Here is a 72,089-nt window from a genome sequence, read left to right on the forward strand (position 1 = left end):
TACATAATAATATGGGAAAATGTACGAGTACTCCGTCAACCTATGACCGAAATTTCAAAGATACACTTATACTAAGGTTCTATTACCCTCCTGAACTTATTATATAAATAATTTTGTACCCTTTTTGGCCTACATGACACTAGCTTGAAAAAAAAGAAGTAAACCAACGTTGGACCCACAAGATAGTGCCACGTAGGCAGAAAAGGGATAGAAAATTATTAATAAAATAAGTTCAGGGAGTAATAGAACCTTAGTATAATATAAATGTGTCTTTGAAATTTCGAGCATAGATTAAGATGGTACTTGTGCATTATTCCTAATAATATCAAAATAATATTATATTGCTTTGATATATGTCATGATTGATATTTGTATTGCTTAAAATTTGGAAGAAAACACCAAAAAATTAATTTTGTTCTTTTTATAAGCAAACAACACTGTGATTTTACAGAATACTGAAGATTTGGTCTGATTTCAAAATATGTAAATAGAAAAAAAAGAGAAGAAGGATAGTAGAAGGGCAAAAAAGGATAAGTAAAAATATGGGTCCATACTATTTACTATTAGGATACGAATATGCAAACAAAAGAATAGGTAACAACATTTACAAAAATTGGAATAATTACTTAAAAAAGTACGTAATTTTACATTTGGTACGACTTTACACATTTAAACATAAAAAGTTATTTCATGTACTCCTCAAAATTTTTATTCTCATTCAATAGTGCATAAAATTACCTTTTCTAATATTTTTTTAAAAAACTCTATCCCTCCTAATATATACGAGTTAGTTTGATTTAAAACAATATTTAATAAAAAAGGTACTTTTAAAATTTATAATCTAAAAAATCATTTTATTATAGATAAAATAAACATTTTAAAATTAAATTATTACTAAACATAAAAATGTATCATTTGTTTTACCAATCGAAAGAGAAAATAAATATGGGAGTGAGGATATAACTTTATAATAGAGCCTGCCCTCAGTAGTATTCAGTTACACATCATCATAGTTACTCTAGTAAAAAAAATGTCTATAATTTATTTTTGATCGAGACATGTTATTTTTTTAGTTTTGGGGAGATCTGGCTTCCAAATAATAAAAAATAAACATTGTGCTATTTAGGGTTCAAATTTAAAACTCCTTATTAAATTAACGCCTATTATTATTATTATGCCAAAGACATAATTTTTGTGAAGAATATTCAATTTTAAATATATATATCCTTCAAATATACAATTTGACATATTGACACAATATTATTTTACAACAAAGATTGTTCAGTTTGATAGACTGAGGTAGCTCTTGTTGCCAATCTGTGTTAAGAAAATAAGAAATTACTGGTTGTAATAAATCATTCAGAAACACGAAGTAACTGAGATTTTTAGAATCAGTATATAAGATGAACAGAAATTTATTTGTAAAAAATAATTTAATCTGTAAAACTTACCAGAATGTTGAATACTCTTTTATTTCTCTTTTTAAGAAGAAAATCAAGTCCACTGAATTCACAGTGTCCCCTTAAGGAAATTATTCCCCTCTAGTATCCGAGGTTTGATTTGAATATAACCTCCCAGGGTAAAATGATCTTAATCAGTAGAGTATAGATACCAAAAAACTCTACTGTCAGCGAATCAATCCACAGCAGGAAAGTACACGAAGGAATATATGTTTTTAAGAAGAAGGAAGATCAGAAAATTCGTTAGGAAATATTCTTAATACTGAATGGTATTTATAGGAAAGAAAAACATATTCTGAAAGGTTGCTACCCTTTCAGAATTGACACGACCATTAATGAAAGGTTGCAAACTTTCAAATGGTATTGACTGTTCCTGAAAGTTGCGACCTTTTAGAAAAGTCATGGTGGGAAATTTTGAATATAACGGAATTTAAAACGGGTCACTCGCGCGGATCCGAGTCGGGTCGGGTTAACTAAAAAGTTGAAAACATTTCGGTTAAATTCTGTTATCAACTGATTTATTGAAAATAATTTTTGGCCATTTAAATTAATTAATAAATAATTAAAAATAAATTTTGTCCAAAAAATTATCTCTCGATCGATCATTTGCCAAAGCCAAAGCCAAAGCCGAAGCGAGCGAGCGACGACGACGACGGCGCGAGGGGGGTCCCTCTTTCCAACCCTTTTAACAATTAATAGGAGTGTTTATTTATTTAAACTCTCCTATTTTCATTTGCATTACCGATGAGGGACTATTGCCTTTTTTCAATAAAGCATTAGAGGACTTTTCAAGTTCCCAACCTTTCAAGTTCTAAACTTTTCAAATTCCTCTCCTTCCCTGTATTTCCCATCAATTCTTGCTACATACCCAACAATCCCCCACATTGATGGGGAATAGTTATAACATAGGAATGCATGGACAATTGTGTACTTTACTCGGTCAATCGGTAGATGTGATATCTTTGAACCGTCGAACTTTGGTGTATACCTAGACAACCATATGTCACACAATTAACCCTTTACTGTTTATGATTCTTACGGTTGTGTTCGTTTCAGCCATGAACACCTCCTGGTTTCATGAGTGTATAGAGAATAGGCTTTTGACATAAAATTCTCTTTGAAGCGGCTTCCACTTCACACTCACATAGGTGATTTCTAACCGTGCCATCTCGTAGATACACTATTTGGTCAAATCTACCAAACTTAGCAAATCATTAAAAACTTTAAGCTTTATTACCTCATTAACAAGCCTTAAAGTTTTAACCTTTTCCTGAACATTGTCTTCATCATGAGAATGGATTGAGTTAATTGACAATGTCGAACCATCAGCCACAACTTTGTTTTTCTCCTTGAATCTAGCTCTTGGGATCTCCTGTCTGCTAGATAGAGTTACCGTCATGATGACTTTTCCTAAGCCGTAAACCCATTCCCTTAGATGATCTTTCAACTGCCTCTCTCACTAGGCCTTTCGTTAGTGGATCTGACACATTATCGCTTGACTTTACATAGTCAATTATGATAATTCCACTAGAGAGCAATTGTCTTATGGTGTTATGTCTACGTCGTATATGACGAGACTTACCGTTGTACATAACGCTCCCTGCCCTACCTATTGCTGCTTGACTATCGCAATGTATGCAAATTGGTCCAACAGATTTGGGCCAGAATGGAATATCCTCTAGGAAATTCCGGAGCCATTCCGCTTCTTCACCAGCCTTATCAAAAGCAATGAATTCAGATTCCTTTGTGGAGCGAGCAATACATGTCTGTTTGGAAGATTTCCAAGAGACAGCTCCTCCACCAAGTATGAATACATAACCACTCGTGGATTTTACATCATTTGACCCGGTGATCCAATTTGCATCACTATATCCTTCAATCACAGCAGGATATTTATTATAATGCAAAGCATAATGTTGTGTCCATTTTAGATAACCCAACACACGTTTCATAGCCATCTTGTGAGTTTGATTCGGATTACTAGTGTACCTACTCAGTTTACTAATAGCACATGCTATATCTGGCCGCGTGCAATTCATAATATACATCAAACTTCCCAACACTCTGGCATATTCCGATTGAGAGTCACTTTGACCTTCATTCTTTTTAAATGTACAACTTAAATCAATTGGAGTTTTCACTACATTGAAATTCAAGTAATTGAACTTATCCAATACTTTTTCAATATAATGAGATTGAGATAATGCTAGTCCCTGGGGAGTTTTGATAATCCTGACCCCTAAGATCAAATCAGCAACTCCTAAGTCTTTCATATCGAACTTGCTCGACAACATGCACTTAGTAGAATTTATGTCGTCAATTTCTTTATTCATTATTAACATGTCATCAACATACAAACAAACAATGACTTCATGATTCATAACGTTTTTAATGTAAACACATTTATCACATTCGTTAATCTTGAATTCACTTGCCAACATTATTTGATCAAATTTAGCATGCCATTGTTTTGGTGCTTGTTTGAGTCCATAAAGTGACTTCACAAGTTTGCACACTTTCTTTTCTTTACCAGAAACTATAAACCCTTCAGGTTGTTCCATGTAAATTTCTTCCTCTAACTCTCCATTTAAGAAGGCTGTCTTTACATCCATTTGGTGGATTTTAAGATCATGCACTGCTGCTAGTGCTATTAACATCCTAATTAATGTTATCCTTGTTACTGGAGAATATGTATCAAAGTAGTCCAGACCTTCCTTTTGTCTGTACCCTTTGACTACCAGTCTAGCCTTATATTTGTCAATAGTCCCATTAGGTTTCATTTTCCTTTTAAAGATCCATTTTGATACTAAAGGTTTATTTCCTGGAGGAAGATCAGTCCATTCCCAAGTGTGATTGCTTAAAATTGATTCAATCTCACTATTGACTGCTTCTTTCCAATAAGTTGACTCTGACGAAGACATAGCTGCTTTAAATGTTTGAGGCTCATTTTCAAGCAATAGTGCTACAAAATCTGGTCCGAAAGAAACAAATTTTCGTTGTCGAGTACTTCGCCTAGGTTCCTCACTAGTTAGAATATTTTCCATTGATTCTTCTCGTGGTCGTTTAGGTCTTTCACTTGTTGACTCACATTTAGTTTTTTACGGATAAATATTTTCAAAAAACTCTGCATTATCTGATTCAATTATCGTATTAACATGAATCTCAGGATTATCAGATTTGTGAACCAAAAATCGACAGGCTTTACTATTCACATCATACCCAATAAAGACACAATCTATTGTTTTGGATCCAATTTTAACCCTCTTAGGTAAAGGAACCTCTACCTTGGCTAAACACCCCCACACTTTGAAATATTTCAAGTTGGGTTTTCTTCCTTTCCACAACTCATATGGAATTGATTGTGTTTTTCGATGGGGTACTCTATTGAGTATTTTATTAGCTGTAAGGATGGCTTCCCCCCAAAGATTTTGCGGTGAACCAGAATTGATCATTAAGGCATTCATCATTTCCTTTAATGTTCTGTTCTTCTGTTCTGCCAAATCATTTGACTGTGGTGTATAAGGTGCAGTAGTTTGATGAATAATACCATATTCCAAACATATCTCTGCAAAAGGAGATTCATATTCTCCACCCCTATCACTCCGAATCATTTTTATCTTTAGATTCAATTGGTTTTCCACTTCATTTTTGTATTGCTTAAATGCATCAATTGCTTCATCCTTACTATTAAGCAAATATACATAACAAAATCGAGTGCAGTCATCAATAAAAGTTATAAAGTACTTTTTCCCACCACGAGATGGTGTTGACTTCATATCGCATATATCTGTGTGAATTAAGTCTAATGTTTTAGAATTTCTTTCAACAGACTTGTAAGGATGTTTAACAAACTTAATTTCCACACAAATTTCACATTTTGACTTATCGCATTTAAAATCAGGCAATACTTCTAGATTAACCAATTTTCACAAGGCTTTGTAATTTACATGTCCCAAACGGGCATGCCATAAATCACTTAACTCCAATAAGTAAACAGAAGCAGAAGTTTTATTAATAGTGTCAATAACCATTACATTTAGTTTGAAAAGACCCTCATTGAGGTAGCCCTTTCCTATAAACATTTCATTCTTACTTAATACAGCTTTATCAGTAACTAGGACACACTTAAACCCGTTCTTAACAAGTAGTGCAGCAGAAACTAAATTCTTCCTAATAGTAGGGACATGCAGAACATTGTTTAAAGTCAACACTTTGTCGGATGTCATTTTCAACATTACTTTCCCAGTTCCTGCAATCCTTGCTGTTGCTGTGTTTCCCATGAATAAATCTTCATCGTACTCAGCAAGAGTGTACGTTGCAAAGGCTTCTTTTGCAGAGCAAATATATCTAGTAACACCTGAGTCGAGAAATCACTCCTTGGGATTTCCAACTAAGTTACATTCTGATATCATTGCACACAAGTCATCTGCATCTTCCATCATTTCCACGATGTTTGCTTGACTTTTGCCTTTGCCTTTGTTTTTGTCCTTTCTTGGAGCATGACAATCAGAAGATCTATGACCAGCCTTGCCACAATTATAACAGTTGCCTTTGAATTTCTTCTTGGCCTGTTCTGACTTCTGCCCGTTGGACTTCTTTCTCTTTTTGTCTTTGGTAGGAGCTTCTTCAACAATATTAACTCCAATGATTGTTGAACTCTTACGCGACTTCTTTTCGGCATTTCTGTTATCTTCCTCAATCTTGAGACGAATCACAAGATCTTCAAGCTTCATTTCTTTACGCTTGTGCTTTAGATAATTCTTGAAATCATTCCACGAAGGAGGCAACTTCTCGATCATTGCAGCCACTTGAAAAGCTTCATTTACTACCATATCTTCAGCAATCAGATCATGGAGAATAAGTTGAAGTTCCTGCACTTGTGATCCAACAGTTTTACTATCTACCTTTTATAGTCTGAAGACTTTTCTACCACAAATTTTTTCAAGCATGCATCTTCTGTCTTATATTTCTTCTCAAGTGCATTCCACAACTCTTTTGAAGTTGTTATTGCACTATAGACATTATATAAGTCATCCTCTAAAGCACTCAAAATGTAACCTTTACATAGGAAGTCTGACTGTTTCCATGCTTCAACAATCATAAATTTTTCCCTGTCTGGCATATCATCAGCAGGTACTGGAGTATCTTCACTTGTAAATTTCTACAGACCAAGAGTAGTAAGCCAGAAAAATACTCGTTGCTGCCATCATTTGAAATTCACCCCTGTGAATTTACCCGGTTTCTCTGCTTGTGATACAAGAGTTCAGGTTGGTGCAGCAACAGCCACTCTAACACTAGTGTTTTCCATTTCTGACAAACAAAATTGATACAATATAAGTAAGCAATAAATTATAATTGCAGACTTAAAGGAGTATAAAATCACAAAGATTTTTGTCTCCACCAGAAACACAGATTTATATATAATTTCCTTAAGATTGTTGTCAATCTGTGTTAAGAAAATCAGAAATTACTGGTTGTAATAAATCATTCAGAAACACGAAGTAACTGAGATTTTTAGAACCAGTAAATAAGATGAACAGAAATTTATTTGTAAAAAATAATTTAATCTGTAAACTTACCAGAATGTTGAATACTCTTTTATTTCTCTTTTTATGAAGAAAATCAAGTCCACTGAATTCACAGTGTCCCCTTAAGGAAATTATTCCCCTCTAGTATCCGAGGTTTGATTTGGAATATAACCTCCCAGGGTAAAATGATCTTAATCAGTAGATTATAGATACCTAAAACTCTACTGTCAGCGAATCAATCCACAACAGGAAAGTACACGAAGAAATATATGTTTTTTAAGAAGAAGGAAGATCAGAAAATTCGTTAGGAAATATTCTGAATACTGAATGGTATTTATAGGCAAGAATAACATATTCTGAAAGGTTACTACCCTTTCAGAATTGACACGACCATTAATGAAAGGTTGCAAACTTTCAAATGGTATTGACTGTTCCTGAAAGTTGCGACCTTTCAGAACAGTCATGGCGGGAAATTTTGAATATAACGGAATTTAAAACGGGTCACTCGCGCGGATCCGAGTCGGGTCGGGTTAACTAAAAAGTTGAAAACATTTTGTTTAAATTCTGTTATCAATGATTTTATTGAAAATAATTTTTGGCCATTTAAATTAATTAATAAATAATTAAAATAAATTTTGTCCAAAAAATTATCTCTCGATCGATCATTTGCCAAAGCCAAAGCTAAAGCCAAAGCCGAAGCGAGCTAGCGATGACGACGACGGCGCAAGGGGGGTCCCTCTTTCCAACCCTTTTAACAATTAATAGGAGTGTTTATTTATTTAAACTTTCCTATTTTCATTTCCAATACCGATGAGGGACTATTGCCTTTTTCAATAAAGCATTAGAGGACTTTTCAAGTTCCCAACCTTTCAAGTTCTAAACTTTTCAAATTCCTCTCCTTCCCTCTATTTCCCATCAATTCTTGCTAAATACCCAACAACTCTCTCTACAACCTTAGGACCACTATCCTTACCATCTGTGCATAAAAATAGAGATTTCCTTTTTAATACTACTTCACAATAGAGTGATATTTTTAAGATTGTGTAAGGAAAAGGTATTGAAATAAATTTATTTAATATGCGAAGATAACAACAAAAATTCTCATCTTAGGCCTATTTTTTTTACATTTAATGTAGGTCTCAATCTTAATCATTCGGATTTAACCTATTAAGTACGTTTCGTTTTAGGTCTGAATTTAAATTATTCATATTCAACCTATCAAATTAATTTCTTTCTCTCTTCAATAAGCCTCTTAATGAATCAGAAAAGGTCTGAATGGATCGAATCTGCTGGAGAGTCGTAATACTATTCAAACTTATTTAATAAGTAGTAAAATAATATGGTATCACCTCTATTCGTCTGTGTGACTTTTGCTCTCACAACTATAAATTTTTTCCTCTTTTTCAACAATCAAACACCAATTTTTTCCCTCTTGAACTGATAATCTTTTCATAATTTTTACAAGTACTTTTTTATCTTAATAACTTTGTGAGAATGTATGGATGTTTGTTAAGAACACTTGTAATATTTTTTTTAGTGTATTCATGTTCAGCAAGGTTATTGAGTGAAAAAATATATTCATAATTAAAAATAATAACTATGTATACACATTTGAAGTCTCTTATTAGAATTTATTTTCTTAGGCTAATAATATTATTGATACTCCTCGATCATCAAACCCTTTTGTGAGATAACACTAATATATTATTATTGTTGAACTAGTTGGTGACAAAAATAATGGAGCTCCGAATAATTCTACATCCTAATCTTCAGTTTCAACTGAAAAAAAGAAGTTTTGGGGAAGAAAATAAACATATTCGTCGAAATTGATGTGAAAATTATTATTGTTCTAGAGTTATTGATTAAAAAAATAGTGCACCCATATTTAAAGAATATATGAAAAAATTATATGTACTTTGATGGGAAGAGCCATTATATTGTACATGTGCTATTATATTTTGTTAAAGTGTCCACTACAAAAAAAAATGACGTTAGAGGTTCATAAGTTAGAGAATTTGATTAACGTTATTGAAAAAAAGTAAGGATTCTTTAGTTTTTCTAATTGGCCAAAATATATGTTAGGCGCTGATGATGTGATGTCTTATTTATTATTTTTCTAAACATGTATCTATCATACTTATTGATCTTTTTGATATTATATTATACCTATAAAATATTGTTTAATTCGTGTTTTTTTATGTTATGCTTGATGATTCTAATATTTTTTTAAAAAGTAACTTTTTTGTTGAAATGATTTTTTTATATATAATGTCATTAATATAATGTTTTATTTCAACATTCAGATATTGAAACAAACAGTAATCATTCAGTGTTGAAACAATATGCTAATGTAATGCCGCCTGAATAACCAAAGAAGTTGCCTCCAAGGAGGGAAATTGAACACAAAATTGTGTTGCTACCAGGTATGGTTTCTCCTGCACGAATTCCTTTTAGTATGGCTACTAATGAGTTGACTGAATTGCGTAAAAAATTGAATGATCCGTTGGAGGCTGGACTGATTAAACCATCAAAAGCTTCCTATGGTGCGCCTTTTTTTATTTCAAAAGAAGCAGGATGGTAAAATGAGAATGTGTGTTGATTTTAGGGCGCTGAACAAGGTAAATGTGAAGAACAAGTATCCAGTTCCATTGGTGCAGGATTGATGGACAGGTTGTGCAAGGCATGGTGTTTCACTATGCTTGATCTCAGGGCAGGTTATTGGCAGGTTAGAATAGCAGAAGGTGATGAAGCAAAGACTATGTATGTAACTAGATATAGTTCGTATGAGTTCCTTGTAATTCCATTTGGTCTAACTAATACTCTAGCTATATTTTGCAACTTAATGAATGATGTACTGTTTGACTATCTCGATTATTTTGTGGTTTTCTATATGAATGATATTGTTATCTATAGTCGAACGTTGGAGGAACATGTAAATCACCTAAGTTTGTTTCTGTCTCAATTGAGAAAATATACACTTTATAATGTTAACATGGAAAAGTGTGAATTTTCTCAACAAGTGATAAAATTTTTGGGGCATCTATAAGTAAAAACCAAGTTCAAATGGATCTTAAGAAAGTGCAGGTCATTGTTGCTTGGCAGACACCATGTAACGTTAAGGATTTGAGGTCGTTTCTTGACTTGGCTAACTATTGCAGGAAATTTATTGCTGGTTATTCAAAAAGGCCAGCGGCTTTGACTGATTTGTTGAAAAAAGATACTAAGTGAGTGTGCTATGAACGATGTCAAGAAGCTTTCTACAATTTGAAAGAAGCTATTGTGACTGAACCTATACTTAAAGTGCATGATTTTGAGTTACCATTTGAAGTACACACTCGTGCTTCTAATAAAAATAATGGAGGCGTGTTAGTACAGGAAGTTCATCCAGTGGCATTTTTATGTTAAAAATTGAATGAAGTCATAACAAAGATATTTGACTCATGAAAAAGAAATGGTTACTGTTGTACATTGTTTGCAGGTTTGGATAGTCAACTCAATTTGTGGTGCAGACTGACAATGTTGCTAATACATTCTTCAAGATGCAGAAAAAGTTGAGTCTTAATCAGGCACGGTGGTAGGAATTTCTAGCTTAATATGTATTTGTGTTGTAATATAAGCCGAGAAAACAAAACTAAGTTATTGATGCATTGAGTCAAAAAGAGGTATTTGCTGCTGTGTATTCAATTTTGAAACTTGAAACTGATTTATTTGATAAAATCAAGTTGTGTGTTGCAAATGATTCATTATATGTTAAATAGATGGGTCAAGTACAAGATGGGATGATGAGACGGTATTGGATCAAGGACGATCTGCTCTATTTTAAAGGGAGGAGAATTGTTGTACCAAATTAGGGTGTATTGCACAAAGAATGATGAAGGAAGCGCATGATACTGTTTGGGATTGTCATCCAGGTATTGAAATGTACCTTATTGTTGCACGTTTATTTTTAGCCAAAGATAGAAGATGATATAGAGGCGTACATGAAGACTTGCCATGTTTGTCAAGTGGACAAGACTGAACGTAAAAAAGAAGATAGTTTATTGAAGCCCCTGCCCATTCCTAAAAAGCCTTGGTTGTCGGTAAGCATAGATTTCATTTCCGGTTTTCTGAGGTAGATGACAAAGCATCTGTATTAGTGTTAGTAGACAAGTTTTTGAAATATTCTTTCATTATTGCACTTGAATTATGTTCATCTAAGATTGTTGTTGATTGTTCTATCAGTATGTGGTTAAATACTTTGGTGTTCCGACTTATATTGTGAGTGATAGAGATACAAGGTTTAAAGGCATGTTTTGGACAACATTGTTCAATATGATGGGAACTGAATTGAAATTATCCACTGCAAATCAGCCACAAACAGATGCTCAAACAGAAGAGATTAATCATTTACTTAAGGAATACTTAAGGCGCTATGTGACAGCAAATCAACGTAATTGGGTTGCTTTGTTAGACGCTACATAGTTTTTCCACAATCTACACATGTCTTTTGCGACAAAGATAAGCCCTTTTGAAATTGTTGTATGCAAACAACCTATGACACCATTGGATGTTGCTAAGTCTAAGAATCAGGGGAAGTGTCCAATTATGTACATGGTTGTAAAATACAGACTTAAAAATGTTCTCTGAAGCTCAAGATAGCCTACAAAAAGCTCAACGATGCATGAAGAAGTACGGTGATCAACATCGTTGTTCAGTAGAGTCAGTGTGGGTGACAAAGTGTTGCCGGAAATTATTTCTCAGATACGGAAATAGATTGTAACCAAGGCAAGCCATTGGGGTTGGATTCCTTAATATGATAGCCCATTTAAAGTGGTAAAATGAGTGGGCGAAGTTGCTTACAGACTAAATCTGCCACAAATCTTGAAAATACGTCCAATTTTCCATGTGAGTTTTCTGAAACCTTACTTTGTAGATGCATATTATCCGGATAGGAACAAGTCAAAAAGGGATCCTCTATCAGTTCCTACACAGTCTGATGCTGAGATAGAAGAGATCTTTGATCACCGAGTTATGGGTGAAGTACGAAAAATACAAAGACTTGGTTCATTGGAAAGCCAAGAGTGCAACTGATGCAGTTTGGAAAAAACCGAAAGACCTATGGTAGTTCGATGATCAAATAAGTGACTATATCAAAATAGTCTCATGAGGTCAAGTGGCGCACGTGGTCTTTTAGACCCGTAAACTACGTGAACTAATGATGTGAAAGCATACTAAAGAATTTGGGCATTGGTCTTGACATGTATGTGGGCAAAACAATGCAACAAGATTCAAGGTGTTTCGGTGTTGGCAAGGCAGCTTGGACGTGCAAGGCTTACGTGTGGGCATAAGTTGTCGGTAAGATAAGGCAGTGTGTAGGCTTGACGATGGCAAGAAAAAGACATTTACAAGAGTTGCTGAAATAAAACTATGTGTTTGAAACTAGCTGAAATATTTGAAGTATTAGAAGTAGGCTGAAATATTCCAAGTGTTGGAAAGTAGACTGAAATATTCTAAGTATTGGAATGTTGTAATATCGGTTAAAAATATTTGAATTCAAAATATATTCAAGTTAATAGAAATATATTTGTTGAAAACTTAGTTTAAATTTTTTGATGACAAGCGTTGGACACATGTCAATTGTAATTGCCTACGTAAACGTCGTAACTGCCTTATGAAATAAATTTAAAAAGGTGAAAATTCGTCTAAGGCATAGAGAGGATGTTCATGTCTTAGAATAATTTGTGAAGCATTCTTTGTATTGATTTTGACAATTAATAAAGGTTGAGAAGTGTTCGTGTAAAGTGTTTGATTTTGATACGTCAGTATTCTATCCTAAGTTTATAGAGAATATCCTCATAATTTTGTTAATGAATTCATATAAGGGAACAAATTATATCACTTGGAAAATTGGCTCATTGAGTCCTCTAACAAAGATCGATGGTTGGTGTCACATATTAAAATGTGAAGACTGTCAAAATGTAGTCATTTGCAATAAACTTAGGATAATAATAAAACAAGTTTTACTAAATGAATAATACTTTTTTATTATATATCTTGAACATCCTCACAGGCATCATGCCTCTTCATTACTTAGAGAGTGAATTCTCCAATCGCCCATTAACAATGCTTGCACTATCATAAAAATTTTTGTGGACACAGTAAAATGATATAATTACATAAACAATTAAAATTGTGAACTCAATCAGGAATCCAAAGACAAAATCTCACAAGACCCTACTTATCAACAATCAAATAAAATAAATTTTGAAATCAATCCTGAACTCAGTGTCAGTATTACTTCTCCCTCAACGTTGTAAGTTTTCTCCTTTTTGTGTTGTTAATTGTTCAGTATAATTATTTTCTCTCTTTTTTTGATTAGTTTGTTTTGTGCATTCCATGTTATTTTCTAGATATAATTAACTATAGCACAAAAGTTTTTGTAATGAAATCTTTGCTGTAAATATAATCTCTCAAGGTTGAGTCGATTACATAAATACCCGGAGAATGAAGTCATTATATGATGAATTTCTAACTAATTGCTTTAAGTGAAATTAAATCTTTTTAAATCAGAGCATTTGGAAGAAACAAAATCAAGCACTTCCAAATGAAAATAACTTGATTATTTTTTCCAACAATCTTTTCAATTGTGGATCCTTATTAAAATTTCTAAAATAATGATCATCACATGCAAGTGTGCAAACATATCAATTTCAAGAAAATAACTTTAATCAGATTGTAAAAATAATTTCTAAAATTCAAATAAAAGAACATCATACATACATTAAGGAAAAAAAAAGGTACAATAATGAAATAGAAATACATAAAACAGATAAAAGAGAAGAATATTTGGACAGATTTAAGGGGAACGGGGTTGAAATTAAAATAGCCAATTGAAAAAATGAGACAAAGAAAATCTAGAAGAGGAAGAGAATTGAGACTAAAATATGTTTAATGATTATATGTAAAGACATATACAAATCATTTGTTACTCTTGGATAAAAACACGTGGAGAAACGTGCAACACAAATTTAGGGATTGAAAGCCAAAAGACTAGTGCCAAAAATGTGCTTTCACTTTAGTTACCATTAGACACACATGTTGATACAATTTTAAAACCTACACTTCTTATATAGTAGAAATAAATATATAAGCAATTAATGTATTTCTTCGCACAAAAAGGAAATAAATGCTTAGTAAATATTTTTTTGAAAAAAGTTCTATCTATAATCGCTTGTTTCAAATGTACGTTATTTTAAGTTAAATTTTTATAATGTAATAATTTTTTGTGTATTACTTAAATATATTTTTAAATTTGTATTACCCTATTTTATAGAACTGTGTTATTGTTTAATTCAGTATATTAAGATGATGATGAGTGGATAATTAGTTAATTAAGATGAATTGAGGGTATGATCTTGATTGAGGATTATGAAGGTTAATTTGTAAGACTTTGTGATCTTGAGTTCTTTATTTAATGATGATTGTTTATACTTGATAATGGTATTCAATTAAAGTATTATATGTGAGTAGATTAAGAAGATGATGATATGGTTATTATTATGAAATGTCTTGACTCTGTGATTTATGAGATCATCTTAAGGTTATGATGATACAAGGTTGAATGTGAATCACTTGTGTGCCTTACTCTGATATGATTATGATGTGTTGATGTCATAAATGAAGGGTTTTTATGAAAGGACATTCTCATTCAATACTCAATGAGATAATGATATGATATACAAGGGGGTTAGTATCCTATGATCTATATAAAAATATGATGAATAAGAATGACTTAAAAATATTTCAAAAAGGGACTTTAGCTTAGCACCGAGTAAACTTGACAATGAGAGGTGTTCACTCCCCATAAAAGGGAGATTCACCAAATGTTCTCATGAGATGAGGACTCCAATTGCTAATGGGCATGTAGAGGGTTGAAGACATATCTCCTAGTTCTTTAACTATGTCGTCTCCATAGGAATACTAACTAAAGGATCCACCTAGAATGCTATGTTCATGTTTTATTCCTACCTTGGCAAGTAAGACACCTTTTTTCGATATAGGGTTTCATGACACCGAATTCCATGTTTAGATCACATGGTTTATTGTGGGTTAAGGCAATTGTTCCCAAAAGTAAAATGTAAGTAATAAAGTGAACACTAACAAGGCTGACCTAAGGTGTTTCACTTAGTGTAGGTAGGGGTATGTTCTCTACTTATAAATGGTAGAATTTGACGTTGAGGGATGTACGAGGAGGTTGTTCTTATGTACTCATGATGTAATTGAATTGTATAAGATGACTTTACATGTTGATGATCCTATATGATGTTAGTTTCATTGGTGAACATGCTATTAGTCTAAATTGATACATATGATGAAGAACATGCATGATATGAATATATATGTAATGTAGATATTGCTTATGATCCTTTGTTTGGTTTACTTGATTATGTAGGGTTATGAGGCTTCACATAAGCATTGCACTTGTAGGCTTGCGAAAGGGTTATGAGTAAGGGTCTTGTATGTGATGTTATGAACTCTTGTACATGAATTGTTTCTATGACATTATGTTGGAGTTTTATGCTTATATGATCTTACTATGATTCCATTCATGTTGATATGACCTTATGTTGATAATATCCATGTTGACTTGACCTTGTGATGGTATTGGTCTTGTGTTGAATATGAACTTGTCTTTAGTAATATTATGTCTATTGGCTTGTATATGTTCTTAGTTGTGCGTAAAGGCTTTTAAAAGTGACTTAGCATGGTTTTGAACTAAATGTCCTTTTGGGCATGATTTCAAATAGTTTATTACATATATCCATACTTAGTACATGTGGTTGTACTAACCCGTATTCTTTCCCTTTTCCAAAAATATGTAGGTTCAATCCATTGAGGTATCAAGGTCGCTTTGCAAGAAGACTTGGACTTCTCCCCAAGTTGTTGTAGGTCCTCTAGTTCGAGGATAGTGCCATTGTTCTACATTAGTAGCATTGTTTTTGTCTAATGACATTCATTTCTTTCCTATTCTTGAAGACACTTGTTGTAAGCCTTATGTGGCAATATGAATTTGTATAAAGGCTATGCCTGAATGTTCTACTGTATTTTAGATGGTTTAATGTGAGACGATCTTATTAGAATAAATCCTTATGTATTGGTTATGTTGATTAAACGAGAAGCCTATGTAAGTTTCATTAAGTGAGGGGTCTATGTAAACTCCTTATATAATATGTGAGAGGTTTATGTACACCTCAATATGTAAAAATTTTAATTTTTCTGCATTTTGACCTATGATATATTATGACAAATGCTAAGGTTTAGTATAAGTCCTCTACGAGGACAAAGACTCTAGTTACGTCTAGAGTACTATGAGTAGTAATCTTACCACAATTGATGTTTTATAACTTTCATGATTTTTACATGGTTTATAAAGTAAATGTGTTACCTACTATTCTGAACTTGCATGTGGGACAAGTCTTTTACAGAATGTGATACTAGAAAGTTTATTTGACATGATCTCATTCTTACAAGATATGATTATTGTTATTGAAAATATATTCCACTTATTTGAGAAATAGTATTTTGATAGGTGATTTTTAAAATTTCAAAAGATATGATTTGGTAATGTATAAACGGTTTATCCGATTTTGAAATGTTTCTACCGAATTCCAAGAAGAATATAAATGGGAGTAGACATTTATGAATTTCGTAAATAACGGAGGGTACATTAGACATGGTGCACCTTGTAATTACCAATACTAATAAAGTCGTTGCTAGTGGGAAGGTAGAAATATTATTTCCATTACCGATATCCCTCGAGTAGGGATCTACTAATATAAATGTTTAACTCCTGTATGAGGAGTTCATTATTTTGGGTTTCTTCGTAAAGAGAAGCCACACTGATTACATGATTCATCCTTGGAAACCTCCCAGCTATAAGATTTGATATATAAATATTTTTGAGTTAACTATTAAGTATATACATTATTTTTTCTAATATGAGGCACATAAGATGGATATTTATATGATTTATGAAAAAAGGATTTACTTCCCCATTTGATTATCATACTAGCATGTTTTATGACTTGTCCCTCATAAAAATTGTTGTGTTTAAGTGTTATTACTCATTGAAATAGTGTCTCACTCCTCGCTAATTGTTTTTTTTTATAGAGAACTCAGGTGATATTGATGAGGATTTCATTAACTTGAGAGTGTGATTTGGTAGCATCTTGTGAGCCCCGCATTGCTTCGCGTGGCAAGTGAACATTTGACTTTCTATGTTTATTTAGTTTTTTAAAACTCTTAGAGTCTCTCCATTTGTCAGTTCTTATTTAGAGACAGGATATTCTTCGGAATTGTAGTCAAGTGAGTAGTTTCAACATCTTTTTCACATTTGGAGATGAATTGGTTTTATTTCTTGAAAATTACATCATTGATGGATTGTATATGGTGGTTTTATATTTTTTATTAGTTGTGTTTTGGATTTGTGGAAATTTTAGGATAGACATTAAACAAAAGAAACTGTGCTCAATTATCTATAGAATTCTTTTAAGGCTGACTTTGGGATTCTTCCCCTTAGCGTCAATCATGATCCTTAATTGAGTCGTGACAAAGTTGGTAATAGAGCACTAGGTTATTCTTATGTCTTGTGGATCACACATTAGAAGTAGAATTTCAATTATTTTTAGGTTGCCGGCCATTTCTATAATCGTGATTCTGCGAGGACGTGATAGGATGTGTCTGGTATTTTTTCTCATTCCTTCATAATTGTGTGGCATTTAGGGCCAACTAGATTAATCTAGAATTGTTCATTTCTGTTAACCAGATGGATCAAATTTGATTATCTAATGACAGAGCTACAATAGGTGTTCCTGAGGCACCTAATGTCACTTCAGCCAGGCAACCAGCTTCCTCAACTTGGGGAAAGGACAGAGCTCATAGAACTGGTTGAGGAGAGGGTCGTAATTCCAATACAGGGAACCAAAACACCATGACTAGGACTTCAAGGGAGGTCACTCCGTAAAGGATCACTAGTCCACCCCTAATAACGCATGAGAATGCTGCTACTTGGTACTTGACTCCATGCATAATGCCATAGAGAGTTTGAAAAATAGAATGGATAGATATAATATGGATGGTCAATGTAATATTGCTTCTACTTAGAGGCATGCACAACTTCAGAAACCTACTCAGACTTATACTTTTGGGAATAAAGAGGTATCCTTGCAGGAATTCTTAAAATTTAAATCACCAAAATTCACAGGTTCTAATAGTTCAACGGATTCTCAAAGCTTCTTGGATGGGAAGTTTAAGTCCATTCGAGCTCTAGGATGTTCTAATAAGAGATTAGTGGAGATGTCAACTTACAAACTTGAAGGCATGGCTGACACTTGGTATAAGATTGTACTTGCTAGGTCGACCTACAGAGGCAGCACCACTAAAGTGGGATGAATTCACTATGTTGTTCATGGATAATTTCCTTCCTAGCAGTCAGAGGCAGAAGTATGCAACACAATTTGATAGGTTGGTATAGACTGAAGATATGGACGTGGCAACTTATAACACCAAATTATGTAAGGTTTCTATGTATGCTCCTTTGTTGGCACCTACTGAAGCACATAGAGTTAAAAGGTTCGTGCATGGGTTGGTTTAATGACCTAACCCAAATATGAGTACCATGACTTTTTAGAAGCAGATGATCTAGATATGAAGATTGAAGACAAGGGTTGAGAGTATCATGCAACCTATGATGTACATAAGAAGGCCAAGATAGGGGAATCTTACAGTGGCGACTTGATTAAAAATAACAAAATAGGGAATGAGGGAAGACAACAACGGGGCTCTCAAACAAGGTTCGATAAAGTTTTATAGTCCACCTACAAACCACATCAAAGACAGGGTATTGAAGGACAATCATCTTCACAAGGACATTGTAATTTTGGGAAAATGTATGCCATTGCTCTATCCTATTAGACTCGTGGTAGATCAAATGAACGACAATGTCGTGTTTTTACTAGAGGGTGATTTCACTATGGTTAGTTGGGACGTTCCTTTAGGGATTGCCCTCAACCTCCGAGAAACCCCACTCAGACTTTTGCAGCGCTAGATGGACCTACTCAGACCACTCATAATGGTTCAGGTAATACTGGTACAGGAAACATAGGTAGATGTGCTAGAGATCACTTCACTTGAAATCAAGGACAAGGGATTGATGGTAGAAGTCAATCAAGAGTTGTTGCACTTTTTAGACAAGACATTTATGCCTTAAATGTGGTGGTTACATCTATTCTTTCAGTTTGTTCTTGTAATGCACATGCCTTGATTGATCCAAGATCTACCCACTTTTATATGTCCTCATACTTTTCTTTGAGATATGGTAGACAACCAGAGATATTGAATCATCATTTTCTTGTTTATACTCCTGTGGGGAATTCTTTATTTGTTAAATATGAGCATCGTGACTGTTATATTAGAGTTGAGGGTAGGGATACCCAAGCTAAGCTAATTGTACTTGATATGATTGACTTTGATGTGTTGATGGGAATGGATTGTCTATATCCTTTTTATGAAACTGTTGATTTCCATGCAAAGATAGTTTAATTCGAAATACCTCATGAGCCTACATTGTATTAAAAGGGGGTCAAGTTCCCGAGTTTGGAAAAATTATATCCCTTATGAAGGCCCAAAGGTTAATACAGAAAGATTGTATGGGTCTCTTAGCTATGGTAAGGGATACAAAAGAAGGATTAAGTATCTTGGAGAATATACTAGTGGTGAGTGAGTTTCCTGAGGATTTTCGTGGATTACCTCTTGTATGAAAGATAGACTTTGATATTGATTTTGCTTCTCATAAGTTTCCAATATCGATACCCCTATATCGTATGGCACTAACAGAGCTAAACGAGCTAATACAATAATTGCAAGACTTACTCGATAAGAATTTCATCCGACCGAGTATATCTTCATCGGGCGCACCATTATTATTCGTAAATAATAAAGATTTTTCTCTTAGAATGTGCATTTATTACAAAAAATTAAACAAGGTAATGATACATAATAAGTATCCTTTAGCCCGTATAAAAGACCTATTTGACCAATTGCAAGGGTTTTCCACTTTTCAAAGATTGATCTTCGATCTGGTTATCATAAACTCACAATCGGGGAGGAATATGTTTCCAAGACAGCATTCAGAACTCAATATGGGCATTATGAGTTCCTTGTGATTCCTTTTGGATTAACTTACGCTCCGGCTGTATTTACGGATTTAATGAATAGTGTGTTCAAGCAGTTACTAGAAAGGGTTTTGATAGTGTTTATTGATGATTCTTGGTATATTCTCTTAACCAGGAAGAAAATAAGGATTATCTAAAGTCTGTGTTACAAACTTTGCGAGAACATAAGTTTTTATGCTAAGAGTTATCAAAGTTTAAATTTTTGCTAGACATAGTAGCATTTTTTGGGCATATGGTGTCTAAAGATGGGATCAAAGGTGAATTTCAAAAAGACAAGTTGTGCAGAATGTCCCAGACCTACTTCACCTGTAGAAATTCAAATTTTTTTTAGGTTCGGTAAATTACTACAGGCGTTTTGTGTAGCATTTATCAAAAATAGCATCTCCATTGACTAAATTGACACAGAAAAATGCCAAATTTCAGTGGACATAAGAATATGAGTAAAACTTCCAGAAACCCAAAATATGTTTGACAACAACACCCATATTGTAATTACCATCATGTTTTGGAGGTTTTACGATATTTTGTGATGCTTTGAGAGTTTTTTTTAGGATCTGTTCTTATGTAAAATGGTCGTGTTATTGCCTATGCTTCAAGGTAATTGAACAGGCACAAGCAAAACTATCCTACATATGATTTGGAGATGGCTGCAGTGATATGTGCTCATAAAATTTGAAGGCATTATCCATACGGTGAAATTTGTGAGATATATACTGATCATAAGAACGTAAAGTATATTTTTCAGCAATTTCTTTGAATCTTCGACAACGGCGATGAATGGAATTTCTTATAGATTATGATTGTGTTATTTTGTATTATCATGAAAAAGTTAATGTTGTGGCGGATCCACTGAGTAGGAAATCTATGGGCAGTTTAACGCATATAGTTCCTGAAAAGAGACAGTTGGCAAAATATGTGTAGAAACTTGAGGGCACAAGTTTCAGATTTAGTGTGGAAAGTTCAGAAATATTGATACCTTGTGTGCCAGCCAAAACATCATTAGTGGAACGCATTAAGACTGCTCGATAGAGGATGAACAACTTTACAAATATTTAGATGAGGTCGCAAGTAGTAAAAGTAAGCAGATTATAGGTGACGGTGCTGGTATGCTTCAAATAAGTAATCAGTTGTGTGTACTAGACACGAGTGGGTTAAGAAGAGGTATTCTTGAAAAAGCTCACAACTCTACATATATTATGCACCCTGGTTCCACTAAGATGTATCATGACCTGAAGCAATTGTATTGGTTGGAAGGTATGAATAATGATATTGCTAATTTTGTTTCCAGTTGTTTGAATTGTCAACAAGTTAAAGCAGAGCATCAACGAACGACAGGGTTACTACAAGAGATCAAAATTCTAGAGTGGAAATGGTAGAGAGTCACTATGAATTTTGTAGTTAAACTACCACTAACTCAAAGAGGTTATGACTCTGTATGGGTAATTGTAGAGTAACTAACAAAATCAGCTCATTTCTTACCTGTAAAGACTACCTATGGTGGAGTGAGGTATGCCCAAATATTTATGAATGAAATTGTTCGACTTCATGGAGTACCTATATCCATCATATCTTATAGAGGGTCACAATTCACTTCACGCTTTTGGATATCCTTTCAAGAAGCTTTGGGTACTCGAGTAAACCTTAGTGTTGCATTCCATCCATAGAGAGATGGACAGTTTGAGACTACTATACAAATATTAGAGGATATGTTGAGAGCTTGCATTCTTGATTTTGGTGGTAGTTTGGATGCTTACTTGCCTTTAGCTGAATTTACCTTCAACAATAAATTTCAGTTCAATATTTTGATTTCTCCATATGAATCTTTGTATGAGAGTTGATATCATTCTCCAATAGGGTGGTTTGAAGTTGGATAGGCTAGTGTGTTGTGACTAGATTTATTACAAGAAGCTATCGATAAGGTGTATTTGATTGCGCAAGGATTCCTCATATCTAAAAGAAGACAGAAGTCTCATGCGGATAAGAGAAGAAGAGATCTAGTATTCACGGCAGGGCATAAAGTCTTTCTACGAGTTTCTCCTATGAAAGGTGTGAAGCGGTTCGCAAAAGAGGTAAAAAGAGTCTGCTATATATAGGACCATATGAGATACTTGATAGGGTAGGAGGAGTCACGTATCTTTTGACACTTCCTCCCAATATATCTTTCATACATGCGGTGTTCCATGTTTCTATGTTGAGGAAGTATATCTCAGACTCCTTTCATGTACTTGACACACCAGCTATACCAATTGCTAAAAATTTAACATATAAAGAGGAACCTGTGGCAATTGTGGATAAACAAGTAAACAGGCTAAGGTCAAAACAAATGTTGTCTGTGAAGGTCTTATGGAGGAATTATACCATGGAAAAGATACTTGGTAGTTAGAAAAGGAGATATGATACAAGTATCCTTTTTTTAGTCTGCAAATATAGACTTGCTAAGAATGGAAAATGGCCTAAAATACCCTCAAAGTATTGGAAATGGTACAAAATTACCCTTCATCCACCTATTTGCTCCATAATACCCTTCCCAACCACCTATTGTTGGGAAAGACAAGGCACTAACAAAGAATGCCTGACAGGATAACAGCGGAAGAATACCCAAGTCTATACTTTCCCTTCTCGATTTTAACCAAGAGAAGACAAACAACCACAAGCAATATGATAGTAAGGCAGCAAGTAATTCAACCAAACAAATATAAAAAGGCAATAATAAACCAATCACATAAGACACCAAGATTTACGTGGAAAACCCTTCGATGTGAAGAGTAATAAACCACGGGACCAAAAGCTCCACTATAATCACCAAGAGTTACAATACTGTTCTCCAAAATTGACCACAAAACAAGTGCCAAATAACGAGCAACAACAAAATAAGATTGCACCAAATCTAGAGAATTAAAGGAGCAAAATCACCAATTTCGCAGCTACTGTTCACGACAGCAAAACTGAAGCTGCAGGCCCAACTCTGTCAGTTCCTAATCAAAGATTTAAATGAAGATAATATGCTTTCAAAAAATCAGCTCAATCGGACAAGAAACGAAGCGGGAATCGCAATTTGAAGTTGGCCGTTAGGGTTGAATTTTGACTGCGAAAACCACTCTCTTTCCCTCTTTTTGGCTGCTGAAAACACTCTCTGTGTATTTGAAAATAAGACATAAATATGCTTATATTTGCCTCATAAGAATGGGCCTATGGGCAAAAATGGGTTGGTCCAAATTGGGCTTTTATTTATCCACATAGGAAGGGAAAAAGGCTTATAACCCAACAATTCTCCCCCTCACGATTATGTGGAGGAGACCGCCATCCCGGCGACCATGCAACAATCTTCAAACTTCCCTCTAGGCAAAGCTTTAATAATCATATCGGAACCATTGTCATTTGTATGAATCTTTTCAAGCTCAAGCAACTTAGAATCCAACACATCTCGAATCCAATGGTATCTCAAATCAATGTGTTTAGACCGACCATGGAACATAGAATTCTTGCCAAGATGTATAGCACTTTGACTGTCACAATAAAGCACATACCTCTCTTGAGCACAACCAAATTCCCCCAAGAATCTCTTCATCCAAAGAAATTCTTTACAAGCTTCAACGACAGCAATAAGCTCAGCTTCGGTAGTAGATAGAGCAACACATTTTTGCAACCTAGATTGCCAAAACGCAAACTCAGACTAGAAGTGCCACAGAGATATCTCATAACCCACTTCACAGCATTCCAATGTTCTCTTCCCGGATTAGAAAGAAAACGGCTAACAACTCCAATAGTGTGAGCAATATCCGGTCTTGTACAAACCATCGCATACATCAAACTACCAACAGCTGAAGCATAAGGAACTTTCTTCATATCTTCCTTCTCATCATCACTAGAAGGACACTGTTTCGTGCTCAATTTGAATTGCATAGCTAAAGGTGTACTGACAACCTTAGCTTTGTCCATGCTGAATCTGCGAAGTACTTTCTAAATGTACTTCTCTTGTGATAATACCAATTTCTTGGCCTTTCTATCATGGACAATTTGCATGCGAAGAATCTGCCTTGCTGGTCCTAAGTCTTTCATAGAAAAAGACTTACTCAACTCTTGCTTCAACTTCTGAATCCTGCAAGTATTATGACCAACAACAAGCATGTCGTCAACATAAAACAACACAATAATAAAGTAACCATCAGAGAACTTTTGCACAAAAACACAATGGTGTGAAGAAGTCTTCTTGAAGCCCTGCTGACTCATATAAAAACCAAACTTCCTGTACCACTGCCTAGGAGCTTGTTTCAGACCATACAAGCTCTTCTTCAATTTGCAAACATAATTCTCTTTACCCTTGACTTCAAAACCTTCCGGTTGCTCCATATAAATTTCTTCATCTATGTCACCATGGAGGAAAGCAATGTTAACATCCATTTGCTCAACCTCTAAATCTAGACTTGCAGCCAAGCCTAGAACCACATGAATGGATGACATCTTCACCACTTGCAAGAATCTCATCAAAATCAACTCCCCTTTTCTGATTAAATCCCTTGACAACTAATCTAGCTTTGTACCGTGGAACTGGATTACCATCTTCATGTTTCACCCGAAAAACCCACTTGTTTTTCAAAGCTTTTCTGTCTTTAGGTAACTTAACCAAATCAAAGGTATGATTATCATGCAAGGATTTAATCTCATCTTCAATAGAATCAAACCACATTTCTTTTTCTTCACATTCCATGGCTTCATCAAGACTCTCAGGTTCTCCCCCGTCAGTCAAGAGTACATACTCATTGGGAGAATAACGAGATGAAGGAATTCTATCTCTACTAGATCGTCTAAGAGAACTCTTTGGAGCATCTATAATTGGTTGTTGGACAACCACATCATCTTGCACTGGAGCATCAACAAAATCATGCCGGTCATTCTGAAAATGATCACAATCTTCATTATCAACTTGATTTTCATCATTATGAAGATTTTCCGGTGCAATAGTAAAAAGAACTGTATCAACATTAACTAAGCTCTCACTACTCTTAAAATCAGCCTTGTCAGCTTTGTCAAAATCTTCAATTGTTTGGTATTCAAAGAACACAACATCACTTCTTCTAACAAGTTTCTTCTCAATAGGATCATAGAAACGATAGCCAAATTCATCTTGACCAAAACCAATGAAGATACACTACCTAGTTTTAATATCCAACTTTGACCTTTCATCCTTAGGAACATGTACAAAGGCTTTACACCCAAAGACTCTAAGAGGATCATAAAAAACATTCTTACCAGTCCAAACTATGTCAGGGACATCACCATCTAAAAAAATAGCAGGAGATAAATTGATAACATAAGCAGCAGTATTAAGTGCTTCTGCCCAAAAGGAATCTGACAGCTTAGCATGTGAAAGAATACATCTAACCCTCTCAACTAGAGTTCTGTTCATCATCTCTGCTAAACCATTTAACTGAGGAGTCTTTGGAGGAGTTTTCTGATGCCTAATACCCTGCTCTCTGCAATATCTATTAAAAGGACCAATATACTCACCACCATTATCTGAGCGGATGCATTTCAATGTCTTCCCTGTTTGTCTTTCAACCAAGGCCTGAAAACTCTTGAACACATCAAGTACTTGATCCTTGGACATCAAAGGAAATACCAGAGTTTGCGAGAATGATCATCAATAAAAGTCACAAAGTAATGTGCACCCCCATGAGATCTTACCTTAAAAGGACCACACAAATCAGAATGTACCAACTCCAGCAAATCAAGCTTTCTTGAAGGCGAATGACTCTGAAAAGAAACTTTTTCTGTTTACCGGCTAATCAATGAACACATTTCTTCAACTTTGCTTGTTTCACTCCAAAAAATAAAATTTTCTTAGCCAAACTATCAATCCCCTTGTCGCTCATATGACTCAGCTTTCTATGCCATAACTCTGATGAAGTATCATTCTCCACCAAATTTACAGACTCTCTGGACATGGAGCCCTGAAATACATACAAGTTAAACAACTTGTCACCATGGACCACAACCATCAAACCTATAGTAAGCTAATCATCATCACCAAGATATCCCACATATATCAAATTCAAGCGAATATCTGGAGCATGCTTGACATTATTGAGAACTAGTTTGGAACCATTGTTCCTTTCCAAACAAACTTTCCCAATGCCAATAACTTCAACTTCATGATTATTGCCCATTTTCAACGTTCCAAAATTACCTGGAGTATAAGAAGAAAATAATTCCTTCTTTGGTGTGACATGAGAAGTAGCACTAGAATCCATTCACCAGCTAGACTCATCACGAACAAGATTAATGGCATTTTCATCACAAGAAACAAGAAGATCATCATTAGCAACAACAGAAACATGATTTTCATTATCTCCTTCTCTCTTTTGTTGTCTCATATCTCTCTTGGGCTTGTAACAATATTTCATGATATGCCCATTCTTGTGGCAATAGTCACATGTAATATTCTTGTATTTAGACTTTGACTTGCTTCTACTTTTACCTCTATCATTCTGACCTCTAGACTTGTTTCTCCCCTTATCTTCAGTAACCAAAACATCGGAGTGTGAAGTTGAAGAAGATGAGGCTTGAGATATTCTTCTCATTTCTTCATTCAAGACACCACTCTTAGTATATTCCATTGTTACAACACCACTGGGAGCAGAATTAGTCAAAAAAACTCGAAGAGTTTCCCAAGAGTCTGGCAGAGTATTAAGAAGCCAAAGTCCCTGTATCTCATCATCAAACTTTACACCCATTCCGGACAGCTGGTCAAGGACACCCTGAAAATCATTAATATGATCAGATATAGGGAGTGCCTTCTTTATACCTGATATTCATTAATTGTTTCAATAGGAACAACTTGTTTTTGCCAGTCTTCGAAGCATAAAGTGTCTCGAGCTTGTCCGACAAACTTTTGGCATGTGTCTCATTCACAATATGATTTCTAACATTATCTTCAACCCATTGTCTAATATAGCTACAAACCTGCAGATGCTCAAATTCCCATTCTTCATCATTCAAAGACTGCGGCCTATTACAAGCAAACACATGTAAATGCATCTTCTTGACAAATAGAAGATCTTTCATCTTGACTTTCCAAATATGATATTTACTACCATTTAAACACACCATTTTGCTCATATTTGCCTTCATCATTTAAAACGACAATCAAAAATAACCAATGCTCTGATACCACTTTGTTGGGAAAGAAAAGGCACTAACAAAGAATGCCTGACAGGATAACAGCGGAAGAATACCCAAGTCTATACTTTCCCTTCTCGATTTAAACCAAAAGAAGACAAACAACCACAAGCAATATGATAGTATGGCAGCAAGTAATTCAACCAAACAAATATAACAAGGCAATAATAAACCAATCACACAAGACACCAACATTTACGTGGAAAACCCTTCGATGTGAAGTGTAAAAAACCACGGGACCAAAAGCTCCACTATAATCACCAAGAGTTACAATATTTTTCTCCAAAATTTACCCCAAAACAAGTGCCAAACAACGAGCAACAACAAAATAAGATTGCACCAAATCTAGAGAATTAAAGGAGCGCTACTATTCACTATAGCAAAACTGAAGCTGCAGGCCACCAAATCCAACTCTGTCAGTTCCTAATTAAAGATTGAGATGAATATAATATGCTGTCAAAAAATCAGCTCAATCGTACAAGAAACAAAGCGGGAATCGCAATTTGAAGTTGGCCGTTAGGGCTGAATTTTGACTGCAAAAATTGCTCTCTTTCTCTCTTTTTGGCTGCTGAAAAAACTCTGTGTATTTGAAAATAAAACCTAAATAGGCTTATATTTGAATCATAAGAATGGACATATGGGCAAAAATGGGTTGGTCCAAATTGGGCTTTTATTTATCCACATAGGAAGGGAAAAAGACCCATAACCCAACACCTATTGGGTCCAAAATACCCTTGTCGTCCACCTTTTGGTTCAAAATTGACCACATATTTAACGGTTTTATATTTAAACTGTTTAAGTTTTTTTTACATACGTGGCGCTCAACTATTGTAATAAATTAATTTATTATTATAATTTATAAATCAATTCACTACCCACCCATTACTAATTAACCCACCAAATTAATAAACCCGTCACAATATTAATGCAACAACAGAAAAGCTACTGCCAATTGATTTTTTTTAAAATTTGAGACGAAAATATCTATAGAAGTAAATTATCATACATTCAACTGTCTAAATAAAAATTACCGATAAATTTGAAAGTCTGACTATGTTAATCTTAATTATTCTTACGTCTTAATTATGTGATATTACTTCATAGGTAACTTGTTTTTTTGAAAATGATATAGTAAAGTTTTAAAACAAATGATAAATATTTATAAAAGTATATTTTAAACAAGTGCATGAATTAATTCGGGATATATGAATTCTTTACATCTAATCATAATTTTCTAATTCCATCTTGAAAGAGAATCCTATTGAAAGTGTCCTCCTAAATAAACGGCTCAACATAAATTTAATTGGAGCTTTAATTCGAACTCGAATAATTTTGAATGTCAATTTCAGGAATCTATAATTTCATCGTGTTTTAGTAGTGTTTATGACGATTTTGATATAATAGTTGGATTATTAATTGGGTGGGGTTTAGTTGGTAATGAGTGGATAGTGAGTTGGTTTATAAATAATACAAATAAATTAAATTATAATCAATAGTTGAGCATCAATTATTTTAAAAAATATTTAAATAGTTTAAATTTAAAATCATTAAAAAAGTGGTCAATTTGAACTCAAAGGTGGATGACAAGGTATTTTGTAGCCAATAGGTGGATGAAAAGGGCATTTTTGAGCCAATGGGTGGATGAAGGGTAATTTTATACCATTTTCAATATTTTAAGGGTATTTTAGGCCCTTTTTCGTGCTAAGAATCCTAGCCAAGGTAATTTGTTTGGGGGATAGAAATCGGATTGCTAGAGATTGGAAGATATATAGAATTAGTTGAATAAATTGGATAAATAGAAAAAGTTAATAGTTTATTTCTCTAACTTAATTACTCTTGGCATGAATTTATATGGTTCATCAAACTGGTAGACCAATAGGTCCAAAAGGGGCTACATATTTTTAATTTAGCATGAAATAGCCCAAATGAAGGAGTTAACACGAAATTGTTATGAATGCCACTATAGATTGAACAAAGAGATTTGTACGAGTTAATCGAGTGGAGAGCTTGGTAATTCGACAAGAGTACCATAAGCTGTAATGTTACCACAATTGATGTTTTATAACTTTCATGATTTTCACATTGTTTATAAAGTAAATATGTTACCAACTATTTTGAACTAACATGTGGGACAAGTTTTTTTTTACAGAATGTGATATTGAAAAAATTATTTAAGATGATCTCATTCTTACAAGATATGATTACTATAAGTGGAAAGATTTAACATTTATTTGAGATATAGTATTTTGAAAGGTGATTGTTAAACTTTGAAAAGGTATGATTTGGTAAGATTTAAATGGTTTGTTTGATTTTGAAATGCTTCCACTGAATCACAAGAAGAATATAAATTGTAGTAGACATTGATGAATTTCGCATCAAGCGACGGGTACGTTAGACTTGGTGCACCTTCTAATTACTGATACGGATAAATACCTTGATAGTAGGAAGGTAGAACTAGTATTTCGTTACCGATATCCCTGGAGTAGGGATCTAAAGATATGAATATTTAGCTCCTTTATGAGGAGTTTACTGTTATACGTTGCTTTCTAAAGAGAAGCCACAGTGATTACATGATTCGTCTTTTGAAAATTCAAAGCTATAAGATTTGATATATGAATGTTTTCCTGTTAAGTATTTACATTGATTTTTCTTATATGAGGCACATAAGATGGATATTATTATGATATCTAAAAAAGCATTAGTTTGCCATTTGATTATCATACTAGCATGTTTTCTGATGAGTCCCTCATTAAAATGGTTTTGTTTAAGTGTTATCACTTACTGAGCTTGTGTATCACTCCTCGCTAATTGTTTTTTTACAAAGACCTCAGATGGTATTGATGAGGATTCATTAACTAGAGAGTGTGATTTGGCAGCATCTGGTGAGACCCTCGTTTCTTTGTGAGGCAACAAAACATTTGACTTGCTATGTTTATTTAGTTCTTTTCAACTCTTAGAGTCGCTCCATTTGTCAGTTCTTATTTAGAGTCAAGATATTCCTCGGAATTGTAGTCAAGTGACTAGTTTGAACCTCTTTTTCACATTTTGTGTTGAATTAGTTTTATTGATTGACATTTAGATCATTTGATGGATTGTATGTTGTGATTTTATAGTTGTTATTAGTTGTGTTGAGGATTTCTGAAAATTTCAAGATAGGCATAAAACAGAAGAAACTCTGCTCGATTTTCTATAGAATTATGGTAAGGCTTTCTTTGGGATTCTTCCCCTTAGGCACAGGTCATGATACTTAATTGAGTCATGACATAAGTAATATACATATTAAAAAATTAACATAAAATTATAAAATGAAAAAAGTATTAGATTAACTTCACTAAAATGAAAATGATAGTCACTATGGTCAAGATGATAATCTGAGTGATTTGAATGATATGCATGTGAATATTATTCAAACCACGAGAGCCATCAAGATACCCCCTTTGGTTGGAAGGCCTACGTTTCAGCTAACCATAACAATGCTACAATTTCTCCATCTACGAGGAATATTTGGGAGTCTAGATCTTAAAGATCCCCATGAACACCTTAGGAATTTTGTGGAGGTGTGTGGACCATATGTGTTCAAGAATATCTCTCAAGATCCTGTGAAGTTGAGGTTATTCTCATTCTCTTTTCTTTGTAAAGCTTTAAGGTGGTTGGCGATATTACAAAATAAATTTTTCACTTCTTAGGAACACTTTAACTGATGCTTTCTCAGAGAGATTCTCCCCCTAACAATGATGATGAAACTTAGAGCCCAGATCAAAAATTTCAAGCGCGTTGGAGGTGAACCTCTAAATGAAAGTTTGTTGTGGTTCAAGAAACTACTGTTGCAATGTCCAATATATGGTGTTCTGAATGATTTAGCTGCTGCATTACTTCTATTCCAGCCTGGATTCAATCAATAAAGGTGTGGCTGATCAACTAATCAAAGGAGAATTATGAGACAACCGTATGATGTGGCTGCTTTGTTGTTTGATGGCATGAACAAAGTATGTCGACCATGGAATATTTGAGAGGATGATGTCCCTACTATAAAATTGGGCATGTGCAAATAAAATCGAGAAGGACCATGAAAAATACAAAAACATGGCCAAAATGATGACCCAACTTGATTTGTCTCTAAGTATTTCATGGAGGTGGACTTAAGTGGTAAATGCAATTGGAACCAATAGTGGAAGTGCTAGAATTCAAATTTTGAGGCATTATACAATGAATAAGTTAAGTATTTGGAAAACCAAATGGAGGGTTGTCACACCAACTATCAATGAAAAGGTTGGTACCAAGGTTTGAGCAAGGATCGAGAGAATGCTTGAAAAGATTGGCGTTGTGGAAATTGGAGTAATATAAATTCTAAAAAGGATAGATACATTCCTACCAATGATCTTCATTGACTAAAAGACCTAGATGGGCAAGAAGGAAGCCGCACCGAAGAGTCACTTACAAAGATCTTCAACAAGGTTGAATGATCCAACAAAATTATGAATGACTTGAAAAATGACTTATCCACTTTATGTCAAACAATGGCCTCTCATTCGATATCTATCAAATTATTGGAGACCCAATTGTTCCATATCTCTACTCATCTAAATGCAAGGCAAAATAAAATGTTTCCTAGTGACATGATCCCAATTTCCAAGAATGAATGTTGAGGAATTGAGATGTATGTCATGTGACAACATTAAATAAGACACTTCTTGGGAGGCAACCCAAGAGTTTACTTTTATTTCTATTGATTTGAATAATATGTGTTGTGAGTGCAGGTTGTGAAGAAAAAGAAAGGTTGAAAATGAAAACATTAGGTGATTCCTAAACCTAACTGACGATGCACCAAAGCTATTTAGAAGACTCATTCTTGTGTGCCTTGTGATCTTGAATATGTGGAAAGTGTACAATTTAGGCGGTCTATGCTCCAAATGATGATCTGCTCAAGTTCACTTTGGGGATTCTCACGGGTCCATCGAATCAAACTCTAGGGATGGTATTTATTGAGGCATGTTATATAAGCTTGATCTTTAATTGGTTTATTAGAAAAATACATTCAGCAATGTTAGTCGTGATAGATAACATACCTGATATTAAAAGGAGAATGGTCTTTTCAAATTAAAAAATCAAACTCTTTGATATCTTTAAGACTTTCCTCTCGTTTCTCTTGCATTGCATGATTTGAGGGATCGTAAGTTGCTATTTTGTGTATTTTGAAGTACGAGGAGTGATTTTACTTGATTTGCCTGTAAACCCAACCTCATTTCCTTGTTATTCTCGAGTATTGCTTCCTATACAGGTTGGTTTTCAAATTTCGATCTTCAAATTACAATGTGGTCATGTGATTAATGCCACTTATTGACTTTGATTGTTAGATTCATTGGGTAGACTTTTATTATTTGTATTAAGTTGTTCCCATATTCTTGTTGCCTATGTTGTGACTATAAATTGCTTATATTGAATATGTTGATTAATTTGTGAAATTGAACTGGTATATTTGATGGGTGTGAGACTTATTTGATGTTGGTAAAGTCTGAGAAACCTAATTGCATGATTTTTCCCAATGATAGTCAAAGTGATGATTTTTCTAAGATATAATCATCAATTTTGAGAAATATTTTGCAATATCTTGGGGGGGGGGTCTGAGTACCCATGAGTAGATAAGCACATATGTGGGTTGTAATGATTATGGAGAAATTGTGTTTGTTCTTATGTTAGGTTTAAGTTTAGGTGTAGAAATTAGGTATTGGACTAAACATCCTATTCGGCGGGATTGTCTTAGGTCACCAAAAGTTTATGTAAATGGCCGAATAATCTCCATATTGGACTCTTTAGCAAATTTGTTACCTAGTGTACTTTCCATTATTTGGGCTTGTCTTAGTTTGTCGAATCCACTTGGTGAATCGCCGAGTGGGAGTGGACGTCACCTTTGATGCCTGTTTCTTTTCAAATTGCATTTTCATTTTCGGCGATCTTGTCTTACCTCTCCGAAACCAACTCAGTGAATCTCTGTGTTGGTATTGACTTTTCACTTTGCACATGTTCTCTTTAAAATTTCCACTACCTGATTTAGCGAGCTCACCTAAGCTCGCTTATCCTGTTAGAGTACATGTCTTCCCATTCGGTGAGCCTTAGGGTAATTTTTGAACAATGATGTGAATGAGTTTGATTTAAACTAACCTTTATAAATTAGATGTTTGAATGTGTGTGCTTTGCATGTAATGTCTAGAAAAAAAGGCAAAAAGTTGTGATATTAGCCACTGAGTCAGATAAATACTCTTCTTGTTGTCCTCCTGCTCCTGAAAAGAGGCACAGGGGTATTTTTATTAATGAGCCTTCAGAGCCCCCTCGTATTCAAGAAGCCAATCCACCTACTCCTACTAGAGGAGGTAAGAAACTTAGGAAACACATAGCTATGGAGCATGTGAATGTTCACTCCAAGCTAGTATCGCCTCCACAAAATCAAACTCTTCCCTGTCGTGTTCCCTATCATAGATCAAAGGGACTTAAATAGGCTCAAGGTAGAAGAAAAAAAATTATTCTGGAGGAGCGTTGGCTCTCAACTGATGGAGTCATGAGTGTCTACCCTACTATATGTAAAACTATAGAATTTCATAAGTTTTAGTAGTTCACAAATCATAAACAACCTATACGCCAAAGTGAATTATGGAGTTCTACGATGCCTACACTAAGTCCTTGCCCAAGAAGAGAAAGGGTACTTTCTGGTATCCATCGATGAGTTAATCATTCTGAAATAACCCTTCAAAACCAATTAAAAAGGTGAGAGGTCATAGTCAGTAAAAATCCAACGATGAACCAGGTCGAATCCCATAAGGAATAGTGTATCATAAAGAATTATTTATCGAGATATTACGATATTAAATCAATTCATTTGGATTACTAAGAACAAATGGATGGATAGTACCACCGACTTAGTATAACGATTTTGTTATCAATTATTTCAATCAGCCTAAGATTTAAAGGAAATAAAAAAATTACCAACCAATCTAGGGGAGTGAGTAATGGAAATCAATATCATATAGGAGTAAATGTACACTAATCATCTTTCAATCTCAAAGCATCGATGTCTAGAATCTGCTTTCGGTCTTATCTAATGCCAATTCTTAACAACCCAATACATTACTGTATCCCCTATTTCAAGAATAAAGAAACTAGATCTAACACATAACCTCTCTTTCGAGTAACTCAAGGACATAAAACCTAAATTTCTAGCATTGAACTAATTACCCACTCCAATTAGTCTCTTTCAAACATCAATGAGGGATCAGATGTAGGAATTACGGTGATACTCCCATCATTCTAGGCGATCAACAACGTTTTGTTTTGCAACTATTTTGCATTTTTGGCCATTTATTCAAGTTTCGGTCCATGCCTTGTCCAATTGCCTTCATATCTGTAGATCATCAACTTATGATTATAAAAGGACAAAGTGGCATTGAGAACACCAATGGACCTTATGTGGGTGCAAATCTACCACTAATCAACACCACTAACTTATTTTTTTTCTTGTTCTCAAGTAAATCAAGAATACAATATGCTCAATAAGGGTGTACTCAATGCAAGTTAACATGAAAGAGCCATGGAAAGACTACTCTAAATAGCATGTTACCATGGATAATGATAAAAAATTCTTCAAATTATGACTAGCTATTGTTAATACAAGCTCAATCTCACTTTAAGTTCTTCAACAATGCAAGAACATGTTTCAACAAATGCATTCGAGTGCACTCACATCAACATGGATTTTATTCTCTCACAAATAAAATCAAAAAAGGTAATAGGAATCAATACAACTCTCACTCTCTTAAAACAGAAATACACGCAAGCTTTTTCCCACAGGTTTGCCCATATTTTCAAATAATCAAACAACTAGGTTCATGTAAGATATCAAGGGTCTTTTAGTCTTGTAACGGGGCTGACGGTTAAGGAATGTCCAATTTGTATTAGTGACATACACCCTTTTTAAAGTATTGTTACAATCCTAATCATCTTTTCTCAAGATCTTTTCTTTCTTTCTCATATGAAGACTCATGTCTTGACTTTCCACCAAATTTATTTGGAACTCCCTTTTATTTCAACTACTTCTATTTTCATTTTTATTTTTCTAGGCTATTCTCATCGAATTGATGAAAAATACACTCTTTTAAAAGAAAATTTTTATAAGGAAGACTTCCTTCTTTTTACAAATGTTTCAGATTTGAGTCTCATTTCTTCTTTTTTTCCTTCACTTAGCACTGATTCATCCTTCCTATCTACACCCCAACTTAGGATTTTGGCATAACTTTGCTATTTAAACATCCCAATGCTTCAAAAAGGATTTTACGTGAGAATGGAGGGGTAGTTTTGGTTCAAAAGACTTCTTTTGACTGTAAACAAATGGGTTAGGCTCAATTGGTTCCAACATGGATTCACACCCTCACAAGGTAGTCACTATAGGATTTATGTCAAATTTGTCTCCCTCATTGATTTTTTGCCCATGATCATGTCGCATATTCACCAAGACATAACCAATTGAATTAACAAGACAAATTCTAGGACTCCATATGCATGTTTCTAGTAAACCTCACTACAAATGATTCTTCTAAATATATCATCTAGCACATCTTGAAAAAATTGAAAGCATATGGGTGATTCTCATTGCAAGGATAACACCAAAACACAACTAGTCAACACAATATTTAAATAGATCACTTAAAAGGATCAACAACATTGTTTTCTCTCTCACAACACCAACACTACGAATCATGCTCTTCATGAGTACTCTTTAAGACATTGATATTGAACAAAATAAATTCTAAAATTGTTATCAGTGAAAACATCAAGAATTTGTATATCTGGAATCATAGGGGGGTTGCATTCATTAAGAGAGAATGAACATCAAAGTAAAGATACACACTTTCCCAAAGGACCTTACCCCACCAAAAACAAAAAACAGTGTCCTTAATGCAAAATAAATGAAATACTAGGAGGATTTTATATAGGATCCCCCTAATAGGCTATGCCTTTGGATTAATCTCACTTGGAGTTTCTAGTGGAGAAGCCTCAAGTAGGGGCATCTATGCCGGCATAGGATCACAAGAGGCGACAAGTATGAATCATCTTGGGAATTAGTGTCCATCTTAATAATTGGAAGTTTGGGGAAGTCTATAGTGACTCCATTGGACCCAACATCTGAAGTCTTTCGGAGAGAACTCTCTAGGGTAGCTTGAATGATAATATCACCTGTCTAAAGAAGCCCTGTTAGAGTTTCAACAACCCCATGCTCATTCATTATAAGCCCATTCTATCGGTCTCCTAATCCATATTCTCATCCTTAGAATCCTCATCTGGAATGACCTCAGGTAAATAAGAAGAAGTGCAACATAGGAATCTCAGTTGCGGGAGCAGCAACAACTAAAAGGGAAACATCTGCCTAGAGTAGAGATTTCTATGTACTAAATCTAGACCACGTCATCCCTCAGCCCTAAGGGTGTCCAAAGTACTGGAATTACATGCAGTCTTCTCCAACACCTCTGTCCTTACTGTTAACTCATATATTCTCTTAAATTTTGGCCCTCAACGTCTTCTAGAACTTAACCACTTTCTCAGACAGATAATCCAAGACATTTTGGATAGCTTGGTGAATGAGAGTAGGCAAGTTCTTCTCAACCCTGATAACTCTAACATCTACTAATTTGGCAAGATTTCCCATCTGGTATATTAGTGGCGGGTCAAAGGAGAACAGGCCACAAGGGAGGGGGATGCCTCACACTAGCAGTAAATACCATTAGAACAACATCAGATGGGGGAGTAGGAATACCTGCTTATTATAAAAAAAGAGCAGGTGTGTTTGTCTCTAGTGTCAGTCTATGTGTCAACAAATATGTATTGTATGGTGGTGGGAAATTCCACCGAGCTGCATTAACTCTTAGAAAGTCAGCCTCGATTCTTTTAGTACAACTAGAGGAGACTGGCATGATCGTGACATCAGGTTTTACTGTTATGGGGGACACCAACTTTCTTGAATAGCTAGGTAATGAGTACCGAAAAGGGAAGAGAGGTCTCTTTTGTATGTGTAGCAGTAATATCTTCTCCACAATGATCTCACCACATCAATTTTCTCCCTATTGATGATATAACCCACTAATATGACCTTTGGATGCCTGCGTATCGACTCACTTTGGGGCAAATCACATTGCTACCAATAAATCTAAACCAGTACTTTGCCACTATGCTTAGGTCTTTCTTTTCTATTTAAGAACCTTTATCCATCAAATATGATGCAGACTCGCTAGATAATAGAGGGGTAAGCCAATCTTTAACCTGATCCAAAGGTGTAGGCATCCGAATCTTATATTTTTCAATCAGATTGTTAGGGATGCCCATTTCTTCATTAATCACAATGCTATGAAACTATACCATATTTCCCCGGACTCCTATTTTAGCCATTGTCTTCTCGAAAGTCTATTTCCCTTTCTTTTGTAATGCTTTTATATAGGCATCCTAGAACTCAAACCCTCTTGGGTATGTATAGTTGCTTGACTCTTGTGAACTGTTCCAACTCATGGAATTTAATTATTCTCCATATTTTGGGGTATTTACTCATAAAACCATCAGTTGAAACTTGACTCTCCTAAAAAATTGTGTGTTTCCCATAAACCTTGACACTGTTCAAAGCACATGGAGCTATATTCGGGAGAACACGCTAAGTAAGGTTGGATTCTTGAGCCAGTAATACCAATTTTAAATGGATATTCATATCTGCTTAAAAAATCTACTTCCACATTCTTTTTATCCCCACTTGTAGGTGTCTGAAAGATATTTTTATGAGTGTTTGAAGCCCTATAATGTTAATTATATTGAGAGAACCTTTTGTTTCTTTTAAGGAGTAGGTGACAGAGAAGACTTACTATCTAACTCAATGTCGGAGTGGACCTGATTCTCACCATTTATTCTCGACAACTCCTGATATATAAACATTAAAGCACAATATTGTAAAACTTAGTTGAAATCGAAAGTAGTTTGAATTAAAATTGAAAATAGTAAATGGTTCACCTAGTGGGAAGGTGTATCGTCTAACAGGATACACAAGCTCCGGTAAGCTTGTTAAATTGACTAGGAATACATATAAGGGATCAAGCATACAAGGTAGAGTCAATTCCGACATGGTGATTCACTGAATCAGTGTTAACAAGTTAGGACAATTCTATCGAAAATGATAGTGCAAAAATAACAAAAAACTTCATCAAGGATGATATCTCTCCCACTAGGCAATTCACCAAATGAGTTTGGCGGACAAAGACAAGGCCGCCAAATGGGATAATACCCAAGGCAATGCATTAACTTTAGAAGGCGAGTTGAGTCCTAATAGAAGATTTACATATATTCCTTGGGGAGTTAAGGCAAGTTTGTTGATCATGAATATTCATCCCAATGCCTATTTTTCATATTCAAATCTTACATTCACAAAATATGAGTTTCCCCAAACAATTACTATCCACCTATATGGTTTTCTACCGATGGATACGCAAATGTCCCCCAATTTATCACTAAGTGTTGCTCTAATTGACAATTTTACGATAAGAAAGTAGTCACCCTATCTAAGATTACATAGGTATGTCAATTATTGTCTTTCTAAATCCTTGGAGAAGATATTTTCATTTTTGGTCCCCTAGGTTACTATATGTGATCCATACATGTTATAAATATAAATTTAATTTTTTATTGAGATATATCTAATTATCAATTGATTCCTAATGAATGGTCAGCTGTGTAGGGGTGGAGTAAAGGGGCGGCGAAGGTTAGTTCACTTAGTAGCTTTCCTATTGAGACTTTTATTTTACAAATTCACATGTCCTTCTACCTCCTCCATTTTTTCATTATTTTTCTTTGGATTTTACGTCATTTTTTTTCATCTTTTCCATCATCTTCTACTTTTTTTTGTATTTTCCATTCTCCCATACTCACTGTTGGCGAAGAAGAGACTTTTAGAAATTGATGGAAAATTTGAGAAGATTATTTCGAGTCTCGATCTGGTGCCTCAATTTTGGTGATGAAATTTCACATTTAATTATTGACATTGGAGGTAATTTTCATTCTAATTTAAGTTTCTACAGTTTTCCTATCAGTTTATGGATACCAGGTGAACTTTTGGCACTCTTCCTTTAATTGGTTTTGCAGATACATGTATTCATTACAATTTATCTCTATTTTTATGTGTAAGATTGTATCAAGAAAAACTGAATGAGAATATAGAAAGACTCTGTGAGAAAAAATTCTCAAAAGTTAGTACTATATGGCAATTGATACTCATTTTTGGGGATTTTCCTCCCTTTTTTCCTTGTAATTTTGTCCCATTGTAGACTCAGACTTTTGAACACTGATAATCTAAAATATAACTATACTCTTTCGCTTCCTTGATGTTCCAAAATTTGTAAGTAATAATATGTGCTTTGAGTGAGTTTACCCTAAAACAACTTTAGTAATAGCCACGCGATATTAGTTAATTATAAAAGAAATGCCTCTCTGTAGTATTGTTATGATTGGTGAAATTTATCACCTAAATACATGATTTTATTTTTCCCAACCTATGTAAATTCCACTATCCATTTACAACACATTTTATTTTATTTATAAGGTACTACTACTATGTGGCTCTTCGGCTCACAATTCTGTCCTACACGAAAGAAGAACAAGTATCTCTACCAAGCTTTATGGACAAGAACATTAAAAAGGTTAAATCATTTGTATCGAGAGAAGTGGAAATGAGAAAAATATTTTTTTGAATCTAAATCTTCAAGAGATTGTATCTTAAATGAACCACCCATGCCAATGAAGAAGTTGTGGAAGGTCATTCGACCAATATGCAACTTCCCCATGTTTTTGGCATGCCTGAGTGATTCAGATTTTGCGTCAAGTGGATATAAGTTACTCAGTTAGGTATGTATTAGTACACTATATTCTAAATAAATATTTGATGATAAGATAACTTCATCAAAAAACTATTACCTTTTGGCTGCAAATTTGGTTTTAATGTAGTAAGTTCAGCTTTAGTTGTTTTAGAATGATTTTAATTGGGCAAATTTCGAGGTTTAAATGCTTATATAGGGGATTTTGGTGAATTGTACATAGTATTAGGATAGAATAATTAGAAAAGAACCAAAAGCCCTTGAAAACAACCCACTTGACGGTGGGGACCTACAATCTGTGGGACCACCTACGGACCATCATTTTCCTCCGTCGATTCATTCATAGACTATAGTTTTGGATCCAAAATGATGAGAACCACCCACAGGTAGTGGTTCAATTGATGGGTCGTGGTTCCCAATCGTGGTCCTCAACTTTCGTTCTCAAAATCTCTCTAATTCTAGGACTCACCTGCAAAACCTATGTACGACCCGTAAAATGAATGGCAGGTTATCCTGCTAAAACTTCATCAAGGTAATAGATTGAAATTTCGGAAAACCTCCAACCACCAACCTCACATGTGGTGTGTGCATCAAACTAACGAACCATCAGTAGCTTCCGTCAATCGTGACACTAGATTTCTGGAAAGCTAAAATTTTACACTTTGTTTAGTTTGAGATGTTACACACTTCTCGCCTTTTGGCTTGACTTTTGCATCAAATTGGTGGAAGATTTTGGGCGAGCTTGGACACAATCATCGTTCCATTCGGTGCATCACCGAAGTGTCTTTTCACTTGTAGAGTTGGCTTAGTTCATGTGGTACTTCGCTAGAAAGTTTGGCGAGCTAGAGGCTCAATTGGTGAGTCTCCAAGTGGCATTTGCGAGCTCCAGCTCTTTAATTATTTAGATTCTCCAACTTTTTTTTTCTTCTTTTAGCATCGCAATGTCCTTACCTTGTTCTTAAGCCTTCTTTGCTGCACATAAACAAATTAACATTAGTTATGCACACAAAATAAGCATTGAAGACACTAATTCATTTAAAACGAAGCTCTAAATGAGTCAAAATTCCTTACTCATCAACGTACTGCACTTATAATTCAATGACACTTCTGCTGCTGTTATGTTTCTACAGGGCGTGCAACCATTCAATTTACAATTCAATAATAATTTTTCCTTCCAACATCTTTTTTCTAAGTTAAAATAAATAATAAAATTCTGTGTACAAATAGGTCAATGTTGGGTGTATATATATTATCGCTCCATTTTAGTTTCCTGTGTACTAATGAGATCATATGTAATTCAATGCTAGATTAGCCAACGATAGTTAAATATATATTGAAAAATGGAGAAGGCCCAAATTCCTAATCTACGAATTAGAAGATTTCAAATATGGATTTTAGGGGTAAAAAATAAATTCATCTAGCTAGTAATCACAAACTACACTAAAAACTGATCTTTGTCTCATCACAAATTTATTCTCAGTGATTGGCGGCCCTCAATATATATTCCTATATAATGGTATCAATGAATTCTCAATCTATGAGGAAGAAAGGTTGAGGATTGTTTATTAGTGATAGCAAGATCGACTAAACATATAGTTTCTTCAAATTTGTTATTGGCGACATTAAATTCCTTTTTTAAAAACATAATTATCAAACATAAATCTTTAGCTGAATTGTTTTCTATTGGAGTTGAAATTCATGGAATTTGTGAGAATTTGAAATATCTAAGGTGAATTTTATCCATGATCTTTCAAGTTCTTTCGTTATTCTTGATAGTATTTTAATGTCCCTTTCCATCTCCGAGATTGTTATACACACCTTCTTTTGGTGAGTGAAGTATAAACAAAAGATGAAGAGACATTTTTTTGGTGTTTGGTCAATATTTTATCAAGCTTTGGTTTAATTAAAGTTTTTTAATTTTTTGCTTTTAGATATTATTGTTATATTGGACATGTTTATTGATATATAAGTTCACTTATAGTTACTAATTTACCTATCATAATGTATTTTGGTAAATTAGTAACTATACATGAACTTTCTATTCATCCTCATTTGCATAACATGAAAGTATAGTTTATATACTAAATTAAGTCTAATCTAATGACCAGATCCAAAATTCAAAAAACAAAGAAACTTGACCAAACAAAAGCCTAAAAAAATCCTGACCAAAAACTGAAAAAACGATTGTTTATGTTTGTTCATACTGCACACTCCAGAACAATCTATCTATAACGATCTTAGAGAAGGAAAGATAAGTTAAAGTCCAATCATGAACAAATTGAAAGATGTTTGATAAAATTCACCTTTTACATTTCAAATTCTCACAAATGCCATGATTAGACTCCAATTGAAAATAATTCATTTCAAATTCCATGTTTGGCAATTATTTCTTTAGAAAAGATTATAATAAACCATTCTCAAAATTTCTTCCTCATATATTGAGTTTTCTCCAACTCCACCAGGAATAAATATCAAGTGCGGCCAATCACCGATAAGAAATCTATATTGGGACAAAGACTAGCTTGTAGTGTAGCGTCTTATTACTATCTAGATGAATTGATTTGTTGCTCTAAAATTCATGTTTTAAAATCTGGTAGGATCAAAACACTGATGTGAATGATGAGTAATGGATAAACCTAGATATACACAAGGTGTATATCATGATTTTAATTAATTTTGGGCACATGGTCGAAGCCACAGGTAGCACAAAGAACTAAAAAATACGAAGATATGCATAAATTGGTTTGTCATTAAAAAGAACTTCAAATGGTGACCTTTTTTAAGGGGTGCTGGTGGGTAGATTGTTGATGATATATGTGGATGATGACATGCAACGAACCAAAATTGGATGGTAAGACAACTTGATGTAAAAGTGTTTTGGTTGTCTCAACTAGGTGACGATGTCATCTTTCTGCTATGGCAGCCCGTTGAGGCGTCTATGATGGAGAAACATGGTGTTGAATGCAAATCAAATGATGATATGAGTCAAGCATGTGATATTCACCTCCTCCATCAGTGTAAAGGGTGAAGATTTTTGTACCAAAATGTTTTTCAAGAACATGATGTAAGTGGTGAAAATTTTGTTGGACTTCAGTTTGTTTTCCAGTGTGTATAACCAGATGTACTTGTTATACTGATAAAAAAATTTAATAAGTACATATTTTATCAATTGAAAGCACCGTGGAGGGTCAACACAAATCACTGTAAAGTGTTTCTAATAGAAATTTGCTGGACAATTGTTTGAAAAAAGTAAGTAAGTTGTCTTTATTGCAAAAACATGTATTACAATAAGTGAATTTATCTTTCAATGAATAAGAAAGAGTAAACTTTGTGAGACTGCGAAATAAAACTCGAGAACGGGGGTGACCTGATCTTTGATGCCAATAATGTAACAACAACATTAATGTTTGGACAAGAGAGTGATGGCCATTCGTAGAGTCCTGCTTTATTCGGGATGCCTAAAAGAGGAGTCCCCATAGTTAGATCCTTCACAAGAAAATCCAAAGGAATAAACTCTATTGAGGTTATGTTGTCTTTTCCATATTGAGAAACTGAAAGAAGATTACAGTTGATAGAAGGAGCACATAAATAAATAGAGAGTTCAAAAGCACTATTTGATGCAGATAAATGAGTAGTTAAAATTTAAGTAATTCGAATCACATTACCACTACCTATCGTACATCCTTTATCCCTTCGAATTCTCGAACATTATGCAGTGAGTTGGCATTAGAGGTAATGTGGTGAGTGATATATCGTGGTTTCACAGTATTATTAATATTTTTTCCTTAAGTTGAGTGTGTCCAAAAGCCTTTTTGTGCTAATTTTAATGTAAGTTTCTCTTTATTTGCAAGAAATCTGTCTAAAAGAGGAATGCAGAGGTTTTTGAGCAAAAAATACAGAAAACTACCACCTACGGAGCTTGTGACGGTTCGCCATGCCAGTGACGGTCCGTCGGTGGAATCGTAGTGCAGCTGCTGAAGGAAGATGGGGAAGTCTGACCAAGTGTGGGGTTACGGAGTGCGTGACGGACCGTCATAGCCATGACGGCCTGTCATGCTGGTTCGTCATGAAGTTTAGAGAAGTAGTCCAGTATCCAAATTATAAGAGTTTAAGTGTTTTGGAACGAAACCCTCGATCGACCGTTGTGCCTGTGACGATCCGTCATATCTGCTGTCGAGGATAATGGAGAGAGCAATAAAAGAAATTGCACAAGTATGGGATGAAGGAGTCCATTACATTCCGTCGTGACCACGACGATCCGTCGCGAGGTCAGTCAACCCAGCCGCGTTTTGACAGATTTCTAGCTAATAGAGTCCTTATATAATTAGGTTTTAATTTTTTTCTATAAATAGTTCGAAAAACCTCATTTTTGAAGTTAGACGCTGGATTATTTTGAGACCCTTGATCATTGTTTGACCCGGGATTTTTTTGAGACCCTTGATCATTGTTAGACTCTTGATTATTTTTTAGACCATTTGTGAGTTTCTTGATTATTTTGAGATTCTTGAAATTGATTGTTGGTGATTTTTGTTGATTAACCAAGCAAACTATCGAATTTTACTCTTTCTCATTGAAGTAAGTACATGAATTCTTATACCATATATTTGAATATTGTGATTATGAGTATGGGTAACTAAACTCCATAACGAAGGTTGTGGCAAGCATAGGAAAATAATGAGGTAAAACCTAACTAAAATAACAATTCTAGAATAGTATCTTGCATGTATTGATAATTCTTTCGCTTAGAAGTATTTTTAAAGGATGGACAACGTTAGAACTCGCCTTAATGCTACTTGTTGGACAAGGAGGTAGATAATAGGAAAAGAATTATCAACATAGATTTAGTGTATACTATCTAATAGGTTAGTATTGATTGGTACGAGGTAATAACTTAGTCAAATATCGAATACGATGCTTAATATGAGGTAAAGATAAGGGTTAGTATAGCAACACACGTAGCCAGATCAAGGTGCGGAGTGAAATTTTCTAGATGCCGGACCAAGGATATAGAAATACATAACTTATCACTTTGCATGCAAGATACTAGTAAAGAATTGTTATAGTTAGAATTATCAAGTTATGAACCTGTAGGGAACATGTAAACCCTAGTTACTTATATTAATTGATTAAACTCGAACATTCGAAGCTGTTAGTTGTCTCCTTTAATTTCGCTAGTTATTTTCATTTATTTAGAAATAGAAAACCCCCCTTTTATCATTTTTGTTGTCCAAGGAAGTAATTGACTGAACAATAGTAATAATAGATTGAAGTTAAGTCTAAACTATTTTCCTCGTGGGAACGATCTCAACCTCATTAGTTGGGTTATTTACTTGACACGACCGCTTTACTTCTTATTTGAGAAGTAAGTTTGAGCGTATCAAATTTTGGCGCCGCTGCCGGGGAAAGTAGCTTTTAAATTAACTTAAACTTATTACTATAGTTCAGTTGATATTTTCTTGATTTTACTTTGTCTTATTATTTTTGATTCGTGCAGAACAACACTCCTTGTATGCCAAATACACGGAGAGGAAGAGAACCCTTGTTTCCCTACAATCACGAATTAGAGCGTACACTACGCAACATGAATCGAAACTTTAGAATTAATGATGATGATCCAAATTAGAACATCCCAGCTCCGATTGATGTTCATGGTCAGTTGTTACCCGATGCTCCGGGTGAACACCAATAGAGGGGACAAAATCTCGCTCCACGGCCCCAAGAATACTAAGGGGCTATGACAACATAGCAGACTCTAATGGGCCACTTGTCTTGCCTCCTCTACCACCAGGCCACACCTTTGTGGTGACTAGTAGCCTGATGCAAATGCTCACTGCCAGTGGTTTGTTTTCAGAGCTACCTTCTGAGGATCCACATGCCCATATAGCTAAGGTAAGGGCAGTGTGTAACAGCTGGTAGGGAGGCCTGACTTGGACTTAGATGTAATAAGTGTTAGAGTGTTTCCTCTTTCAGTAACGGGAGAGGCTGCATTATGGTTCACTGATCTCCCTTACAACTCAATTTTCACTTGAAACCAACTAAAGGACATTTTCTTAGCACGCTACTACCCGGTCTCCAAGAAACTAAACCACAAAGACAGAGTGAACAATTTTGTGGCCCTACCAGGAGAGTGTATTAGTAGTTCTTGGGATAGATTCACCTCATTTTTGAGAAGCGTCCCAAATCACCTTATAGATGATGAGTCACTGAAGAAATACTTCTATCGGGGACAGGATGATAATAATAAAGCGGTGTTGGAAACTATAGCAGGTGGATCTTATGGGGAGTGTCCTTATGTTGAGATTCCTGAAAAATTAGTGAAAATCTCCCAGAATAATAAAGCATGTAGTACTAGGATGTCAGATACTGGGAGAAAACCTTCGCAGTGCAGTCCACTGAAGAAATGGCTCAGATGAGAACTGAGCTTGTGTTGGTACTAAAACATATCACTGGGGTTACAAAAAAGATAAATGTAGTTAACTACTTCTCTAAGTCACCACCAACTAATGATGAATGCTATTACGCGGAGGATTCCTATGCAGTAAATGAGCAGACGGGGGGTTTTCGACTGAGTACCCAAGGCTCAAATAAGTATAATTGGTGACAAGGTCAAGGGAACCAAGGTTGGATCTATAGTAACTATAACCGTGAGGGTCATTATGTCTGAGATGGATACTACAACCGCAACAACAACTTCAACAAGGGTAACTACGGTAACAAAAATGATAGGAATGGGCCCTATGTCCCTCCTCAAAATCGTGAAGTTACTCCTAGGGATGATGGAGATAGTGTGGCGCGAGTTTAGGATATGTTGCACAAAATAATGAGAAGATTCGATGCTAGTGATGAGCACATTAAAGAGTTAAGGTGTAATTTATTGGGGAAAATGTCGATAAACATGCAATATCGATTAAGCAGATCGAGTTGCAAATGGCCCAATTATCTACGACAGTGAACACATGGCAATCGGGCACTCTTCCTAGCAACACTATCCAAAATCTAAAAAATGATGCACACTGTATGGCAATCACTACTCGGGGTGGTAAGCAAACCATTGACCCACCTATGCCGTCTAATGAGGAAAAGGTGAGAAAGTATGATAATAAGGTGGTAAAGGGTAGTGGTGAAGTAGAAGATAGCACTGGAAAAGATGCAGAAGTCCCTATGAAGGTAATTCCCATGACTAGATTACCACCACCCTTTCCTCAGAGATTAGTGAAAAAGACTGAGGATGGTAAATATCGGCATTTTATAACAATGCTAAACCAACTTTTTATCAAAGTCCCTTTGGTAGAAGCTCTAGAACAAATGTCAGGTTATGCCAAGTTTATGAAAGATCTGGTTACAAAGACAAAATCGATCACTTTAGAGGATCATGATAGAATGCAACATTGTAGTGCTATTGCTACAAGATCTCTCGCACAAAAGAAAGAAAATCCAGGTGCGTTCACTATTCCTTGTACAGTAGGGTCATTACATTTTGCGAAAACATTATGTTATCTGGGGGCAAACATAAATCTCATGCCCCTTTCGATTTACAAGAAGTTGGGTTCGGGTGACCCAAAACCCACTACGATGCGGCTACTGATAGCTGATCGAACAGTGAAAAGGCCTATAAGGATACTCCACGACGTGCTAGTAAAAGTGTTGTCGTTCATATTTCCGACAGATTTTGTTATTCTTCATTGTGAAGTCGATTTTAAAGTGCCTATTATTCTTGGGAGGCAATTCCTAGCTACAAGTAAAGCCTTAGTTGATAAGGAAAATGGGCAGATGAAATTTTGGTTGAACAATGAAGAAGCGACCTTCAACATTTGTAGGTCCATGAGGCAGAGTGGTGAGCTCCAATCGGTATTCGCCATATCCCACAAAGAAAAGATGAAGAAGGAGAATGAACAAAAAAAGTGAAAAACAAGAGTTTATGGTTGGGGATTTGGTGCTTTTAGACAGTTCAAGGTTGCATTGGCTTCCGGGTAAGCTCAATTCCAAACGGACTGGCCCTTACTTGATTACCCAAGTATTCCCTCATGGAGCAGTTTAGTTAAAAACCAAGGAGAGAGTGCAGTTTAAGGTGAATCGAGAATGAATAAAAATCTATTTTGAGCGTACTGCACCGGTGAATGAAGTAATAGAGGCATACCATCTTGATGAAGGCTGAGAAATCAACTGTCCTCAGTCGTGCCGTGACGTTAAATCAGGCGCTTGTTGGGAGGCAACCCAATACTTATAGTTTTTTTTTCTAGTAATGGTAGCATTTTCTACTAATGGGTTTTAAATTTGTAGGCACATCACCAGGAAATTTTGCAGAAAATCACTCTGCAACAGTCACCAACGGACACATGCAACGGACCATCATTCCCATGACGGTCCGTATCGCACAACCACTGGTTGTTAGAGACCCTATTCCTACGTGTCTCTCACGTTTTCTAAGTGTCCTCCAACGGACATCTACGACGGACCGTCATACTCTCGACGGTCTATCCTGCATAACCGTCATGACATAAATATAACGATAGCATGCATAAATATAATGAGATTAATCGAGATTGATAGACAAATGATTTCAAAATATAAAACATGGATACTATTGTACAAAGATTTTGTATTGAGTCATAGTGCGTCGCTTGAGGACAAACAATGAATTTAAGTTTAGGGTGTTGATATACCGTGGTTTCATGGTATTATTAATACTTTTTCTTTAAGTTTAGTATGTCTAAAAGCCTTTTTTGCTAATTTTTATGTAAGTTTCTCTTTATTTGCAGGAAATCCTTCTAAAAGAGGAATGCAGCGGTTTTTTCGCGAGAAATACAAAAAAGTACCACCTACGGAGCTTGTGACGGTTCGTCGTGCCCGTGACGGTCCTTAGGTGGCATCGTAGTGCAGATGCTGAAGGAAGATGGGGAACTGTGACCAAGTGTGGGGTTACGGAGTGTGTGATGAACCGTCGTAGCCCTGACAGCCCGTCCTGCTTGTTCTTCATGAAGTTCAGAGAAGTAGTACTAGTACCCAAATTCTAAGAGTTTAAGTGTTTTGGAACGGAGACCCTCGACGGACCGTTGTGCCTGTGACAATCCGTCATATATGCCGTCGAGGGTAATGGAGAGAGAAGCAGAAGAAATTGCACAAGTATGGGACGACGGAGTCCATTACGGTCCGTCGTGACCACGACGATCCGTCACGAGGTCAGTTGACCCAGCTGCGTTTTGACATATTTCGAGCTAATAGAGTCCTTATTTAATTAGCTTTTTATTTTTTATAAATAGTTTGAAAAAACCTCATTTTTGATGTTAGACCCTGGATTATTTTGAGACCCTTGATCATTGTTTGACTCGGGATTTTTTTGAGACCCTTGATCATTGTTAGACTCTTGATTATTTTTTAGACATTTTGTGAGATTGTTGATTATTTTGAGATTCTTGAAATTGATTGTTGGTGATTTTTTTTGATTAATCAAGCGAACTTTCGGATTTTACTCTTTCTCGTTGAAGTAAGTACATGAATTCTTATACCATATATTTGAATATTGTGATTATGACTATGGGTAACTAAACTCCATACCTAGGGTTGTGGGATCCATAGGTAAATAATGAGGTAAAACCTAACTAAAATAACAATTCTAGAATAGTGTCTTGCATGTATTGATGATTCTTTCGTTTAGAAGTCTTTTTAACGGATGGCCAACATTAGAACTCGCCTTAATGCTACTTGCCGGACCATGGAGGTATATAATAGGAAAAGAATTATCAACATAGATTTAGTGTATACTATCTAATAGGCTAGTATTGATTGGTACGAGGTAATAACTTAGTCAAATATCGAATACGATGCTTAATATGAGGTAAAGATAAGGGTTAGTATAGCAACACATATAGCCGGACCAAGGTGCGGAGTAAAATTTTCTTGATGTCGGACCAAGGATTTAGAAATACATTACTTATCACTTTGCATGCAAGATACTAGGAAAGAATTGTTATGGTTAGAATTATCAAGTTATGAACCTGTGGGGAACATGTAAACCCTAGTTACTTTGATTATTTGATTAAACTCCATCATTTGAAGATGTTAGTTGTCTCCTTTAATTTCGCTAGTTATTTCCATTTATTTAGAAATAGAAACCCCCCTTTTTATCATTTTTGCTTTCCAAGGAAGTAATTGACTGAACAATAGTAATAATAGATTGAAGTTAAGTCTAAACTATTTTCCTTGTGGGAACGATCTCAACCTCATTAGTTGGCTTATTTACTTCACACGACTGCTTCACTTCTTATTTGAGAAGTAAGTTTGAGTGTATCAGTGAGATGCACCCAAGTCCAAAATTCAGGGGCCATGAGCCACTGTATGAGAAACAAAATTAGCCTTTGCTCAAAGTGGTTATTGTAAAAACATTGTTCGTATGCCAAAATTTATCACAAAGCTGACAACAGACTTTTGAGGGTTGTTGTGGAAAATTACACCATTGAGAACTACTGTTAAAATGTTGGGGAGTGGTGTTTTGAGTGGGTTGTTTAGTTGGTGGATTCCAATTGTTGTTGGTGGGCATCAAGTATTATGTAAGGATGATTGAGAATATGTGACGCATTAAGTAACTGCAGTGCTTACTTGAGTGGTGGTCTTCTTTTGCTCCTCCTGTTTGAGAAAAACCTTGTGATCAAAAAGTTTGTCAAAAAGTTCAGCGTAGTTGATGGGAGAATTGTGTGTCTATATTGTTGTTGAACACGGAACTCTTGACGGGGGGACTCAATATTCTTACCACAAGTTCTTCATTATTGACCGTGAACCGGCTATGGCGAGTTCACCAGATAGAGATGGAATCATGAAGGTTGTCAATAATAGATTTGTTATCCTTTTTAAGTCAACTTAGATAGTGATGGAGGATGAATATGCAAGTTTAAGATTTGTTCACAAAAGATTAGTGGAGGTGATTCAAAATTTGGAGTTGTCAGCGGAAGGGACAATGGATGCAGTTGTTGTATCAAAAGAGGCCATAAAAGCATTCTTAATCAGTTTATCTTGTCGAAACTACTCTTTGTACTCAGGATTGGAAGTTGCAGTTTTGTTAGTGACAATTGTTTTCAGAGGAGACAGTTTGGTGTCGTGTAGATGACGATAGAGATCAAGGTTATGAAATGGCATCGAAATCTTGGCAGTCCAAACTAAGAGTTGTGGCTCCTAGACAGTGTAATAAAAAGTCTAGAGGTTGGATTAAACTTAATCACATTTTTAATGATAGGGGAAGCATTAACATTTGCAAGTGGGCTGGTTGGAGCCATTGACGGTGAGGAAAAAAAATATTCTTTAGAGTATTTGTGGCGATGATACCATATAAAGAAAGAGAAATAAAATAGAAGAAATATTATTATTTGATGAAAACTTGTAGAGTTTTTATAAGATGAAATACAATTTTTTCAGCTTAAACTAACACCTAGAATGCAGGAACATATAACGGCAACTAATATAACTAACGCCTGAATAATTGAACAAACCTAATCCTAATAAAACTGTGCGCAATTAAACAACGTTACACCACTAGTAAAACACTAATGTAATGCACTATTAGTCGTTAGTTCTGTATTGGTGTCCAAGATGACTTGTATCTAGTGAGATCTACTTTCTCAATCATCCCTAAGGCATACTTTATTTGATTAATAAAAATTCCTCGATCTAGCTTAGTTACATGTAGGTACTAGTCATATCATATCTAATTCAAGACAAGATTTACCAATGAAAGTTAAATCTATAGTGATAAATGGAGAAGACCCAAATTCCTAATCTACAAATTAGAAGATTTTCAGAATATGGATTTTGGGGCGACAAACCAATTCATATAGCTAGTATTCAATAGCTACTACAGAAGATTATATTTGTCTCAAATTAGATTTCTTGGGAGTGACTGGCCGCCCTGTGATATCTATTCCTACACAATGGTATTGAGGAAAGCTCAATCTATGAGAAAGAAATGTTTAGGATGGTTTAGTATTGGTAGAGACATGGACTCAATGTTCAGTTTCATCAATTTTTTTTGATGAGGGACACTAAAATCTTGTTTAAAAAATAATTACCAAGTACAAAGTTTGCGCAGAATTATTTTCTATTGGAGTCAGAATTCATCGCATTCGTGAGAATTCGAAATGTATAAGGTGTAGTTTTTCCAAGCTCTTTCATGTTCTTTAGTTGTTCTTGATTGGATATTTATATTGTAACACTCCGAAAGTCCATCACTTAATATAGAGTCTCAATAGATGAACTAAGCCTTAAAACAATGTTTCTAAACCTAAACAAAAGTAATTCACTCAATTACAAAGTAGTAGAGTCAAAAAGTCAAGAAACGACCATGATGTACGTAGATTTGTGAAAGATGAGCTAGTGTGCCTTCATGTTTTTCAAGGGGTTTTAAGAGTTGGAATTTAGTCAAATTAGGTAAAAAGGTTGAGAATACATGTTAGAGTGTGTTTAGTGTCTAAACGTCAGGGTACGACTCCCGAAGGACCACCCTAAGGGTCCTTTAAGAGGACCCATCCATTGACACTCAAAAGTTGTCATTTGACAGTGTGCAACCACGAGACCACATGACGAGCCATAATTTGGTTGAATATTCTTCGATGGTGTCATTGGTTGAAACTTAAAAATTTACTCAAAAGTCTCAAAAATCAGTTCTCTGATCCAAACCACGAATGACCAGGATGGTCCATAGTTTGGACTATGCCACGTCGACGTTAAGTCGTTGCTTGGGCTTAAACTTCATTGTCCGATTTTGGTTGACTTAAGGGTAATATGTTAATTAGTTATTTAATTAAAAGGGGGTTAAGGAGTGGTTAATTAAGTTAGTTGGGGACTAAAAAAGAGTTAGACTTCATTAAACTAACTCATGACCTCAGTATTGGCCAAACCCAATCAGCTCTCACTTCTCTCCACTTTCTCTCACAACCCAAAGGCCCCCATTGAAGATCAAGGTACAATATTCAATAGGTATTTAATATTCAAGTTTTTATCCATCACTCTTCAAGGAATATTAAGGTGTGAAAGCGATTCACTCTTAGGATCTCTTTCCCCAAGAGGCTCTTCAAAATTGCTTTCCAAAGATGTCTAAAACTTGGGTTTTCATCCAACTTCGTTGATTCCTTTTTAAATTGATTTAATGTTGTATTTTATTTATTAATGTTGATATATTATGATTGTTTATTGGTTTATTTTTTTAATTCCTTAGGTTTTGACCTATTTTCTATAAGAGATCCATGATTGTCCCTTTTCCCTAACCCTAGGTTATGAATTGAGGTGTTTAGTGATTAAGGATGATGAAATTGATTAAGTTCTTGTAAAATTTACTATTATATGATGATGTTGACTAAATTGAGGGATAAATAACCTGAGATTGATGATGAAGTCTTGAATGAGGTTTTGGAAGCTAGTGGTAAGACTTTTATAATTATGAGTTCTCTACTTGAATAATCATTGTTTATTCTAGATATTCAATCAAATTATGATTTGTGAATAGAATAGTAACATGATGAATATGATGGAATGCTATGGATATGTTGAATTGTGAGATCTTGATAGGGGTATGCAAGGTTGAATGTGATTCTCTTTTGTGCCTTACTATGATATGACTATGACATGATGTTCTCACTAAATGATGGTTTGTTATGAAATGACTTTCTCGTTCTAAACCTAAATAGCTAATGACAGATTATATAAGGGGTTAGTATCCTATGACATATTTTAAGATTTGATGATTAATCAACGATTAAATATATTACAAAAAGGGACTTTAACTTAGAACCGAGAGAACTAGATATGAGATATGTCCCTTTCCGATGAGGGAAAATAGGTTCACAATGTTTCTCATGAGAGGAGAATACAATGCAAATGTGCATAAAGAGGGTTTCAAATACATATATGCTAGTTCCATAACTATTTTACCCCATAGGAAAACTAGCTACTAGATCCACCTAGAATTCTATGTTAATTTTTGGTTCTACCTTGGCAGGTAGAGAAATTTCTTTCGATGTAGGATTTCATGACACCAAATTCCATTTTAGCTCGCATGGTCTAATGTCGGTTAAGGTGATTGTTCTCGAAAGTAAAATGAATGAATGAAAGTAATAAAGATAAACTCTAACTAGGGTGACTTAAGGGGTTATACTTAGTGTAGGTAAGGTTATGTGACTTTACCTATGCATTGCACAAGTTGACCTTGAGGGGAGTCCTAGGAGGATGTTCTTATATGCTTATGTTTTGAATGAAATGCATAATGTTGATTTTATATGATGTTGATATTATATGATGTTGACTTCATTTGATAAACATGATACTGATCTAAATTGCTATGTATGATGATGATTATATGCATGATGTGAGGTTATGTGAAGTATAGACATTGCTTATGGTCTCTTTTCTAGTTTACTTGATTATGTGGGATTATGGGGCTTCACATGAGCATTGTATTTGTAGGTGTTGGATGGGATTGGGAGTAAGGGTATTGTATACTTTAATATTATTAACTCTATGATATGAATTTTGATATGACTTTATGATGAAGCTATTCATGTTGATATAACTCTATGATGATGCTATTCATGTTAATATAACTTTATGATAATTCTTTTCTTGTATGTGGATATGAACTTGTCTTAAGTGATTTTATGTGTGCATAAAAGGCTTTGAAAGTGACTTAGCATGGCTTTTCAACAAAATATCCTTTTGTGCATGTTTTCAATGGTTTTAACTTGCATATGTTTCCATACTTGGTACATGTGGTTTGTAGTAACCCATATTCTTTATATTTCATAAATATGTAGGTTCGGGCCATGAAGAGTAGAACTCCATTTAAGGAGGACTTGGATCTTTTCCGAAGTTGTTGCTGAGTCCTCAAGTTCGATGATGATTCCACTTTTCTATCTTCATTTTGACTTTGTCTAAGGACACTTTTCACTTTTCTTCCTTATATTGAGACTTTGTTGTAAGCCTATGTGTGGCATATTGTTTTAGTGTAAGGCTTATGCCCAACTTTGTACTTCTTTATTAGATGGTTATATATGAGAAAAAATATTAGACCTAGTTATGAATTGTCTATATTGCATAAATGAGAATTCTACTTACACTTCATAAACCAGGAGTTTATGTAAACTCCATATATGTTAAATGAGAAGCATAAGTATACTTTACTTTGTAAAAGTTTTAAATTTTCCATATTTTCTCTACCTATGACATTTGATAATGTATTCTAAGGGATAATATAAGTCCTCTTTGAGAATGAAGATGCCAGTTACGTCTGGGGGTGCTCACTGGTCGTGACATACATGGTATCAAAGCATGAGGTTGATAAATCTTAGGATTGATGTCTCACTATACCACGTTCACGTAGTGTCTTGTTCATAATTGTGAAGCGTACCACAATTATGTATGAGAGGTTATGTGATGCTTCGTAAATTCTCACCTTTTTGGTATACTTGAAGGCCTGCCTCGAGAGATATGACTCTTTGTGTCCTTTTTCATATAACCCTTTTTTTATGGTTATAGGCTATGACTACTATAAGGGAAACCGCAAGAAAATTTGAAGATGAGATAGTTAATGCGGGAGTTCCTCCCCAAAACAATCAAGCTCCTACTCAAGAACAAGCTCCTAAAGGTGACCAAGCTCGGTCAATCCTCTGGCCATGACGTATTGAGAGATAAGGTTGTCTTTCATCAACTTTACTCAAGACATGACTACTCAAGCTCAAGACGTAGCTACTCAAGCTCAAGATCTAGTGGCTCAAGCAAGCTGAGAAGTTGGACCATGTAAACCAAAATGCTAGAGCCATGGCTTCTAGCTTGAGAGACGTCAATAGGATGAACCATCCAATGTTTTTTGTGTCTAAGGTTAATGAATACCCACAAGACTTTCTTGATGAGATCTAGAAGATCTTGTATGCTATGGGAGTGAGTTCAAGTGAGAAGGCCGAGCTAGCCGCATATAAACTTAAGGATGTGTCTCAAACTTGGTACCCTCAATGGAAAGACAATATATCATTGAGAGGTCTACCTATTAGTTTTCAAGTCTTTAGGAGGGTTTTCTTGATAGCTTCTTTCCAAGGGATAAAAGAGAGGCAAAAGTTGAAGAGTTCATCAACCTTCATCAAGGAGGTACGAGTGTGCTAGAATACTCTTTGAAATTCACTAAATTATCGAGGCATGCCGCTTCTTTGGTGTCTAATCCTACAGATGAAATGAAAAGTTCTGTGACGTGTGTGTCCGATGATCTTAAGGAAAAGTGTCGTTCGGATATGCTTCTTGAAAATATGGACATTTTTTGTAATGCATGTAAAATGACATAGGTGAAGGTAGATCATAAGACGTGTTTCATGATGTTTTAAAGTCCTAAAATGGTTTATAATGATGTTTTGAGTCAGTCTAACGTTTGGAAGTGCTTGGAGGTCAAACGTCTAAGAATGTCCTTGACGTTCAAAAGTTTTTCCTTGAGACGGGCTTGTGTGTTCTAGTGTCTTGGTATGTTTATGTGTTGTATGGAGTTCAAATTGATATTAGAGGTTATTCATATGTATACGTGGGTATTTGTGTTGGAATTGTTCGGGAACGATTTCCCAAGGACCGCTATAGGGGTCTTAAGGAGGTCCCAACCATGGGCTAGCAAGCTACCCAACGCAGCGTCCAATTACTCATCGAGGGATTTAGTCCGCGTCGCAGACTTTGTTCAATTAACCATTCAAATTCTCAAGTCCAAAGAAAAACGTCTCCATCTCTTCTGTCCAAAAACGTCAATTGATGAAGATATAAAGTTCCAAGGAAGAGACAATTTTTTTAGGTTTTTCTCAATCAATTTAGTGGAATTTTCTTCACAATTAAGGTATGGTGCTTAATCCTTGAATCTTCTTTCTTCAATGAGTCAATTTCAATGGTTTTCAAAGATGATCAAAAAGATGAATTCTCCTTTTTTCTTATCTAGAAATGAGTTCTTGCATAAAATGTTTTGAATCAATGTATTATGATTCAATTGATGTTAATTTGATAATTTTAAACAGAAAACTCCTTGGAACCATGCAAATCATGATTTCCTTATTTTGACTATATTATGGGTGATTTGATCATGTCTCAATTGTATTGATTTCTTATGTAGACTGTATTAGGATATTGATATATGTATAAATTATGTTACAATTGTATATAGGCTGTCTTAATTTGATGATTTTCATATTGGGTCTTGTTTGGATTAATTGTATATTATGATTATTGGGTTGAATTGGTGATCATGGATATTGGTAAGAGCCTTTATGGACTGAATTATTTGTTCATGTCTATTGGTCAGAGCCTTTATGGATTGAATTGGATATGTATTAGAGATGTTGTGATTGGAATAATGGTATGTTGACCTAACCTTTTCTATATTGTGTAGTATAGGTATTTCAATCATGATGCTTTGTATGATCCACTTAAGGTGACGATGCTTATATGCTATATTTGTGAATAATGGGGCCTCGTCGGTGTTACTTTATGAATTATGATATTGTAATGATAGAACGTGAATATATGATAATTGTGAAGGTCTATGAGACTCATGTGTATATGTGAAGTCAAAGTGTGTTCTTCTATTTGATCAAATGTGATCATGATACGCTATAGTGATGTCTTATGTATGTATACTTGATGTTGGAGTGTGAATTTTCCTCGTTGACTATGTGAACATTATGATGAGTTATGTTGATGTTTCTAAAGAAGCGTGTAGAGTGACTTGCAAGTAGTAGACCCTATTTTATACTTGAATGATATTGTACATGTGATAAGATGATAATGAAGTATGTCTATTTTTGGTAGACCTATGTCCATTACTTGATACTTGAACAACATGAATAAGAATCCTTGACTTAGTAGGCAAAAGAATCTTAGTCATGAAATTATATGTATGAGGTTCAGAAGGTCAATTTATCTGGAAACTTTTAGAAAGAAGGTTATGATATCATTGAAATTGAAAGTCGTAATGATATACTTCTTGTGTGAATGGTGGACTTAGGGGTGGTTGGTTCGAATGCAATGAATCATCATTAGGAAATCATTGAGATATCTTAATAACCATTGTAGGCAGCCCTAGTAGACCATCTTTGGCAAGGTGTATTGTGATTTAGTTATGAAAAAGATATGGTACCTCTTAATATTCTCCTTTATTGAATTATTCTATGAGAAGAAAGGCTAGCACCAAGAGAATATCCTTTGGGAGTAACTTCAGTTAAGATGGATATTAGAGTACACAGAAACCCTTGATATTCCTTAACCATGTGCCTACATGGGTTGTGTCTTAGTTCTACCATTGGCAAGTAGAACACCCATTATCGGAGTAGGGTTGGCTATGGATTCCATGCCTAGATAATATTGTCTATGTTTGTTATTGTATATTCTCATCATGTTGGATGCATGTTAATATTAAAAAAGCTCTATGAAGTTTAGGTAGTGGAATGGGGAGCTATCTAGACATTGCACTAGTAGGCTTTGAAGATGTTGGTATGTAGGTTCCCTAGGTCTTCTCGAACACCATTAAGTGAATGTCCTTAAGTTTTGAATGTCTCCTAAATGGTTTAATGAACATAATGACTTAATTGAAATGTATGTTAATGAAAAGGTACTTATCTAGAGTAGCTTTAAGGATTGCTTCGGTAGGCTTGGTGAGTGTGTATGGGCGGTCTCTTCATTTGTTACATAGGTGAGTCTTAGAGTAACTCTAGGTAGGGAGTTAAATGTATGAAATGGTAATGATCTTATCTTAGGTAGTCTAAAGGATCACTTTGGTGTGTGCGAAAGGATTGTATGGGCGGTCTCTTCATAACTCATTCAAGTGAGCCTTAGAATCACCTTTGGTAGGAGGGTCTCATGTTTATGTGATTTGAAGTAATCTTGGTGTTATATTGTGGAAGGTGACTATATGTGCTTATGGTGACTTAATGTGACCACTCATACTTGCTTTATGAAGTTTTACTCAAAAAGAGCATGTTTTATACGAATGTCCTTTTAGCATGATTTTATTGTATTACACCATATTTAGTTCACACTAACGTACTAATTCTGTATATTTTTTCCATCTCTAAGGTGGTAGGTAGCATCTGAGAGTAGTCTCAAAGTGGAAGCTTGGATTAGTGTTCATTCAAGCAAGTGTTTTATGCCTTCATTAGATTTGAGGACATCATGAATGTGTAGTTTTTCTTATTGAAAGTATTGTAATAGACTTAGATATTTCAATACGTTTAAGTGTGGAGGGTGTCCCAAGATATTCTTATGTATAAGATAGTGACTTTGAGACATAGACTTTCTTATAATTTTCTATAACAGAGATTTTTTGAAGTATTACTATTTTTTGTGAAAAGTTTAATTCTTCACTACATTGCATACATATATGATATCAATAATGTCAAAGGCTTGTACAAGGCCTCTGAGAGGTAAAGTACACCGTGTTACGATTAGAGGGAGTGCCATATCTTCTAGGGTGTGCTATCAGGTCGTGACATTTCTTTTTTGATGGTCCATGCTACACTAGTTGAGGAAAGTAGGCTTGAAAGGAAGAATAGGGAGTTCAAGAGGGCAAGACCTTATGAGGGAGGTACTTCTAATGGTAAGTTGGAAATTCAAGACAAGCCTAGGTTCAAGAACAGGTTCTCTAACAAAGTTCCTTCCAATTTCCCAACGCTGGTAAGGATAGGGTGTCTAACCCTAAGTCCCAAAGGGTAAGAGGTGGAAATTCTCCAAGTGATAAACCTACTTGTACTAAATGTGGTAAGAAACATATGGGTGAATGTCTAGTTGGGATAAATAATTGCTTTAGGCATGGAAAGAGTGTCCATAAAGTGAGGGATTATCCCGTGCTTAAGGATAGAGGAAGGGAAAGTAACAAAGCTCAAGTAAGCAGTCCTAGTTCAGATGCTCCTAAGAAGAACCACTTCTATGCTCTCTGCTCTAGGGGTAATCAAGAGGATTTTCCCGATGTCGTCACTAGTATGTTACCAGTATTTTCCATCAATGTCTTTGCTTTACTAGAGCCCGGTGCCACCTTATCTTTTCTAACCCACTTAGTGTCCATGAAGTTTAATATATTACCCGATGTTTTGATTGAACCTTTTTTGGTTACTACCCCGGTGGGTGATTCCGTTGTGGCTAGAAGAGTATTTAGGAGTCGTCCTACATCATTTCCCAATAGATTTACATTGGTCGATTTAATAGAAATTGATATGTTGGACTTTGATGTCATATTGGAGATGGATTGGTTGCATGATTGTTTTGCTTCTATAGATTGTAGATTAAGGGTAGTGAAATTCCAATAACCTAATGAACCCATCTTAGAATGGAAGGGGGGAAACTTAATACCTAGTGGTCGAATCATTTCGTGTCTAAAATCTTGTAAGATGATTTCTAAGGGTATCTCTACCATATTTTGAGGGTCAAGGACCTTGGGTCTGAAGCTCCTCCTTTAGAGTCTGTCCCCGTAGTGAAGGATTTTCCATAAGTCCTCCTCGATGATTTACCCAATATTTCTCCCGAATGGGAAATAGACTTCGGCATATACTTGTAATTGGATACAAAACCCATTACAATTCCTCCTTAACGATGGCTCCAACCAATTTGAAGGAATTAAAGATTCAACTCAAAGATTTTATATACAAGGGTTTTATAAAACCAAGTATTTCTCAATGGGGCGCTCCTGCGTTGTCTGTAAAAAGATAGGTCCCTGAGGATGTGAATTGATTACTCATAACTAAATAAGGTCCCCATAAAGAACAAGTATCCTCTCCCTAGGATTGACGATTTGTTTGATCAACTCCAAGGGGAAAGCTACTTTTCAAAAATTGAATTGAAGTCGGGTTATCACCAACTTAGGTAAGAGGTGAAGATATACCTAAATCGTCTTTCCAAACTAGGTATGGTCATTATGAGTTCCTCGTTATATTTTTTGGGGGTACCTAATGCCCCAACAAGTTTTATGGACATTATGAATAAAGTGTTCCAAAATTATCGTGACTCCTTTATAATTGTCTTCATTGATGATATCTTGGTATATTCTAAAAGTGAGGATGACCATATGAGTTATTTGAAAATAATATTGCAAGTACTCAAGAAACATCAATTCTTTGTTGAATATAGTTAATATGAATTTTTGTTAAGATTGGTTGCATGTCTTGGTCACATTGTTTCAAGTGAGGGTATAGAGGTTGATCCAAAGAAAACAAAAGCGGTTAAGAATTGGCGTGACCTTTGACTCCAACTTGATACTCGAAGTTTCTTGAGTTTAGCTGGGTATTATAGGAGATATATTCAAAGTTTCTTTGGTTTATTTAGGTATTATATGAGATTTATTTATGTATTTGACTCTATTGCTTCTCCTTTGACAGTCTTAACCCAAAAGAAAGTTAAGTTTCAGTGGTCGAAAGCTGGTGAAAGAAGTTTTCAAGAGCTGAAAGATAAATTAACTTCCAATCCAGTGTTGACCTTACCAAAGGGTATTAAAAGGTTTGTAGTGTGTTGTGATGCTTCTCGAGAGGGTTTGGGTTGTGTCCTCATGCAACATGATAATGTGATATCTTATGCCTTTAGACAACTCAAGGTGCATGAGAAGAAGTATCCAACTCATGATCTTGAATTAGCGGTCGTAGTATTTACTTTTAAAATATGGATGCATAACCTATATCATGTTTATGTGGTTGTATTTACGGACCACAAGAGCCTTCAATATTTGTTGCACTCAAAAGGAGTTGAAAATCCGATAACCAAGATGTTTGCAAATTTTTAATAACTATGACATGAGTGTTCTCTACCACCCTGAAAAGGCTAATGTGGTTGTATATGCTCAATGTCGAATATCAATGGGTAGTGTAACCCATGTTCCCGAAGATAAGAAAGGGAAAAAGGTTCATAGATTGGATCGATTGCGTGTTCGGTTGGAAGATTCCCCAAATGGAGGTTCTACGGTTCATCATAATTCTGAATCATCTTTAGTGGTGAAGATGAGGTCTCAGCAACATCTTGATCCTATATTGATTGAATTGAAGGAATCCACTTTTAGAAAGTTCAATGGGGCATTCTCGCAAGGGTGGGATGGGGTACTTAGGTACAAAGGTAGATGGTGTGTACCGGATGTGGATGGTCTAAGGGGAAACATTTTTGAAGAGTCTCATGGTTCCTGATATTCCATTCATCTGTGTGACACCAAAATGTATCTTTATCTTCAATAGGTCTATTGGTGGGATGATTTGAAAAGGGATATGGCGGACTTTGTGGCTTAATGTCCCAATTATCAACAAGTTAAGGACAAACATCAACGACCGGGTGAGTTACCTCAAGTAATGGATATCCCTACATGGAAGTGGTAAAATATCAATATGGATTTTGTAGTGGGTTTGCCTCAAACCCAGAGACAAAATAACTCAATATGGATGATTGTTGAGATATTGATGAAATTCGCCCACCGTATCCCTGTCAAATATACTTATTTGGTGGAGGAGTATGCTAAGTTGTAACTTAATGAGATAGTGAGTTTGCATGGGATCCTTTTGTGAATAATATCGGATAAAGGTACCCAATTCACTTGTCATTTTCGGAGGTCTTTTCAAAAGGCGCTAGGTACTCAAGTTAAACTTAGTACCGCTTTTCATCCTCAAATGGATGGTAAAGAGGAGTCTACCATCCAAAACCTAGAAGATATGTTAATAGCTTGTGCTATTGACTTTAAGGGTAATTTGAACTATAACCTATCATTGATGGAATTCTCCTACAATAATAGCTACCACTGGAGATTTCCGTGGCACCATTTGAAGCACTCTATGGTAGGAGATGTAGGTCTCAGGTTGGGTGGTTTAAGGTAGGTGAGTCTTCACTTCTTGGTCCCCAGATAATCAATGAGGCATTGGAAAAGGTTCGGATGATAAGGTATAGGTTGAAAATAACCTATTCTTGGCAAAAGTCTTATGCAGATAATAGAAGAAAAGACCTTGAATTTGAAGAAGGTGATTGGGTCTACTTTAATATTTCACCCATGAAAGGGTGATGAGATTCGGTAAAAAGGAGCAGCTTAGTTCCCAATATTTGGGCCCTTATAAGATTTTGAAATGGGTCAGAAAAGTTGCTTATGAGTTGAAATTACCAAGTGAATTAGCCTCGATTCACCCTGTATTTCATGTCTCTACGCTTAAGAAATGTATAGGCGACCTGATGTCCCCTAATGAAGGGTTAGGGGTGAATGAGAACCTTTCTTATGAATACGTTCCGGTTGTGATTCTAGATCGTCAAGTAAACATGGATTCTATAGAGAAACCATGTTGTTTAGGTTGCAACATAGGAGGCCGAGGACGACATGAAGTCCCGTTATCCTCATCTGTTTCCTCTTACTCCTACTCAAAGTTGGGGTTAGTTCTTCCTCTTAAAATGAAAATTATGAGTAATATGAACTTGACTTGTTTTCAAAGTATGTGCATATTTTGGTAAAGGTTTATGGTAAAATAATTGTTTATGGAAAATGCTCTCTTGTTTAACTTGCACTTAGTTGTGTTAGGTGTATAGTTGCATTCATGAAATGGTAGGGAGCATGTTCAATGTGTATTGATGTAAGGTTTGCATGGTAATTCTTGTTTTTCATGTTGAGCTCATGATGATATTGAGAAGGTAGTTCCTCATTGAGTGGTGTGAAATATAGATCTCTTTTATATGGTAAAATTGTGAAATGAGTTTCTATGTGTAATGCCATATTTATGGGTTGAATGGAGTTGCGAAGTACTCCTATGAGATGTGACTCATGATGATTTTATGATGTTGTTTTAGTTGGTTGGGCTGCTAGTATTGAGTCTCTTGTCTCTTCTTATAAAATGAGTAGGTGTCATTCGGAGACGAATGTTCCTGACTTATTCTAGAGCCTCAATAGATTAACTAAGCCTTAAAACAGTGTTTCTAAGCCTAAAAAATGTAATTAACTCAATTAGGAAGTGTTTGAGTCAAAACGTCAAGAAACGACCATTTGATATTGTGCAACCACGAGACCAAACAATGAGCCGTTGTTTAATCAACATTCTGTCGATGGTGTCGTTGGTTGACAGTTAGCCATTTCCCAAAATAGTTCCCAAAATATCAAAACCACCAATTACCACAAAAGTTCGTGGTTTGGACTACGCCCCGTCGGTGTGAAGCGTTGTTTGGGCTTGGACTTCATTGTCTTATTTTGGTGTACTTAATGCTAATCAGTTAATTGGGGGCTGTAAAAGAGTTAAACTTCATTAAAAGATCTCATCACCTCATTATTTCCCACACCCAATTAGCTCTCACTTCTCTCTACTTTCTCTCACTACCCAAAGGCCCCCATTGAAGACCAAGGTTCAAGATTCATTAGGTCTTCAATATTCAAATTTTTCTCAATGATGCTTCAAGGAATCTTAAGTTCTGGAAGCAATTCACTCTTGGGATCTCTTTCCCCAAGAAGCTCTTGAAATTTTGTTTCCAAAAATGTCTAAAACTTGGGTTTTCATCCTATTTCGTATATTCCTTTTTAAATTGAATTAATGTTGTATTGTATTGATTAATATTGATAGATTACAATTTTTTATTGGTTAATTGTTGTAATTCCTTAGATTTTGACCTACTTTTTATACGAGATCCATGATTGCTCCTTTTCCTTAACCCTAGAGTATGAATTGAGTTTATTGGTGATTAGGGATGATGAAATTGATTTAGTTCCTGTACAATTTACTATTATATAATGATGTTGAGTTAATTGAGGGATAAACATTCTGAGATTGATGATGAACCCTTGAAAGAGGCTTTGAAATCTATTGGTAAGACTTTTATGATTACGAGTTCTCTACTTCAATAATGATGGTTTATTCTTGATGATGATGTTCAATAAAAGTATGATTATGTGAATAGAATACGAAGATGATGATACGATGAATATTGTGGAATGTTATGGATATGTTTTATTGTGAGATCTTGATAGGGGTATGATCTTAAAAGGTTGAATATAATTCTCTTGTGTTTCTTATTATGATATGACTATGATGTGATGATCTCACTAAATGATGGTTTGTGATGAAAGGAATTTCTTGTTCTAAACCTAAAGAGGTAATGGCATGATTATACAAGGGGTTAGTCTCCTATGGCCTATATTAATATTTGACAATTAAGAAAGGCCTAAAGACATTTAAAAAAGGACTTTAGCTTAGAACTTAACGAACTAGATATGAGACGTGTCCCTTCCTAATGAGGGAAGGTAGGTTCACAATGGTTATCATGAGATGGAGACAACAATACAAATGTTCAAAAAGAGGATTCCTAATACATAACTCTTAGTTCCTTAACTGTGTGCCCCCGTAGGAAGACTAGCTAGTGGATTCATCTATAATGCTATGTTCATGTTCGATTCTACCTTCGCCAGTACAGAACCTTCTTCCGATGTAGGATTTCATGACACCAAATTCCACGTTTAACTCACATGGTCTAATTTCGGTTACGACAATTGTTTTCGAAATTAAAATGAAGAATGAAAGTAATAAAGCTAAACTCTAATGAGGATGACTTAAGAGGTTCCACTTAGTGTACGTAATGCGTTTATCTATGCATTGCACAAGTTGACATTGAGGGAAAACCTAGGAGGATGTTCTCATATGCTTATGTTATGAATTAAATGGATAATGTTGATTTTATATGATGTTGACTTCGTTTGATGAACATGATATTGGTCTAAATTTCTATATATGATGATGACTATGCATAATATGAGGTTATGTGAAGTATAAACATTGCTTATGGTCTCTTTTATAGTTTACTTAATTATGTGGGGTTATGTGGCTTCACATGAGAATTGCATTTGTAGGCTTGGGATGAGATTGTGTGTAAGAGTCTTGTATAATTTAATGTTCTGAATTCTATGATACGATTGTTGATATGACTTGACATGAAGCTATTCATGTTGATATAACTCTATGATGATGTTATTAATGTTGATGTGACTTTATGATAATGTTGTTCTTCTGTATTGATATGAACTTGTCTTAAGTGATGTTATGACTATGGACTTGTAAATGCTCTTATGTGTGCATAAAAGACTTCCGAATTGACTTAGCATGGTTTTGAAAAAACGTCTCTTTGTGAATGATTTGAATATTTTTACTTGTATATATTTCCATACTCTGTACATGTGGTTTCTACAAACCTATATTCTTTACATTTCTATAAATATGTATGTTTCGGCCATTGAAGAGTACAAGTCCATCTCAAAAAAGATTTTGAGATCTTTCCCCATGTTATTGGTGAGTCCTCAAGTTCAAGGATGTTGCCACTTTTCTATCTTTATTAGCATTGAATATGTCTAAAGACACTTGTTCTTTCCATATATTTAGACTTTGTTATAATCCTATATGTGACATATTGTACTAGTGTAAGGGTTATGCCCAACTTTGTAATTCTCTATTTGATGGTTATATGTGAGACAAAATACTAGACTACTTTATGAATTGGATATATTGCATAAATTAGAAGTCTATGTACACTTCATAAACGAGGAGTCTCTGTAAACTCCATATATGATACGTGACAAGTCTAAGTATACTTCACCATCTAAAAATTTTAAATTTTTGCATTTTTGTACCTATGATTCGTGATAATGTATGCTAAGGGTTAGTCTAAGTCTCTTTGAGGACGAATACGCTTGTTACGTCTAGGTTGTTCTCCCTGGTCATGAAAATATCACTTTCCTCCACAGAGATCATTATAACCATATTATTTTTGGGTGTGAAGTATAAAAAAAATGAAGAGGCATTTTTCTCGATGTTTGTTCAAGATTTTATCAATTATTTTTTTGTTACAGTGTTTTATTTGTTCATTTTTGTGTCTTGTCATTATATTATACCTCACTTAGGCACGATATTTTCCTTTTATAAATATGAGGATGAATAAAAAGTGTACTTATAGTTACTAATATACCTATTATTAATTAGAAAGAGAACCCTAAGCCTGACTACGTGGTGCCACCACAAACCAACTTTCTCTTTGAATTTATTTATTTAAAACCTAGTCTTCCCCTATTTCTCTTTGAATTCTCTTTGTAGTTTTTATGGAAAGTTGATAATTTAATAAAGAGTTGATATTTTATGAAAGATTGAGACTTTGTCCCTCCCTATAGGTTTCGTTGTATAAGAAAAATTGAATTTGATTGCGATACGACATTTCCACTCTTGCACCTCTCATTTTACAACTCATAACGTTGTTGAAATGGTTGAATTATTTGAAGATTTTTTTGGGTTATTTAGTAATCAAAACTTTTATTTCTGCCACAATTATTTGAAGATTTTTTTTGCTATAGTGGAGTCGAAGTCAAATGCATTAATTGAACTTCTTATGAAGTGTGTTTCTTTCGTCAAAGTTTTCTTTCTCATATTTCATGATGCTTAATCTTTTGCCATTTAGGTGATTTTTTTTGGCTCTATTAAAAATTTCAACGAGGATGATGAAAAATTTATGTTCTCTTTGTCACTTTCTACTGGTTTCTTCATATACTTTTTTGGGAAAATTGATTGTGGTTTTGTGTTATATTTTAAAGCACATGACAACAAATATGTGATAACTAATGCGGAATCAATAATGAAGTTTATGAAAAGAACCAAGCATATTTCTCTCTTGTTTGCCACAATTAGTATTTTATTTTCATTGTATTCTTCCTAGAATATTAATATAGACACAATTAATCTACTTCTTTTGTCATAGGTTAACTAATTTGTCAAATTTCTTAAACTTTTCTTTTTAGACATTATAAGTGATCAAGTTTTCTTGAAACTAACAAATGCCCAAACTACACTATAACAAAAATAATTTTTGTTAGCAATAATCATGCACATTAACAAAGAGTTCTAGAGACTTTACCGACATTAAATCAATGTTACTATAAGTTTCAGGGATATTTACTGAGAGTAAAAATTGGCTATGACAGTACATAATTAGCGAAAATTAAGCTACTAATTGTTATTAAAGATCATTTTTATGGTAGTGATAACTTTTTATTTTGGTAAATATGTAACAAATATTTTTCTTTTTGATTATTTCAATTAAATTTTAGAACGGTAAACTTGGATACAACCCGGTAGACAATCTTTTTTTAGAAATATGTTAAGCAATATGCCTTTTTCTTCTCAATTGCTAGGAAAGTAAGGTTGTATTTATATTATTTATTGATATGTGTGAGCTCAAGTGCTCACAAAATTATGTTGTAAGACTTTAATTTGTTAAGTTTCAAAATTTGGTTTAGAATACTTAGTTATGAACAGTTCCATTTAGATCCCACCTACTACTTGGTTGATAATTGCATGCATTAATTCATTGTAACTTCATACTATAACCATAACATTAACCATTGTTCAATTCCAAATAATTAGGGGATGTTTATATGAAACTTAAGTACTTATAATGACTATTCCGATACAGTGAGGAAAAACATTTATTACACTAAAACTTTTAGGTTCATTTTTAATATATACATGATACATCATACTATAATTAAAACATCTTGTGGCGGTTCATAATAAATGAGCTAAAGGACTTCCATTTGAGTTTAGTTAATTCTGTTCTTGTATGGACGTGATGTTCTAGTTTACTTGGAAGTGTGTTTCTGGCTTTAGGTTCTCTTCTTAAACGTCTAATGTTCTTCATTATGTGTCACGACCCATATCGGATCACGACTGGCACCCACACTTATCCTACTATGTGACCGAACCAACCAATCTAACCCCAATCGTTTACCAATAATAACATAAAATAATGCTGAAGACTTAAACTCATTAATAAAAACCAATTCAATAACTTCTAAAAACTCAACAACTATTATTATCCCCAAAATCTGGAAGTCATCATCACAAGAACATCTATGATCAAATTACTAAACTAAGAGTATTCTAAGAAGCTAAAACAAGTAAAAGCTAGTCCATGCCGGAACTTCAAGGCATCAAGACATGAAGAAGAAGATCCAGTCCAAGCTAGAAGCATTAGCTCACCCTGAAATCCTGTGTAATTGAAGACTGGCTAGAATTGCGGTTGAGTTGAAGACGACGGCACGTTTGCTGCACTCCACAAATAACAAAGAAGAAAACATAAAAGTAGGGGTCAGTACAAACACAAGTACTGAGTAGGTATCATCGGCCAACTCCAAATAGAAAACAATATATATCAAGTAATATCATAAATCAACTACAATACTCTACATGTAGCAACAACAAGCACTATAATCATTACCAAGTACCGCCAAGTTCACACATGAGGACTCAAGCCTCAATACCATACTCGTTTGGGAATTAGGTTCATTAGATTGAGTATATTAACATCTTTCAAGATTCATTATCTTTATTCCTCTTGTGTCGGTACGTGACACTCCGATCCCCTACTACTATGTGTCGGAACGTGACACTCCGATCCCCTAAATCTACGTGTCGATTCGTGACACCCGATCCCCTAATTCTACTTGTCGGTTCGTGACACCCGATACCCTAATTCTACGTGTCGGTTCGTGACACCCGATCCCCTAATTCTGCGTGTCGGTTCGTGACACCCAATCCCCTAATTCTACGTGTCGATTGGTGACACCCGATCCTCTAATTCAAATTCTATTAATTCATCAAGCCTTCTTTTATACCAAGGCATCATCATCTCATTACTTTAGTTCATCAAGCCTTCTTTTATACCAAGGCATCATCAATAACAAGAGATTTTCAAGATTTTGGGATTCAATAGCTTCATCATGCTTATTTTATCACAATTATATAAACACATCACACAAGCACACAATTAAGCATATAGAAGACTTACAATATAACCCAACACATATCATTCGCTATTAAGAGTTTACTACGAATAGTATAAAAACCATAACCTACCTCCACCGAAGATTAGTGATCAAGCAAGCAATTTCCCCAAGCTTTGTTCTTCGTTTTCTCACTTCCTCGTTCGATCCTCTCTCTCTCTCTCTCTTTGTTCTTTCTACTTTTCTTATTCAAACCCTCTTTCTTTTACCCTAATTAGAATATAATTAATAACAAAAGATGGCAATAATAACCCACTAATTAACTTAAGGTTACCTCTTTTAACCCCCAAGTAATTAGACGTATTAAAATTAACCCACTAACTTTATAATTAAAGCAGGAATAGTCCAAAACGCCCCTTATATTACTTAACAGAAATCCGACCCAGCCTGGGATTACGCAGCCTATGATGGGCCGTCGTGCCTGCGACGGTCCGTCCTGCTGCTCCGTCACAGAGTTCAGAGACTCAATTCTCTGAAGAGTCTGTGACGGTCGGTCACGCCATTGACGGTCCATCCTGCTATTCCGCTACGAAGTTCAGAGAGTCGATTTCAGTACCCATTTTTTAGAATTTCTAAGTGTTTTGAAACGAGACCCCTCGACGGTCCATCGTGCCCATGACGGTCCGTCGTGGGTTCCATCGTCTCAGCCTATTTTTCTAGAAATAAAATCTGCTGCTTAAAACGACTAAACAGGTCATTACAATAGATACCAATTTACCCATCGTTCGTCCCCAAACGATATCAAGAAGGAAAACAAGGGCGAGAAGGAGTACCTGAATCTGTAAACAGGTGTGGGTATCTTTCTCGCATATCAGCCTCTTTCTCCCAAGTGGCTTCTTCGACGGGTTGATTCTTCCATTGAACTTTGATGGATGCAATCTCCCTTGACCTCAGCTTGCGAACTTCTCTATCTAAAATGGCGACAGGCTCCTCCTCATAAGACAAATTTTCATCAAGCAGAACTGAATCCCAACGGATAATGTAGTTTCCATCCCCATGGTATCTTTTCAACATAGATACATGAAACACCGGATGTACTCCGGACAGCCCTGGAGGCAAGGCTAACTCATAAGCCACCTCCCCTATGCGCTTCAGAACCTCGAAGGGACCAATATACCTTGGGCTTTATTTACCCCTTTTACCAAAACGCATCACCCCTTTCATGGGTGAAACCTTCAACAAGACTTGTTCACCCTCCATGAACTCCAAGTCTCTAATCTTTCGATCTGCATACTCTTTCTGTCTACTTTGAGCCGCTAACAGCTTTTCTTGAATAGATTTCACTTTATCTAACGATTCTCTCAGAAGGTCAGTACCCCAAGGTCTAACCTCAAATGCATCAAACCACCCAATGAGAGACCTACATCTTCTCCCATATAGTTCCTCAAATGGAGCCATATCAATGCTTGAGTGATAGATATTGTTGTAGGAGAACTCTACTAAGGGTAAGAAGCTATCCCAATGACCACCAAATTCTATCACACATTCACGAAGCATATCCTCCAACACTTGAATCGTTCACTAAGACTGACCATCGTTCTGAGGATGGAACGCAGTACTAAGGTCCAACCTAGTACCTAATTCCGCATGCAATGTTTTCCAAAACTTAGAAGTAAACTGCGTACCTCTATCTGATATGATGGAGAGTGGAACCCCATGCAACCGAACAATTTCTGAGACATAGATTTTGGCTAACTTCTCTGCATTGTAAGTCACCTTGACCGGAATGAAATGAGCAGACTTAGTTAACCTATCAACAATCACCCAAATAGAGTCATACTTACCCATTGTCTTTGGAAGACCAACCACGAAGTCCATTGCAATTCTTTCCTACTTCCATTCAGGAATGGGCATTCTCTGAATTGTTCCTCCGGGCCTCTGGTGTTCATACTTGCTGACAATTTGGACATTTGGCAATAAAATCAACAATATCACGCTTCATTCTACTCCACCTGAAGTGTTGCTTTAGGTCATGATACATCTTGGTTGCACCAGGATGTATAGAATACCTTGAACTATGAGCCTCTGTC

The 72,089-nt window shown here is 35.1% G+C and overlaps 1 protein-coding gene across 1 annotated transcript; it reads left to right on the top strand.

Annotated features, from left to right (window-relative positions):
• The first annotated feature begins 47,192 nt into the window (after window positions 1-47,192).
• Window positions 47,193-55,919, top strand: LOC138340295 (uncharacterized). The gene is made up of 3 exons (XM_069292008.1): window positions 47,193-48,099; window positions 49,025-49,101; window positions 55,779-55,919. Exons 1-3 carry the CDS (start codon window positions 47,193-47,195, stop codon window positions 55,917-55,919), a joined length of 1,125 nt encoding a protein of 374 aa, XP_069148109.1.
• The last annotated feature ends 16,170 nt before the right edge of the window (window positions 55,920-72,089 follow it).

This window comes from Solanum lycopersicum, chromosome 12, assembly GCF_036512215.1.
Source record: "Solanum lycopersicum chromosome 12, SLM_r2.1".
Classification (NCBI taxonomy): domain Eukaryota; kingdom Viridiplantae; phylum Streptophyta; class Magnoliopsida; order Solanales; family Solanaceae; genus Solanum; species Solanum lycopersicum.

Bases quoted from the DNA above. Each gene is read 5' to 3' on its own strand.
- LOC138340295 (XM_069292008.1), top strand. From the start codon at position 47,193: ATGGCCCAATTATCTACGACAGTGAACACATGGCAATCGGGCACTCTT. The intron at 48,100-49,024 runs GTGAGCTCCAAT...CTTTATTTGCAG, and splicing joins TAGGTCCATGAGGCAGAGTG to GAAATCCTTCTAAAAGAGGA. The intron at 49,102-55,778 runs GTTCGTCGTGCC...TTATGGTTATAG, and splicing joins CACCTACGGAGCTTGTGACG to GCTATGACTACTATAAGGGA.